We start from the raw sequence: 57,243 nt of genomic DNA, 5'->3' as shown, positions 1-57,243 counted from the left end.
GCATGCTGCTGCCCAATATCTCCAAGAGGGTCTTCTGTTTCCTGGGAGCTTTCTACCCGGCCAATCGGACCGTCGAACCAATATAGCTCAAAATGCCCTTCCTCTTACCTAGAAAAAGACAAATTTTGAGACCAATGATTACACTATTCTAGTATTGTACACGCAGTTAATAAATAATAAGTATTATTAAATTTCACAAATAGAATGAATTAAATACATTTTAACATATTTTAAGAAAAGGGGGACATTTAAATTTCGCTATAGTTATTGTTTGTGATGGATTCACTGTCGAACTTTTGAACCTTCTTATATGGGAAACAATCGTGTTTTTGCAGTTTTTGTAGGGACGGAAAAAAACTTCTTAAGCGAGTTTCAGTGTAATATAAATTAGATATATACCTTCAGAATATTCCTTCAAATGAGGATTCCACACTGTTTTCACCTGGACTGCTCCGAACGATGAGGGATCTGTCGCTCAAAAAGTGGCAAGGCCGTTGGGATAGGTCAAGCATGGGAGGTTGGACTTTTTCCTTCTTTCCATCAGTTAAAAGCAGAATGGAAGGAGCCTTTCTAAACTTGGACCATCACATAACCCAGCTTCTCTCAGGACATGGGGAATTCAGGGGGAGGCTTTACAGCCTCGCCCTGTCTAACCATCCAAATTGTGCCTGTGGGAACACGTATCAGTCGGCTGAGCACATTCTGTGGCACTGTGAGATCATGATGGATCCAAGAGAGGAAATGCTCGATGGTTTGGATGTCATCATAAGACCGGTGTGGAACACCGATCTTGTCGCTAATAAGGTGAACTTAGAGTGTTTGAGGAAGTTTACTAGGATCTGGGTTGAGAGATGGTCTGAGCTTAGAGTCGCTGACTAATTGCAAACTCAGGAACCCTAGTGTACTGCGCCTGTACTTCCACGGATACTGCTCATTTTACTTCACCATACAAACTTGTATATTTTTTTGTTTATCTCCTTGCCTGTCTCTCCTTTTTTTTCGTTATTTTCTTTAATTCTTATGAGTTTCTCTTGTTTTCAGGATTATTAATATGACTTTTTCTTATGTTCTTTAAATTTTTATACTCCTAATATATTATTTATTTTGTTTCTCTTTCTTGAATTCCTGTCTTCAGGAAAATTTTATATCTTTTACCTAGTTAGATACTGTTATTTTTTTTACTTTTATTTTCTGCAATGTATTTCAGGTGATTACTGTACTCCGTTGTTTGTCTGTGTTGTCTTTTTCTCTTCCCCAATCGGGGTTGGACCATGGGCCTTTGTCCCCGCATTCGCTCACCGGAGCTCTGTTAGTGTGGAACCTTGCCAAACATCTGCGCCACCCCTGAGGAGGGATGGTGGTCAGAGGGACGACTGTGCGGGTCTTGATGCCTTCCGCCCTGCCTCCGACTACCCTACGCTTTTGTTCCCTAGGGTCTTTAGGGTATAATCCCTACCATCCCACACACTTCTTTGGGGCACCACCGGGAGGTCGTCTTAGAGACGCGGCATCCGGACCCGTCTCAGTCTTCCCAACCACCACTAACCCCCCCACAGGACAGCCAGCTGCGAGGCGCTGAACCACCTTTCTTTTCTTTTTTCTTCTTATATTCTTATGCTTACAGGTCATCTGCTACTCAGTGACCACACGATATTCGTGATGGTTGCTGAATATGTCCTTTTTTTAGTTTTCTATTATCATTATCTCTTTATTTTTTTTACACTCTAACAATATGCTTCTCATCTCTTTTTTTTTTAATTCCAGGTTGGTGATACATTTACACTTTATAGTCTTTTCATTTTTTTTCTTTGTTTTGTCAAATGATTACGAATTCCACGTTCTCCAAACTGTCCATCTTTTTTCTGTTTTGTTGTTTTCTTTCTTAGTTGAGAAGCATTTATTGCTCTGTAGTAACTTACCTGTAAGCGCTCGCATACCGCTTCCTAACACTGTATGCGGGAACATTGAAGATCTAGATTCTTTCTTATATTATGTAGAGTCGTTTACACAAAAAAAATAGATTCTTGTGAGAGCTCCGAAGGGGTGACCATAAGTCACCTATACCGGGGTGGGACAGCGGTGGGTTACTTCAATATACAAGAAAATAACTGATTTAAATCATTGCCATATACTACAGTCAAATATTAGTAAGTTAAGAGATTGGTGCGTTCAAATAATTTATTTTTAAATGTAGTAAAGTGCAAAACCTTGACTTTCTTCAGAAACAAAAATCCTGTTTTATTCGAATATTCCATCAATAACATAGCTTTAGAAAGAGTCACTGAAATGAGAGATCTTGGAATTATTTTGGACAAAAAACTAAGTTTCACCAATATCACCACATCCATCAAATTGTGAACAAAGGTATGAAAACACTAGGATTCGTATTAAGAACAACTAAAAACTTTAATTCTTTACAAGCCATTAAACTATTATACGTATCTCTAGTAAGAAGTCTAATTGAATATAACTCAGTAGTTTGGTCTCCATCTTACGAAATTCACATTAACAACACTGAGCAAATACAAAATGAAAAATTTACGGTTTGTACATTTTAAATTAAAAATCCCTGTCGAAGACTTAAAATACAACTTCTTATTAAATACTCTAAAAATACATACATTAGAAGATAGACGTAAAATAAAAGATTTAACGTTCTTATTCAAAATACTTAACTCTAAATTCGACTGTTGTGAACTCCTGCAACTTATAAACATACATACACCCACAGTAACAACACGACAAAATACAATATTCTACAGCAGCACACATAAGCGTAACTACATTGCCCACTCTCCGATACAACGACTTCACACCATGGGAAATCATTACTTGGGTGATGTTGACATATTCAATACCAACTTGGCAAGTTTTGTGGATCATTTAAAACATTTATTTCAACAATACTCCTAAACACATCATGTAAACCAACAAATAGCTGTAATTTTCTATTTTTGTTTCTTGTGTTTGTATGACTTGTTACTTGTTGCATAGCTTTTATAAAATGTAATTTTATTCTTATTTTTTATGTTTCAAAGTATCTGTCAAATTAAAATTATACTACCAACCATGTAAAAGCCCTCTCGGCGTTAAATAAATAAATATACATATATATATTGTGCTGCCGACTTCAGAATAGGTGAGTACCGGCAAATTAATTAAATATATTGGTATTCCCTTCGGATTACTAATACTACCTCCCACCTCCGGAACCACAGAGCCGCTTTTGAAAGGCTTTTATCGACAATATGGGTAATACAGAATACACCAACACAAAATAAAAAAAGGTTTCAGTCTGGATCAAAACAAAAGGTGCACTAATTTATTCAAAATTTAATTACATTAAACAAAATTCAACATTCAACAAATAATAATTTAATAACATTAAACAAAAGTCAATATTTACATAACATAATACTTAATAATATTCTAATAATTCACATAACTAAGACATGTGAACACCTCAGCATATGATGTTGTACTCCTAGTGAGGTGTTCACAAAACACTAAAACATATTCCTGATTTGCACGCAGTATCTACCCATCATCCCCACCTTACTTAATGCGGTATTGTTGTCTAGAAAGTTATAGAATAGAGGGAAGTATGAGTACTGACAAGTAGTGAGAAGGCAACAATTAACAAGAACTGAAGGACAGAATGCCAAACTGACTATAATCCAATTTCCAAGAGAGAGGAACAAGTTGTTCTTGGCCCTGGGTTGGCTGATTAGCTGCTAACTATCAATTACTTCATTTTAATCTCACCCAATGGTACATCCATTTTACATGCACAAATACAAATCGGCAACTACGATTTCTCAATAACCAGTTGGCCGATTGACCTCAGAATTGTTATATAACTTCAGTAAACTGGTTTTTTTAAAGTAGCAAAATAAGGTCGATAACATTTTAATTTTACTTTTTATTACTCAGATAGAAGTAAGAAAAATTTAAGTGCACCATTTTTGAACTTAAGTTTAGTACAAGAAACAATATTACAAAAATATGTTTTTCTTCTGTAAAACGTGTTTACAATTTAAAAAACAAATGATTTTGATATTATTAAATCATAAAAATCTCCTTTTATAGAAATAAAATAGGTATGTACCTACATTCCACAATAAGTCATGTTTAAGTACCTTTAACTAATCCCAAGTATGCCTACCCACTGGCCTTGCCTGTGTGAGATTTTTGTAATACATGTTGTCTGGAAACTCATAGTACAAATGGGAAACTGATGAACCTATCAAAAAAGTATTTTTTTTATTATGTGAGTTTCCATTTTCGAGTAAATCGAGTCAGAAGTTGGAATTTATAATTTTTTTTTAATTGGTAGTATTTTAAAATGTGTCGAAGCGTCGGCCCGGTTAAAAAAGGTTTTAATATAAAAAAATGTAACAAAAGAATTGAATTGCTCTGATAGAACAAAACCAGAGTATTTTTTCGGTTTTCCATGTGACGTAGATGCGCCAGTTTGCGCTTGTACTACAAGTTTCCAGACACCCTGTATACACTGGGTGGGAGATTAGGGCAACTGTCCCCCTTAACTAATTCTATTGATACCATTATATGCAGAATGAAAAAAAAAATTACAAATTGCTTAAAACACGGTCCTAAACAACAACACCGCTTTCAGGCCACACAATACCCTCTATCCAAGAGACAAAGGTAGATATCCGCGTATTGGTCACTATGCAGGGTGAAGTGTTATACCAGGATGCCAACCCCACCAGCAGGTGAGTACAGGCCACCCTGGGGCTGTTGGATATTGTCAGCGGGCTGCCGTAGTACCAGTCCTGAGAACAAATAAAGTGATAAAGTGAACACACTTCAAATGGCAGATTATTAATTCATTTTAATTAATTAATCGCTTCTTTAAAACCGGTAGGTGGTCAGTGTTTACATTCATGGTCAATGGAAATGGTTTGGTTAACCTAACCTAACCTAACCTAACCCTAGTAGTTCTGTGAATAAAAGTCCTCGCTCCCAAAAAATGTATGTTTTCGTTTTTCTCTCACTGAAAACTTATATACCTACCTAGGTATATAAGTTTTCAGAAGTAACATTAATTAATTATACTAGTAGGTACTTATATACCTACCTACTTAATCATATAATACGAAAAAGTTACCCAAATGATAATCCACGGGAGGAATTAATTAAGGAAGTCGTTTCTCCTTAATAGTAGATACATTCCGAGAGAAGAGAGCAATCAGAAGAAGAATAAGGACGGGTTGTTTCGCGGAATAATAACAATTCATCAAATTTCAAAGTGGATTTTCATGTTCTGTGTAGGTTCTATTCAAGTTCTATTATTATATAATTACTGGCCAAGGGCTTCACAAATCTGAAATACTAACAGAACTTGAATAGAACCTTCACAGAACTTGAAAATCAACTTTGAAATTTGATGAATTGTTCAAATTCTGTGAAACAACCCGTCCTAAGAGATTGAATGTTACATTACATAATATAGACATTATTAAGAAATTAAAACTAATTTTTATATGCAAAATTATGATGTGTTATGTTAATTAAATTGAAAAAAATGGTAGACCTGTAGACAAGCTGCCATGGGGCAGGCAGCGGGACTACTCTTTTGTTATTTATAAAATTCTTGTTACATCAATGTTTTATTATGAATATTGAATAATAAAAAAACACCCTTGTTATAATGAGCTTGGTGTACAATGCATCCCAGTGTTACATACCGGACATTCTCCAGTTGTGTTGACTGGGCGGCTGCAAATCTCCAGGTCATGTTTTACACCGGCAGGGTGGTAAGAGCTGTCAGCGGGGAATGTTCTAGAGCACTCCTCCTGAGATACTCTCTGCATTGTCGTCTGAAATTTTGAAAAACGTACCAACTAATTGTTTAATCCAATGAGAACAATCCGTATAGTATTACAATGTGAAGTGACGTTTTGAAAAAATGTGTTTTTTTAATGTAAATACTACACAAGTCTCTCAACTACTCCCAACCGTCTAGAACCAGTGGGACTATGACATCCCCAATTGAGGAAGTGGGGAGGCGAAGGAGATGAAGAAGAGTAAGGTGAAGAAGTACCTGACCAATTAGATTTAGTCACCAAACACGACTAAAGCCATTTCAAGATACATTTGATCCGGATGAAGATCTTTCACCAGGGCGATACTGAGAGTATCTTCCACTCTGGAACGTGCCACAAATATATATGTACATTACTTTTAATAAATTAATAATTTATCGTGAAATTACACGCGAGGATTTGAAGCAGCTACTTCTAAGTGTGTGCTTTAATCAACATTTCATTTCTCCTCTTCAGAGTGGTAGAAATACTATAAACATGTGGAGATCGGGAAAGAATTCAATAATGTAAGCTTTGTGGAAAAGTTTTATAAAGGGACCCTAAGATGGGTTTGACATGTAGAGCGAATGTACGGAGAAAGGAGCGGATGGTAGAAGGAGTCTGGGACTCCCAAGGTAGACATGGCAAGTACTTGGGTCATCTCAAGATTCAGATTAACAGAACCTATGTATGAATGTGCATGAAGCGAGGAGTGTGTGTTAAAACAGAGTTGTGTGGCGGTCCATCCTCTCTGCCTACCCCTGCGGGGAGACGGCGTGATGGTTAGATATCTATTTAAACAAATGTACATTTAGTACCAGCCACAGCTGTCCATAATATAGTTATCACATCATCGGTCATTGTTCATTCTTGGTCATTGGCAGAGAAATGTGTTCTAACCTTCTGGGGAGGTATGGTGAGTGAGTCATCCCACCCAGTGAGGATGAAGCCACTGTCAGGAAGAGTTGTGCCGGTGTGGAGACAGACTGGGATTATACTGCTTGTGAAGGTTACCCTGAAATTTATATAATTTATTTCTGTAAAACTTTGAAGTGGTAGTGCAATGCAATAATATTCCTTAACCCTTTAGGTGCGGTATGCCGATATTCCGGCATGACGCATGACGCATGACGCATGACATTGGAAATAATGGTAATAAAGTAACAATAAATTATAAAATTTCATAAAAATAATAAATATCGTGACATTACTTTTCAACAGATTATTGACTGTAACATTGTAATAATAATTACAAATAGGTTCTAATGTCGGTTGTGACTCTGTCCGTAACTCTGGTTCAATGAACTCCAGAACTTTGATTTATTTTTGGGGTGTTATGCCATATTGCGTTACCTCCTTCTTTATCCCACTTCGGACAGCATTACAGTAATTACAAATAAACATGTAAATTCACATTCGATTACACATCTGCCCTGATGATGGACACTATAATGCTGTCCGAAATGTTGGCTAAAGAAGGAGTTAGCGCAACATGGCATAATACCCCAAAAAAGAAATCACTGTAAATTAAAGACGTGAAAATTTTAAATCATATCCAGAACTTTGGTTTTGAATTTAAGTGTCATTATTTTCAAAATTAGAACTGATTTGTCGAGAATTCAGACTATCTGCGATGTTTCAAGGGTCTGCGCTAGGTATATATCACAGTTTCCACCCTTGTATGCGCGCGAGTTCCCTACAGAGCATCAGACCATGTGAAGCAACAGTGGGCCTGTTCCGCTAGCAGGGCATGTAGCAAGAATGGAAGATAGGACAGGACATAGGAGTGTTTGTTGGTCGACCTACACTGAGGTGGCACTATACAGGTGGAACTATTCCTGCTAATAAGTTATAAGGAACCGGCGTTGCTTGAACTAACCCTTGTATGCTCGCGAGTTCCCTACAGAGCATCAGACCATGTGAAGCAACAGTGGGCCTGTTCCGCTAGCAGGGCATGTAGCAAGAATGGAAGATAGGACAGGACATAGGAGTGTTTGTTGGTCGACCTACACTGAGGTGGCACTATACAGGTGGAACTATTCCTGCTAATAAGTTATAAGGAACCGGCGTTGCTTGAACTAACCCTTGTATGCGCGCGAGTTCCCTACAGAGCATCAGACCATGTGAAGCAACAGTGGGCCTGTTCCGCTAGCAGGGCATGTAGCAAGAATGGAAGATAGGACAGGACATAGGAGTGTTTGTTGGTCGACCTACACTGAGGTGGCACTATACAGGTGGAACTATTCCTGCTAATAAGTTATAAGGAACCGGCGTTGCTTGAACTAACCCTTGTATGCGCGCGAGTTCCCTACAGAGCATCAGACCATGTGAAGCAACAGTGGGCCTGTTCCGCTAGTAGGGCATGTAGCAAGAATGGAAGATAGGACAGGACATAGGAGTGTTTGTTGGTCGACCTACACTGAGGTGGCACTATACAGGTGGAACTATTCCTGCTAATAAGTTATAAGGAACCGGCGTTGCTTGAACTAACCCTTGTATGCGCGCGAGTTCCCTACAGAGCATCAGACCATGTGAAGCAACAGTGGGCCTGTTCCGCTAGCAGGGCATGTAGCAAGAATGGAAGATAGGACAGGACATAGGAGTGTTTGTTGGTCGACCTACACTGAGGTGGCACTATACAGGTGGAACTATTCCTGCTAATAAGTTATAAGGAACCGGCGTTGCTTGAACTAACCCTTGTATGCGCGCGAGTTCCCTACAGAGCATCAGACCATGTGAAGCAACAGTGGGCCTGTTCCGCTAGCAGGGCATGTAGCAAGAATGGAAGATAGGACAGGACATAGGAGTGTTTGTTGGTCGACCTACACTGAGGTGGCACTATACAGGTGGAACTATTCCTGCTAATAAGTTATAAGGAACCGGCGTTGCTTGAACTAACCCTTGTATGCGCGCGAGTTCCCTACAGAGCATCAGACCATGTGAAGCAACAGTGGGCCTGTTCCGCTAGTAGGGCATGTAGCAAGAATGGAAGATAGGACAGGACATAGGAGTGTTTGTTGGTCGACCTACACTGAGGTGGCACTATACAGGTGGAACTATTCCTGCTAATAAGTTATAAGGAACCGGCGTTGCTTGAACTAACCCTTGTATGCGCGCGAGTTCCCTACAGAGCATCAGACCATGTGAAGCAACAGTGGGCCTGTTCCGCTAGCAGGGCATGTAGCAAGAATGGAAGATAGGACAGGACATAGGAGTGTTTGTTGGTCGACCTACACTGAGGTGGCACTATACAGGTGGAACTATTCCTGCTAATAAGTTATAAGGAACCGGCGTTGCTTGAACTAACCCTTGTATGCTCGCGAGTTCCCTACAGAGCATCAGACCATGTGAAGCAACAGTGGGCCTGTTCCGCTAGCAGGGCATGTAGCAAGAATGGAAGATAGGACAGGACATAGGAGTGTTTGTTGGTCGACCTACACTGAGGTGGCACTATACAGGTGGAACTATTCCTGCTAATAAGTTATAAGGAACCGGCGTTGCTTGAACTAACCCTTGTATGCTCGCGAGTTCCCTACAGAGCATCAGACCATGTGAAGCAACAGTGGGCCTGTTCCGCTAGCAGGGCATGTAGCAAGAATAGAAGATAGGACAGGACATAGGAGTGTTTGTTGGTCGACCTACACTGAGGTGGCACTATACAGGTGGAACTATTCCTGCTAATAAGTTATAAGGAACCGGCGTTGCTTGAACTAACCCTTGTATGCTCGCGAGTTCCCTACAGAGCATCAGACCATGTGAAGCAACAGTGGGCCTGTTCCGCTAGCAGGGCATGTAGCAAGAATGGAAGATAGGACAGGACATAGGAGTGTTTGTTGGTCGACCTACACTGAGGTGGCACTATACAGGTGGAACTATTCCTGCTAATAAGTTATAAGGAACCGGCGTTGCTTGAACTAACCCTTGTATGCTCGCGAGTTCCCTACAGAGCATCAGACCATGTGAAGCAACAGTGGGCCTGTTCCGCTAGCAGGGCATGTAGCAAGAATGGAAGATAGGACAGGACATAGGAGTGTTTGTTGGTCGACCTACACTGAGGTGGCACTATACAGGTGGAACTATTCCTGCTAATAAGTTATAAGGAACCGGCGTTGCTTGAACTAACCCTTGTATGCTCGCGAGTTCCCTACAGAGCATCAGACCATGTGAAGCAACAGTGGGCCTGTTCCGCTAGCAGGGCATGTAGCAAGAATGGAAGATAGGACAGGACATAGGAGTGTTTGTTGGTCGACCTACACTGAGGTGGCACTATACAGGTGGAACTATTCCTGCTAATAAGTTATAAGGAACCGGCGTTGCTTGAACTAACCCTTGTATGCTCGCGAGTTCCCTACAGAGCATCAGACCATGTGAAGCAACAGTGGGCCTGTTCCGCTAGCATGGCATGTAGCAAGAATGGAAGATAGGACAGGACATAGGAGTGTTTGTTGGTCGACCTACACTGAGGTGGCACTATACAGGTGGAACTATTCCTGCTAATAAGTTATAAGGAACCGGCGTTGCTTGAACTAACCCTTGTATGCTCGCGAGTTCCCTACAGAGCATCAGACCATGTGAAGCAACAGTGGGCCTGTTCCGCTAGCAGGGCATGTAGCAAGAATGGAAGATAGGACAGGACATAGGAGTGTTTGTTGGTCGACCTACACTGAGGTGGCACTATACAGGTGGAACTATTCCTGCTAATAAGTTATAAGGAACCGGCGTTGCTTGAACTAACCCTTGTATGCGCGCGAGTTCCCTACAGAGCATCAGACCATGTGAAGCAACAGTGGGCCTGTTCCGCTAGCAGGGCATGTAGCAAGAATGGAAGATAGGACAGGACATAGGAGTGTTTGTTGGTCGACCTACACTGAGGTGGCACTATACAGGTGGAACTATTCCTGCTAATAAGTTATAAGGAACCGGCGTTGCTTGAACTAACCCTTGTATGCTCGCGAGTTCCCTACAGAGCATCAGACCATGTGAAGCAACAGTGGGCCTGTTCCGCTAGCAGGGCATGTAGCAAGAATGGAAGATAGGACAGGACATAGGAGTGTTTGTTGGTCGACCTACACTGAGGTGGCACTATACAGGTGGAACTATTCCTGCTAATAAGTTATAAGGAACCGGCGTTGCTTGAACTAACCCTTGTATGCGCGCGAGTTCCCTACAGAGCATCAGACCATGTGAAGCAACAGTGGGCCTGTTCCGCTAGCAGGGCATGTAGCAAGAATGGAAGATAGGACAGGACATAGGAGTGTTTGTTGGTCGACCTACACTGAGGTGGCACTATACAGGTGGAACTATTCCTGCTAATAAGTTATAAGGAACCGGCGTTGCTTGAACTAACCCTTGTATGCGCGCGAGTTCCCTACAGAGCATCAGACCATGTGAAGCAACAGTGGGCCTGTTCCGCTAGCAGGGCATGTAGCAAGAATGGAAGATAGGACAGGACATAGGAGTGTTTGTTGGTCGACCTACACTGAGGTGGCACTATACAGGTGGAACTATTCCTGCTAATAAGTTATAAGGAACCGGCGTTGCTTGAACTAACCCTTGTATGCTCGCGAGTTCCCTACAGAGCATCAGACCATGTGAAGCAACAGTGGGCCTGTTCCGCTAGCAGGGCATGTAGCAAGAATGGAAGATAGGACAGGACATAGGAGTGTTTGTTGGTCGACCTACACTGAGGTGGCACTATACAGGTGGAACTATTCCTGCTAATAAGTTATAAGGAACCGGCGTTGCTTGAACTAACCCTTGTATGCGCGCGAGTTCCCTACAGAGCATCAGACCATGTGAAGCAACAGTGGGCCTGTTCCGCTAGCAGGGCATGTAGCAAGAATGGAAGATAGGACAGGACATAGGAGTGTTTGTTGGTCGACCTACACTGAGGTGGCACTATACAGGTGGAACTATTCCTGCTAATAAGTTATAAGGAACTAACCTAGGAGATGGGGAAGAGGAAGGTGGGAAAGTACCTGGCTGTTTAGATCTGGTCAGCAAACACGGCTAAAGCCACCTCAAGCAACGTTTCAATTCTGAATGGTATTCTTACACAAGGGCGATACTGAGAGTATATTCCACTCTATAAAGTACTGCAAATGTACTACATAATAAATTGTTAAAATAAGATTTTCTATTTGAACCTCCGACCTCCGGATTGCTTGTCGAGAGCCTTAGCACTCGACCACGGTGGCCGTCAGATTGGTAATGTTGATAAAATAATATGTACACACTTAAATGTGTATAAAACGGAATGAAGAAGTGCGGCAGGTCTGAAGGTTCGGGAGATAGCTCAGTTGCTAGAGTAAACGCCGTAATAGCAAATGTTCTTTTTTAAATTCCGGTCGCACCCATGAACTTATTTGTTTTGTGATTTTTACTAATGTTTAGTATAATTATGAAAAGCTTACTGTCTGTCAAGCTGCAGAAGGGCGATGTCGTTATACGCGCGTGAGTAAGTCCTGTTGTATAGTGGGTGGGAGTGTGTTTTTATCACATTGTAAATAGCGTCAGGGTTGTACTGAGGTGTAAAGTTCCCCCCCAATCCGACGAACTTCTCTGAGCTGAAACAAAAGAAGTGCAGGTTATATTAACATTGCCATGTGCATCTTAAGTAGGTCTAATTGTCTAATACAATCACTACGTCATCTGAGATTCACCACCATCATATATTTGTTATGGTTTTATATTTCAAAGGAAAACCGCTGATTCAATTCAATTCAATTTTTTATTCTTTTAAATACATTACAAAATCGTTAATTTCAAAGCGTCTTGAAATAAATTGCATTCATATAAGTCGGTACATACATACTCGTATTACAAAGCAGAATTTAGTGTAGCTATACACTATGGTGTATCATTTGTAAACATGGAGTGAAAAATAAAATAACTGCGTACCATACTAGCGACAACAAAGATGCTGTTTAAAAGCAACTTCTTAAAAACTAAATATATATATGTCGATATCGGAATTGATTCTGTTCAACTACTGACTCATCTCGCTAACTTTACTCTTCAAACAGAGAGAGAGAGTTCTTAAGGCTCCGTAGTAAGCGTTCAAAAAGATGAAGAAGATTGTTTGAAGGGAGATATGAAACGACAATAATTTTGCGAAAATTGTTAAAATATTTAATGAAACACGATTCGTTTAGTAAGAATTCTTTCTAAAAATGCCTAAGTTGTATTTAAAGAAACACTGTGATTTTTGTTAATACCTACGACATGTTAAATAACAGAACAAAATTGGTCTGTTATCATTTTCGGAGCACACTTTGAGATTTTTTTCGATCGATGGAATTTCCTATAGTTACCGTTTCGACTCAAATGTATAAATATTATCTTCAAAAACAATTTATAGGTATTTTAGGAACTCTAAATTGTTCAAGAGAAATGTGTTATAAATTGGTGGAAATACGGAATGCGTGGCTTAAAACCAGTCGGGTCATGTGGTGCTATATCTGTCACCAAATGACAAATCCTCATGAAACTAACTTCTCATCTCCTTTTCTACTATGGTCAGACATATAATATAAACAGAATAATAAGAAGGAGTCACGGGCGGCCGCGGGGAGGAAACCGGCGGAACTTTCATACATATAGAAATCTACAGTTTTATTCCGAAATCGGTGAAATTTTGCACACTTTACCTTCAAAACAAGAGGAAGGCTACAGTCTACATAAGATTTAAAAAAAACTCTATGGAAAGCCTATGGTACATCAGCGAGTATATTTTTATAAAATGGTTGGTCTGTGGTTGTGTTATGATAGTTATTCAGCCAAGAATATTTAGTTTATTTCTGTTCGAAAGTGGTTTTATGTTTTTATCATCAAAACAAGTGAATTTGTAAAAGAGCTATTTTTTATAAATAACTAGCAGTACCCCGCCACGCGTTGCTGTGGTTCAGTCTGTCTGTGTAGATAGAGAAACAATGGCGCATGTTGCTTTTACGTCCAACAGATGGCGTTGTTTTAAGAAGAAAACATGTTTTACCTGTCACAGGTGACATCTATATGCTATATAGCGTATTCGAATGCAACGTTATGACAAAATAACAAAGCAATCAGAAGAACTTTCGGAGATTTAAGATTTTGAACAAACTAACATTTTCGTTTTTATTTATATAAATAGATTTGCAGGGAAGGGACTTTAAAGTCTTGAATTAGTCTGATAGTGGGGGGGGTAATTAAAAATATATTTTATTAATATTTTGTGGAATGTTTTGAATGTACCTCCCCCGAGAATGATTCAGTGAGAAATAAATGGTTCTACTCTAAAATTAAATATTTATCTTAGCCCGTTGTCCCACGGGTCGGTAAGGAATCGAAATAAACCGAGTGCTATAAAACCCTGTGTCGTTTTGTTCCTGATCCGTGGGACGACGGGCTTATTCTTTTAAAAACTATACAATCATTTTGTTATCCTTTGTACTGTTTGTAATTTCCACTTCATATAATACCAATGTATTTAACATTAGGTTTAACGGTAAGCACAGAGCAGTCAGGCTTACATCATTTGAATGTATATTACAGTTATATGAGTGTATACCAGTGGCGGTCCGTGCCTTTTCAGTTAACTAGCTAGAGTGGTTGACAAATGGCTAAGGATTAACAAAAACGATATTTTCAAAATTGATCCAAAATCAGAAATATTAAAAAAAAGACATTATTAAACTAGGCCTCGGGAAAATAATTTCACTGTTGTCGGTTATTTTGAGGAAAGAAAGTAATTCTTGAAGAGGGTCTTGAAGAAACCCATATCTTAGGAGGGAACAAACACAGCCAAGCTGTAGAATTTAATAAAAAGACAATCTTTGAAACAACCTGTTCTCATGAGACAAATGTGATAACTGTGTAAAAATATTTGGCGGGTCTCACGGCTATGCGCCGGTGCCAAAGGATCTATGATGCTCGTTAACCGGAGCATCTTCCATTGAAATACCGGTACTTACTTAATACAAGAGAAACACTCCAAAAGCAATCTGTATCTCTTAAAGTTACTGGAGGTCTAGCACGGTCAGTCGATAAAGCCATATGTCATATATGGTCAACAATTGATAAGAAATGATCCGACGGCCGATAAACATATTTTAGGCCTCCATAGCATCAGATAAGCTTCGTTTAACTGTCAATATACACATCTTCTTTAATAATGTCGTTCGTTATGCAAAATTACTGGCTTATTAACGAAGCAAAAAACTACAACAACTGTCAAAGTGAGTACACGTATTCCTTAACATTTTCATAATAATATTATTAAATAGTGTTTATACTAATAATAGTGGCTTAAAACAGTTACCAGTATAGGTTAAAGAAAGTGCTATTTAAAATTACGTAAACATACTACCTATTACGGTGAGAATTATCAATTTTATTATTAAAATTATATTCTTGAATATTGCTCGAAGCAAAAGGCGAAATTAATCATAAATGTGCCAATAATACAGTGTGAACTCTGCGGCAGGTACCTATATTAAACATTACCTGTGCAGTACCTATTCCAATATAAATCAGGGGCGTTGCACTGTGCGGTTCAAAAATATTAACGAAAAGTTTCAGATATCTAAATTAATATGGAATCTATTAATTTCGTCACAATTGCAAAGGAAGCAGTTGACAAATTAACAAATGTCATGGTGAACCCTAATAATAAATTTAACAAAAAGCAGATTGCAAAAATAATACCGGAGTCCAACAACATCATGGTTTCAATTTCTCATATGGCGGCTATAATGGCGAAGTTGGAAGGTGAACTCGCCGTTTACAAAAACTTGTCTCAAAATCAACAGACTCAAATAATTCCAGACCTTTGTGAAACCATAATGGAATTGGAAGAAAGGAAGGAAAAATCGAAAAATGCAATCTTTCTAAACGTACCGGAAAGTGAGTTGTCTCAAGAAGAAAATTTGACAAATGACTCAAAAATAATAATATCCACTATCAAAAAAATTGATGACATACCAACACAAAATCTAAAAATATACAGACTTGGTGCTAAAAAACCTGGAGTCATCAGACCAATTAAAGTGGTATTTGAAGATTCTTTCCAAGTAAAATACATTCTTCGGAATAAATTTAAAATTACCGATGGAATTAAGATAAAACCGGACTTGACAATAACTCAACGAAATCACATGAAGAATCTGATAATAGAATTAGAACAACGGAAAAATAGCGGTGAAACAAATCTCACGATAAAATATGTTCATTCTATTCCGAAAATCGTTCAACAGCATACACCAAAAAACTACACAATAAATTAAATCACTGTTACCTATATTATCAACACGTCAGAGGAATTCGAACTAAACTGGACACTCTCAGACTAGAAATAACTACTTCAATATTTGATGTGTTGATTTTCACAGAAACTTGGTTACATCCGGATATTCACACTGCAGAACTAGGAATGTCAAGATACAACGTTTTCCGCCGGATAGAAATCAATCTACAAACGATGACATTAAAAACAATAAAAGAAGAGGTGGTGGAGTTCTGATTGCAGTAGCGAAAAATATTGTCTCCAGACAGTTAAATACAAAAAACGTTGAAATAGAGCAATTATTTGTTATGATTAATACAGGTAAAAACAGAATTTTATTGGGTAATGTGTACATTCCGCCTAAATCGGATTTAAGTATTTATACTAAGCATTTTGAAGATATTGAAATTTTACAATTAAAATATCCAAAAGTAAAAATAATTATAACTGGCGATTTTAATCTTCCGAACATCATTTGGAATCAAAACTTTATGGAATTGACAGGTATAGAAAACGCTGGATTGTCAACTATAAACAAAGAAGTTATAAGCATGTTAAATTTTATAAATCTAACACAATTAAATAAAATTGAAAATTGTAATAACAAAATACTGGACATGGTATTTTCAAGTGATACTTCAGTAACTGTAGCAAAATCAAGTGAAATAATATTACCTGTAGATAACCATCATCCTCCATTAAATATTAGCGTAACACTAAATAAAATACCAAATCTACAGTGCAAAAAATCACTTCACAATTTTAATAAAGCTGATTTTAATCAATGCTTAACTTTCTACTTATTTACGGCTCCAAAGACTAAGATGGGCCGGACATGTGCACCGAATGCCAAGCACACGTGTACCAAAGAAGGTTCTAACAAGACACCCGGGAGGCAAACGTAAGGCGGGCAGACCTAGGCTGAGATGGGAGGACGATGTCAGGAAAGATGCCAGAGGACTACTCCATGTTGCAGATTGGAAGACGACGGCCGAGGACAGAGGGCGGTGGAGGCTCATGTTAAAGGAGGCCAAGGCTCGAAATGGGCTGTAGGGCCATTGAAGAAGAAGAATGAATGCTTAAATGCTACTGATTGGACTTTTTTAAAACAAGAAAATATTAACGAAAATATCAACGTATTCTATAAAATAATTCACAATATCATAGAAAAAAGTGTGCCTTACATTAAATGTAAAAATAATGTTTTCCCTCAGTGGTTCAGTAAAGATTTAATTGACTTGACTCTATTGAAGAAGAAAATACATAAAAAGTACAAAAATTCTAAATCAATTAAATATTATATTCAATTCAATTCAATTCGGCGCCAATGTCACGATCTTTCTAAAAATTGTTACAAAGAATACTTAAATAATGTGGAAAATTCAATTGCAAATAACGACATCAACACTTTATGGAAGTACTCAAAGTCATTAAAAAGAAATGAAATAGATATACCTGCTAGCATGTATTATAACGGCATAAATGGAAATAATGCGGAAACTATTGTTAATTTATTTGCTTCATTTTTTAAAGATGTATATGACAACACAATTGATAATAGTGAAATTCCTTTTTTTTCATCTAACACCAATTTACAAATTTCTAACATTCACATAGATATAAATGAAATTAAAACCCATATTAACAAATTAGATATAAAAAAAAGTTCAGGTCCTGACAAAATACCACCAATTCTATTGAAACACTACATGCCTTGTCGTATCCCCTCTATTTAATTTTTAATATGTCATTGTCATCGGGATATTTTCCAATTGCATGGAAAAATAGTTACATCACACCCATATTTAAAAAAGGTGACAAATGCGATATATGCAACTATAGACCTGTGTGTATACAGTCAACTATTCCAAAACTAATTGAAAAAATTATTTTGGATAAAATTATTTTTAAATTAAATGGGATTATAACAAGGTTTCAACGTGGTTTCATGAAGAATAGATCAACTCTGACAAATCTACTAATATATGAAAACTTTATAGCGAAAGCCTTTGCAGATAAATGTCAAGTAGATTCGATATATACTGACTTCAGCAAGGCGTTCGATAAAGTTTGTCATAAAATATTAATAAATAAATTATGGAGTATGGGTATAACCGGGAACTTTCTTAAATGGGTAGAGAGTTATTTAGCAAATAGGCAACTGTTTGTAAAGTTAAATGACGTAATATCGGATGCCTTTTCTGCCACTAGTGGTGTGCCACAGGGCTCCCATTTAGGACCAATACTGTTTATTTTATTTATTAATGACATAGTAGACGTTTTTTCCGATGTTGATATCCTGTTATTTGCTGATGATTTAAAATTATATAAAAAAATTAAAAATATTTCTGATTGCATAATTTTACAAAAAAATTTAAACAACTTGTTTAATTGGTGTATATGCAATAAACTGGCACTTAACATTAGTAAATGTCAAATAATAAGATTTTATAAAATAAAGAAACCGACAATTTATGAATACAATCTTGACAAAATTATATTAAACTCAGTAGAAACAATAAATGATCTAGGTATTATTTTTAACTCAAAACTTACATTTATTAGCCATATAACTAATATTATTAATGGAGCAATGAAGATTTTGGGATTTATTATTAGAATAACCAAACAATTTTGTAACATTGATACTATTCGCATTTTATACATAACGTTAGTGAGAAACATTTTGGAATATAACTCTACGATTTGTGCTCCACATTACAATATCCATATTCAAGCGATTGAAAAAGTCCAGCATAGATTCCTTAGGTATATTAATTTTAAATTAGGTATTCCAAGAGAATCCGTGGACTATAATTTGTTATTAAACTGGACTAATCTCGTAAATTTATCAGATCGCAGAAAAATCTGTGATCTATTAATATTATATAAAATAATTCACTCGGTCCTGGATACCCCTGATTTAATAGAACTAATACGATTTCATTGCCCTGGTCGTGCTAACAATAGACTGACTCTACCGTTCTACTATAATAACACACACACATTATCACATTATTACTCACCAATCAGTCGATTACACATTTTGGGAAATGAACATGCCAACATCGGCGACATTTATTTTTTTTAAATTAGCGCAATATAAACATGCACTCAAAAATTATTTTTCCATAATGTAACTTTATATACACAATATGGACATGTTGAAATGAAATGATGATATTTCTCATTATTCTTTTTTTGTTATTTTTGGTAATGATACACAAAATAATTGTATGTTATTTTTAAGTTTAAAACTATTATTATGTAATTATATTATTTTTCTTACTTTTGTACTCTGTTATATGTTTATTTATAAAAGGCAGTATAGCCGTTCATGTATTTAAAAAAAAAAAATAAAATAAAATAAAAAATAAATAAAATAAAAACAGAGTTGAACTAACGAAGCTCTTAGAATTGGAAAAGAAGTCGCATACGCGGTGAATTGAGGCGGGTATAGGTACCGCCGCCCCGAGAACTATTTATTACATAACCAACACCTCTGTCATAGGTCACCCCAAGTGGTTCGCAACGTTTGGTGACTTAGCAGGGGTGCCCGGTTCATCAGGTTTATCGGTGTCTTGGCGGCAGATGTGTCTGCCCACCAACTGCATGGCAGGCCGGATCGGGAGAGACTGGTTGACGGAGACCTTTTGACCTCTCCAACAGGACTCTCTCGGAACATTGCCTCGCACCGCAGTGGGAGGGATGGATTCATAACTAACCCCCAGATTCCTATTCACCCCTTGTACCTTCCTCCTTCCCAGAACTTCCCATCCTTCCTTTCCTAAAAAGACGCCCCACACAGCATCCCCAAAGAGGGGAACTATTTTTCTCCGGGCCTCCTGTGTGAAGCTAATAGTAAGCATAATTTCTTCTGAAGTCATAAGATTTATTAGTAGATATTTAATACGTGTTTACTTAGTAGGTAGGTGCCATAATATTGAAAAAATGCAAATAAAGAAGTAAACACGACAATTTTACATAGAAAGTAATCTTTACTGAACAATTAAAACGGCCACCATTCTGAACCCAAACTAAACATACAGACAGATGAAATGCAAAACGGTCGAGGTAAAACAGGACTTCGCAACACTCAATTCATTCAATTATGTGAGGTAAATTATTTAGTTCGCCGCGTATACCACGAGTTTCCAGACACAGTGTACACCAAGAGTTTGGGAAATATCGTTTAAAATGCGCTTAAATCTTTAAAGTGAGATTGTTCAAATATCAAATCATCTTTGCAGTCATTATTACAAGGAGTTGAATTTTTAAATGAAGAAACAATAAACTCACCTAATCCATGTAATGAGGAATGCAGAGCCCAGCACCCATCTGTCACTCAGTAATATCACTGGAATCACCTGCCAGGAGATCTCTTCTCTCCGACCTGTTCCAATATGTCCCTGGGAACACAACACAACTTCATATTAATCTCTAAGCAAGTGTTGTTTTAAATTGCTCACAAAATGTTTGCTGATTTTCGTTTTTTCATTTGCTTTAATCATTTTTTACCGCCAACCATCTGGAACCAGTGACACTATGGCATCCCAACCAACCATCTGGAACCAGTGACACTATGGCATCCCAAATTGCGGTATGTTGTGAAGCTGAAGGTAGTGGGAAGGGGAACGAGATGCGGAAGAGAAAAGTACCTGCCTATCCAGATATAATCACGTATGAACGTGTTATAGCCCAGCTACACTACTCGCGAAGTTGATCGAAGTTGACCGAATACGATAGTGTGGGCACGAACTTCGCTTCGCTTCGGGCAACTTCGCTTCGCTTCGCCCGACTTTCGATTGTTGTCGGTAAATGCGCCCGAGTCAAAGGACTCGAAGCGTCCCGGCATAAATAAACCAATCACTGACTGGTTGGACTGAGTTACTCGCGAAGTTGCACGAGTGTGTGGTCACGCACTTCGAACTTCGGCTAACTTCGTCGAGGACTTCGTCGAAGCGTCGAAGCGAGTAGTGTAGCGGCCGCTTAAAAAATAAGTAAATTGTCACCAAACACGACTAAAGCCATTTCAAGCAGCGTTTCTGTTATGATTAAACTGTACTTGTATATTATATACTATTTTAAATGAATACATAATAACACAACTTGACCAGCACATACCGGGATTTGAACCCGCGACCTCCGGATTGCTCGTCGGGTGCCCTGGACTGGCTGGAGATGGTAGGGCTATATCACTTGAAGTAAAATATCGTAAAACATCTCAGTATTGCCCCGGTGAAAGGCCATCAGAATGGAAAGTTTGTTTGAAATGGCTTTAGCCGTGTTTAGTGGCCACCTGTTCCCCGCTTCACTACCTTCAGCCTCATAATAACATCTCCCTGATGATGGAAACTGAAGGAGGAGATTTGACTTGATTTGGAGAGGAAACTTGGATAGAGAAGGAGGTAGTGCAATATGGCATAATGCCCCAAAAAGAAATCACCGTAATTTAAAGAAGTAATTGACATGTTAGTTTGGGTGTATAATATTAATAGAAAAACAATAAATTAAATTGAATATAAATATTTTAAATACACATGATTATTAATTTATTATTTATTATTTGATCCCGTGACCACTGAATCCAGAGCCAAGGATTTTACCCGCCCGCCGATGTTTTTAGTTCCTTTCTATTAATGGTCTTTCATTTTTGTTTAAAAAGTTTAGTTTTTCTCCAACATACTTAATTAATAAATAATTACATTTAAAAAAAATTTCGTAAGAATTTTTTAAAATAATGTGTTCTTAACATGTCATAAAATAAGCGTGAAAATTCGTTTATTAAACATGATAAAACAAATATTGATTTGGAGAGAAACGTGCGTTACAAATTGATAACCACTTCTTTACCAACCAAGTTTGGAGATAACTAAAGGACAAAATAATAACACGTGGAAATTTAACATCCCCAAAATACATAAATGTACTGCAATGAATAGGCAAATAGTATGGAAGTACGCGTCTATTGGAATGTTGCTTATTTCAAGAACGACGGTCTCACGTGTCTAGGATGAATGCAGTTTGTATATACTTGACTGGCCACGCACTAGGCAGCCAACATGATCTGCAGTGTGTATTTAAGGGAACGTCCTAGGGCTCTATGGAAGCCAAATATCGTCGGCTGTGGAAGCCAGCCTCAAATGTGACTAAGGATGCCTCAGTCCTCGGTGGATGTGACTAAGGATGCCTCAGTCCTAAGTGGATGCCTCAGTCCTCAGTCCTCACGCACTTGTCGTGGCAGCCAGTAGAACTGGTGATATTGGCTGTTACCAGCTACAACTGGCTGCTACTTTATAGGGCGGCTGCCTGCTCTAACAACTGTAAGGTCATGGTGTTTGAAAGAGAGAGTACAATATAGTTTTGAGAGATGAATACTTGGAGCGGGTGGATGAGTTTGTTTATTTGGGAAGTATGTTTAGGAGAGATGGAAAGGACTGAACGCGATTGGCGCTAATATATTCTAAAAAAGCGAAACTAACAGTCCACAATGGAGTGTTGATACCAACCCTGATTTATGATAGTGAGGCATAAAACTGGCAGAAGAATGCTAAAATTGAACTGAATACTGTAGAAATGAGATTCCTGAGTTTACGTTTGCCAAAATTAAGCATGACCGTGTTAAACATGAGGAGATCGGGAAAGAATGCAAATAAGGCTTTGTCCAGAGCTGAAGTCCACAATGGAGGGCTGATACCAACCCTGATACATAGCTGATAGCATTGAACCGGAGGAAGGATGAAAGTTGACTGAATGCTATACAAATGAGATCCCTGAGTCGTATGTGTCCGAAAACCATCCAAATATTGACATCGGGAAATAATGCAAGCGTTGTGGGAAAGTATAAAAAGGGACGCTTAGATAGTTTGTACGTTTGGAGCGGACGGATGGAGAAAGGAGTGACAGGAGAATGTAAGACGACTAATTGAAAATGCTAGAAGAAGTCTGTGACGCCTGAGGAAGACATAGCACGACAGAGTGAATCAAACATTCGAATTGGGTCAACTCAGGATTTAGATTAACAGAAACTTATGTACCTATGTATGACACAATGTATAAATGTGAATGAAGCAAGGAATGTGTGTCAAGACAGAGTTGTGCCGAGGTATATCCTCTCTGCCTACTCATGTAGGAAACTGCGTAATGGTTAAATAGTATTTTAATAAATAAATTAATATTTTAGGTTTTAATCTACCTATTTATATAAATACAAACATGAAATTGTTGTTATAAACCGCAATTACATATATATATATATATATATAATATTTGACTTAATACAATGTCTGCAACTTACAAAGTGCGGGGCCTCGGTGGTAGTTGCCATGGGAGTCTGTGTGTGTTCCAAATGAGGTTCTGGTGAGAGTGGAGGGCACAGATCTCCCCGAGACCAGCCGAAACTTGTTTGTTGGCACGGGAATATAACGATTTCACCTAGTTCTAAGCAGTCTGCAAGAGAAACAAAAATACAAACAAACGTTAGAAGTGCCTACAGTTATTCATGGGACTAAATACATGTTATTTACAAAACACACATGATTATGTGTCTGTAAGTTTACAATGAAAATGTCAATGGCAATGTGACGCCACGCCGAGCCAACAAGACTGTCTGCTCATCCATGTCAATACATGGAATACACATATAATATGGCAGATCTTGTCAGCCATTGAGTTCAAGCGCACACAGACTAAAATCTTTAGTATCTACCACTCTCAAGTCTACGGCATGTTATTTTACATCAATTAAAATGTTAAATAACTTGCTCATGTCGTGATAGATCCCTCGACCATGTAGGACATCATTACATGGCCGTTTCTGATACGTGGTTACTCGCTGTACAATCAACTGATCTTTTTGAAACTTATTAAATACTCACAATCAGCCGCCTTTGATCCGATAAGCTGCTGCGAGACTAGTCCCTTGGACAAAGGCGGACAGGGCTTCGTGCAGCAAATAATATCTTCCTCTGTATGATTGCCCGGGAAATTACATCTCTGAAATCCAACATACATAACATATAACTCGAAATAACAAATAATAGCAATGATTCAATGGGGTTAACTAGGCAACAATTATCATTGCCCTGCTGATGGACACTGCAAAGCTGTCTGAAACGTCGCGCAACACAGTTTATTACCTCAAAAATCAATCACCATTTGGCAACAATTATTCTTTGGTTATATTTAACATATGCCTACTCTGATGTAAAATCCACCAACAAAATGGTAGGAACTTTAAATCCGGCTTGCGGTCAATTTCGTTAGCTTTGTTAATCAACTTTTATCCTAACAAAAAATTTTACTTCATGGTGATTGAATTCTTCATTTTCTCTTTTAGCCAATTTTTCAGATAATCTTACGGTGTCCATCATCAGGGTAAGTGTGCAGATTGTGTATTAATAGAAGTTGGTGCCAGGGAACATGTTCCCTGTGCTCCTCCTGTGTTAACGGTAAGAGGGCTGCTAAACTTGAATGCATAGATTGCGGTGAAAAGTGTTTTTGTTTGTTTATAAGTGATACCGTGTTGCCCTCCTTCCGTGTCTTTTCTTCAGTTTCAAATTTAGATCTGAGTTATACTCTCCTGTTCTCGTTTGTCAAGCAATCCGAGATATTTTTTACTTTTCTCGGACTTGGGAATCGATGAATTCTGACCAATGACGTGATGGTTGTGGTTTCGAATGATTTTCTCGGACAGTGTGATGATTTTTGACATTATCGATTTATCCGTGATAATGTATGGAAATATTTCGATGGTCAAAAAGATCGAGTAAATCATCGATTGTGCCCATCGCTAGTGTATTATGGCCCCTTATGTCAGTCAGTCCCTGTCCCCGCTATGAGAGGTATTTACTTCTGACAAGTCTATCTGTGCGGAAAATTAGTGTAGAGGTAATATGTTTTTTTTTTAAATACTTAGTAAAAAAAAGTGTTTTAATGAAAATCTATCGATTTCGAATAAAATGGATAATTTTCATTTAACAAACATCGTATTAAAGTTAACCTACGCTGGCGATGAAAATGAATTTTTGTAACTTGCTGACGGGAAGATTTTATGATGTAAGTCAGTTATTTACCTCTGGTAGTATGGCTTTTCTGGCAGCAAGCATCGCCACCGGGCAGTTGGCGAATAGAGTGCATGCTCCCGGTACCCCCTTCACGAAGCAGGCCTTACCTACAAGCATTCAGCACACAAATACACCGGGGTACATAGGGAGGGGACCATCGCCGATTACTAGCATACACCACCAAGATACACCAGGGTTCATAGGGAAGGGACCATTGCCTACTACAATCATATACCACACTATACAGATACACCAGGGTACATAGGGAGGGGACCATCGCCGATTACTAGCATACACCACCATGATACACCAGGGTTCATAGAGAAGGGACCATTACCTACTACAATCATACACCACACTATACAGATACACCAGGCTACATATGGAGGGACCATCGTCTACTGGATAAGTACTGTACCTTCTAATACTGACTCCCGAGGACAGCAAACAATCGTAACGGTGCCCTCATAATCGCATAACTGAAAACAATATTAATGGTCATTTGAAACGCATTATCTAACCGTTCATTGTAGTATTTATATATTTCAGAGCTTCTAGATTATTCAGGCATAGACCTATCCCATTTCTGAGATTAGAATATCAAAGAGCAAGTAAAAAGATTGCCACCGAGAATCAAACCGGGGACCACGCTAAAACCGTAACACTCTAAAATTATACTTATTTTTTATTTCATTTTTCGAAAATTATTAACTAAAAAAATATATGTATACTTGACATAACATAAAAAATTCAGAAAGGTTTGATATCAGGCAATATTATTTCACAATGAAAGATATCTCATTGATATGTATGCATAGTACAGTGTATGTACAGATTGGTTACGATGATAGAATCAAGTAGTGGTTTCACCTGAGGAGGTATTCCTTCAAGGGAGGCATCAAGGACCACGCGGCACTGAGATATATGCCTGCATATGCCTGGCCGCCCGGTACTCTCCACGGTGCAAGAATCACCTGTAACATAGCACAATAACAGGTGACACATACAGACACGCTATCAGACATACATTCCCATTGGTAGTGATTCGAGCGATGTGCTGAAATAGACCAGACCATGACGCGTAATTACCTTAATACACCAAGAGAGAAGAAAGTCGTGGCATATCAAAAGCCAAATACAAGAAACGTATTATGAAAAGATACATGGTTATATCCTTTCTGCTTTATGCGCACAAGGAATATATTACTATACACGTTTCAATGGGTATTTTCCAGGCTAATGCGAAAATACTTAGTACACATATTATGTGTATAAATATTATCTTTCTCTATCTCTAGACTTGAAAATATTATAAAAGGTTTAAGGACTTCCCCAATTTTTACATAAACAGATTTCAGGGGCTCTCACACATTGAAATTTTTTTATTTAAAGAAAGCAAGACAAAAATATATATTACAGTAAATAATAAGATAAAATACAGAAAAAAACAACAGAAAAGTTCCAATAAACTACTTTTCAGTAGTTTGTCGATGGCATTGAAATTTTTTGTGTTCATAAAATTATAAACTTTATAGAAATTTATTATTTGAGAAAATATAATTACAACACGTGAAAATATAGACTAACAAAAGAAAAGATACATTAAAACATGGGCCAACGGTTGCCGAACATTACTGAAAGAGATATTTTTTTTCCAAAAAATTACCTTTTTGCAAAATATATGCTTTGATGTACAAAATAACAAAAATATTACAGAACACAGGCCAGAGAAAAAATGAAATATTTACATACATAAAATAAAAAATAACATAAAATATGTATGTTTATTTATTCTTGGCTAATTTATAAAGCGCCGCTTTTGTGAGACCTCACCTCAGGGGATACAAAACATGGGTTAGAGGGTTTCAAATATTTCTAAGAAAGAAAATTTTAATATTTTGTCAAATAATTTAATAATTAGAAAAATAAATCATTCATTATTGTATAATATATGTAGATTGTATATGCCTTTATGAAAAGTTTGAGAACTTTTAGTGGGTGGCTCATATTTTATTTTTATTATCATGTAATCAAAATTTAAATTATCGACGAGTTCCAAAATAATTTGATTTTTATAAATATACATTATTTCCCTAAAATGATTTCGGTTCTATAATATTTTCATCTAATTATAAAAAAGTTAATTTCAGATAATAAATAATTTTTGTTATCATATTTTAAAAAGTTTGAGAACCCCTGACTTGTGCAGTTCAATATTTAATTCTTTGGGTATTTGATGTTTACTTGTAATTATGTAACAAAAAGATATTTATTGTTTTATATAATATTTAAAATTTTATCTTTTGTAACAGTTTTAGTATATCTGGTCCGTGATCTATAATATATTTTTTTGTTATTTAAAATTTAGTAATTATAAGAAAAATGTTCTCGAAGCATTAAATCTGTAATTTTACCTTTTAGAAATGTTTGAGAACCCCTGGAAAGTGTTCTGTACTCTCTTATTTTACCTTTTAGAAATGTTTGAGAACCCCTGGCAAGTGTGCTGTATAATAATTTTCTCTTATAATTTTCGTATTTCATGTTATTATATTTTATAATACAAAATATGAAGAAAAAAAACATTTTCTCGATTATTAGATAATTTTAGAAAAATAAAAAAAATGAGAAGCTCAGGATTCCAAATTTAAATAAAATATATCCAAAAAAATATGACAAAAATTTTCCCGAATAAAAAACGGCTTGTGTGTAATGTTTAAAAAAATAAATCTAAAAGATTGAAAATCTCTGATTAAAATTAAAATAACATGTTATGCTTGGAGGTTATTCAAAATTATAGTATTTTTTTAATTTTATGGTCTCTAAAGGTATTTTTAAAGTTGATATATAATTTGAAAAATGAAATCGACAAGTTTTAATATTATATCTGCAAACGCAGATGGGATGCACAAAACATGAAACGCATCCGCAAAAGAGTTAATAGATAGAATTATTACCTTTCTGTAGTCCCACGACACAATCCAACATTAATAACATGAACACAATCTCTAGAAAATAACGCATTATGATTTTTTCACGACAATGAATTTAAACAAAAAGCAGCGCTTCAGTTCTGATTTGAAGACACAATGCGATGTTACAATCTCGGGTACCATTTTTATTAGTTTATAATCAGCACTTTGACTTTTAGGGTCACGCAACAGATAATTCTCCGCAAACTCTCTAATTATTAGTCGAGAAAAATAATTTACATCAGGGACCGAATGCTAACGAATGAAATAATTATTTTTACGCGTAACGTAACAAATAAGGCGAACTTGGCTTTCAAAAGGTCATAAAGACTTTGTGACAGGGGACGGGGTGACCTGGCGTCTATCTCAATGACCTGTGCCGTTGGTGGAACATACAGTTTTTTCCTAATCCTTCTAATAATTGGATATAACTTTGGTTCAATTGTTTTTTATTATTTTTTTAAGGTTTGATATTATATGAAACATTCCTTCGTCATAAATCATAACGTTTATTAGCAAACTTGGAAGAGCATTATACAAAAATACCATTTAAAAAAAGTCAAACTTATATTTTTCAAAAACAGTTCATTTTATACAAATAAAATAGAATTTTTTTCTTCATTACATTCTTTTAGAGTGTGGCTTTCGAAATACACTATTGACGGCCTCGGCGGTTGAGGGGTAGGCTCTCAACTAGCAATCCGAATGTCACGAGTTCAAATTCCAGAGGGCGCTAGTAAATTTGTTTACTTTGTTTTATTTTAAATAATTTATATTATTTTATAATATATATAAATCTTATTATATATTTACCAACCGTCTGGAGCCAGTGAGACTATGGCATCTCAAATGGAGGTATATAGGGGTGAGAAACCTTTTTGGCGTTTTGATGTTTGTCGTATCACTTGAGTTAAGTATTGAGTTGCTACAGATGAGACCGCGAATCGAATTTGAAAATATGGTGTGAAATTAGAATTCAAAGTTCAGTCGGAGAACGGGAACGGTTTTCTTCAAAATGCGTCAGTAGATGAATCCGCAACTGGAATTTTAACACATACCTAATTCACGAAAGTGATTTTAAAACTACACTCAGCACATCAAAATGGTTTCCTCCGATATTGCAGCACACAGTCTGCATCGTGGATTTTATAACTGTACTTCGAACACGATAATGTTATCCTTCGAAATGCGCCAGCAGATTAATCCACAACTAGAATGTTATGATTACATTTTAAACACAAACCTGGTTTAAACTTAGGACTTACTTTTGGTACGAGTTCCCATCTTTCGTTAAAACTATATCCAGATCACAAAAATGGTTTCATTCGATTTTTGCAGCATATTGGATAGCATCTTGGATTTTATAACTGCACTTCAAACACAATAATGGTTTCCTTCGAAATGCGTCTGCAGATGGATCCTCATTTGTAATTTTATATTTAAATTCTGAACACAAAACTAGGTTGTAATTTAAAAATACCAGAACACGAGCATTGTTTTCTCCGATTTTTGCAGCACTTATTCTGCAACTAGAATTTGAAAACTGCACTTCAAACACAGTTTTCTTCTTAAATGCATCTGCATGAATCCACTAGTGTAATTTTATCTGTAAGCGAGTCCCCAAACCCATATTTTCTTATTACACATTTAATTTCTTATGTATAAAATAATAACATTTTTTTTTTTTTTTAAAGAAAGACAAACATTCCCGGGTTACGAATAACCCAACAATGTTTGAAAATCTCCTACTACCACCACAGAAAGCCGAAAATGTAGCTTGTGATGGAGGACTTAGCCAGCCGAGGAATCGAACACGCGACGCTCGGGTGAGACCCAAGCGCTATGCCCACTCAACCACTGACCGGTCAATAATATTAAAATGAATGTTGAAAGCAATGTTATTTGTATCTGTTTTACGTGGGCGAATACTTAACTAACTGTATGCTTTGTTATACCTTTCTCTGGGTTTTTTAATAATGTCTTAAAAATTTATCTGAAACACCGTGAAAGAAAATCGTTCTCTCGTTCTGAAACTAATTTTTGGGGGCAGATCGCTGCATCGAAATTGCTCGCGGACCGCAGCTTCCCCACCCCTGCTCTAAAGCGAGGTCGCTTGGCAGAAATAAACTCGCTTGTCACTTGGGTACTAAACACAGTGATGGTTTGCCGAAAAAAATTATATCCCCAGTTTTTCGTTAAAAAATCCCCAGACTTCATAAAATTCCCCTGATTCTAAAACTTCGGTAGAAAAATGGACAAAAATTAAAGAAAAACATTGTGGATAAATTCGAAGCTTAATTTGAAGTTTGTTGACTTTCTTAGAAAACAAAATAAAGAAATCAACAACAAATTGAATAGGGAACTCACGAAAAAGAAGTCAAGAAGACACCAAGAAACTACAAACTTCCCAGGACCTACATATATAGCTTAAGAGGAAGTTACAAGCCATAACTGTGTGATTCTTGGTATACCTCAATTGTAGGTGATAGGCATTAAAATCGCTTGACAAACGGAGTCTGGAAACGCTCGATTTCAAGCACAAAACTAGTTTTTATTTATTTTGTAAATAATTTTATAAGAAAGCAAAAAAGTGAATCAAGTGAAACTGTCACAGATAATCTTAGCTATAATACTGTATTTTTAAAAAGTTGTTTCCTTCACGTGTTCATACATTTGAATTGAAAAAATATTTTTTTTAGTAGTTTACATTTATATGCTTTATTGAGTAATTTATTTTTTATTTGTATTCTACTGAAGCGAAACGATAGGAAAACCTCCAATTGATCTAAAGCATATTCTTTGATATTTAAAATGTACACCGTTTTTATACGACCTTTGTTTTTGATGAATTGAAGTTTCGCCAAGTACGGCTGCTTATATACATCAATCTGTCAACAATGTAAAGTATACAATTGCGGACGTGATTTAGTATTATCGTGTTGGCCACATATTACGGAGCTGCCCTGTCGATGGACACTAACGCAGTCCGAAACATTGGCTAAAGAAACGCGTCGCAACACGCAACACTAGCCGGCCCTCAGCCAAACGGCGCCTGTATTGTGCCTGTACACGGCATAATACCCCAACAATAAATTAAAAGTACATTATCTCAAACATATCCGTAATTGTTTTAACAAATTTGACAGCCTCCGTGGTCGAGGGGAAAGGCTATCGACTAGCAAACTGGAAGTCACGGCGTGCGCAAGTAAATATGTGTGATTTCATAAATAAATTACTCATTTAAAATAATATATATAGTATATACTGTTCCAGAGTCTAAGATACTCTCAGAATCGCTCTGGTGTAAATGCATCATTCAGAATTGAAACGTTGCTTGAAATGGCTTTGGCCGTGTTTGGTGACCTTATTTGTCCATTACCAGTCGCTAATCTGCCTGAATTGTCTGACTAACCAATAACCATCACGCTATCAATATCCCCGCGGGGTTATCAGATATGATTGTCTTCAATACAACTCCCCGGGCCAATAGACGTTACGATTATTTAAAATACATATTTTAATGTTGTTCTCACTGCCTGACTTCTTATGTCCAATTATCGGGAAGTTATTTTAAACATTGTTTAATGTAATTATTTCCAATTAATGTAAGTTTCTCTGTGTTGGAGGGGTGAAGTTCTCCACAAGTAAGAAGGTCACGGTATATATAAGGTATATTTGTGGCATGTTCCAGACTGGAAGATACTGTAAGACAAACATTCACTGACTAGATCTGAATTGTCAGGCACTTCCCCACTACCTGCAGCCTCACAATATACACCAATTGGGGAAGCCATAGTCTCACTGTCTCCAGATGTCATACTTAGCATTTTGCATGTGATATCGATGATATTTTTAAATGACCTTTCAATGGGTTATCTTTCATTCTCGAGCTGCTGGAGATAATGTATTTGCAAAACGAAAGCTAAGTGCACACAATATTTTGAAATCTTAGAGTGTATTTCACTATCAAATAAGAGAAAACTAAGTTAAACGGCGCCTGGCGCTAGTAAGAACCTCAAGGGCACTGTGTTAGGTGCTAGGTATTATCAACTTGACAAGTCGGGGCCTGGAGCGGATTGCTCCTATCGCGCCTGTCCAGGCCCAGCTCTGTCACTATCGAAGCACTATAATGTATAGGCAAAAAGATAGGTTTATATATTTTTTAAATATTCATTTACATTTTTGTAACAAAACATTTGGTTAATATCTGTGTGTAACGTTTTATGTATTTATTTTTCTTGCCAAGCTGCTTTAATTTTAAATCCATTTTAGACTTATAAAATACTTACAGTGATGTATGTTGGTCTCCTTCGTTAGCCAACGTTTCGGAGAGTATTACTGTGTCCATCATCAGGGCAGATGTGTAACCTGGGTATAACTAAATAGGTATTTACAAAGCACTCTTTTCAGGGTGAAATGCCTAAAACCAAAAAAAACGTTCTTAAACGATTCTGGGCAGCAAAGTTCATAAAAGAAACGAAAGCACCTAAATATTATTGCTACGGTCTTATTATTGTTTCTCTATCTACACAGACAAAATGAGCCATAGCAACGCGTTGTGGAGCAACTAGTTTTCAAATAAATATCACTTGTAGTTTATTTCAAAACATGTATAAATTATTCATGACGGGTGAAGCTTTGGAAGATGATTAATTTAGTATAAATGTATTTACTGTAATAACATAGATATTGTTGACGATAGACGGAAAGACTGATAAGAACATTGAGCTATGAAGCCAGACTAGCAGTGCACTATGGAGTGTAGTATCAGATCAACTCTGCAGTGAAGCTGGCAGAGGAACTGGTAGAGGAAGGATCAAATTAGACCGAATGCTGCACAAATGTGTGTGAAACAATCACCTTTGACCGGCTCACTAATTTGGAGATTGAAAAGAATGCAGGGCTGAAACTTGCTGAGTAAGATAAAGAAAGGGACGCTTAGATGCTTTGGACTTGTGGAGAGGGAGAAAGGAGTAGGGACACGACCAAGTGAATCAATACTAGAATTGGGTAGTGTGGCCGAGGGGTTAGGCTCTCGACTAGCAATCAGAAGGTCGCGGGTTGAAATCCCGGCGTGAGCAAGTAAATTTTATTTCTCAATTTACTCATTTTAAAATAATATTTGCGGCACGTCAAATGTCTAGATCTGAATTGCCAGTTACTTCCCGCACAACATACCCCGAATGCCGAGGTCTCATTGTCTCCAGACGGTTGGGAGCAGTTGGGACTCAATTATAAATTATAAATTACACAATAACTCCCATAATGCAAACTGCACAGTGCTTGAGCAAGTAGAAGCCAGATGACCAGTTACAGTAATTATAAATTACACAATAACTCCCATAATGCAAACTGCACAGAGCTTGAGCAAATAGAAGCCAGATGACCATTTATAGTAATTATAAATTACACAATAACTCCCATAATGCAAACTGCACAGTGCTTGAGCAAGTAGAAGCCAGTTTACCAGTTATAGTAATTATAAATTACACAATAACTCCCATAATGCAAACTGCACAGTGCTTGAGCAAGTAGAAGACAGTTGACTAGTTATATTAATTATAAATTACACAATAACTCCCATAATGCAAACTGCACAGTGCTTGAGCAAGTAGAAGCCAGTTTACCAGTTATAGTAATTATAAATTACACAATAACTCCCATAATGCAAACTACACAGTGCTTGAGCAAGTAAAAGACAGTTGACTAGCTATATTAATTATAAATTACACAATAACTCCCATAATGCAAACTGCACAGTGCTTGAGGAATTAGAAGACAGTTGACTAGTTATATTAATTATAAATTACACAATAACTTCCATAATGCAAACTGCACAGAGCTTGAGCAAGTTGAAATCAGTTGATCAGTTGTAGTAATTATAAACCATTAAATGCTGCACGTCTTCTTGGAAAAAAATCTGTGTACGAGTGTATAAAATATACTTGGGTGCGCCACTGCTGCTGAGAGGTCCGAGTCATGGCCGAGAACTGTCATTTAAACTGAATGAATATAATATGCCCGTGTGTATAGATAGGTACATATAAAATATGTTTGTTATCAAGGCGTATTTACCATTTGTTTTGATGACATCATTTAATTTATCAAATATTATTAATATTTTCCTCTTCATATTTGTAGCCGAAAGATATCAACAAATTTAAAATATAATATTTTTTACCCATTTTAAAGCGTAGCACTTTGGGTGATAACATAAAAAAAATATAAACAATAATATTAATTTTATGACGACATCAGAATAAGATGCTGTCAGTATCGCCCTGGTAGTAGACTAAATGGCCGTGTTTGGAAAGTAGATCTCCATCTCCCTTCCCAACCAGGGCCGACCTGACTGCAAGTTTGCTCAACTTTTTTTATAAAAAAATTAACAATTGTAAATCTAATTGATGTTATAATTAAGTTCTGCGAGTATTTTTGTTTATTTTACTATTATTGTGACAGCTGTTTCGGAGTTCATTTTCAAACTGTGGTTAGTCGTATCAACGTGGCTTGAACGCCGAAAAAGCTGTTACAATAATTAATAAAAAAAAAACTGAAATACTTGCAGAACTTAATAAAAACATTTTTGAATTTATTTAAAATAAAATTTTAAAAATCTACAACCTTTGTAATAAGTGCGCACACATTAATGATAACCTTCATAATATTAATACTAACTGATAATATTTGTACAAGTGTTACTATCCACCAGCGAGTAACTGTAACTATCGCCTTTCAAATATCTATGTGATTTGTTGGTTTTAACTGTTTATAGGTAATAATGTATGTGAAAATAAATAGTGTTGCGCACTAAAAAGGTTGTTTTATGAAAAATAAAACTGATAAAATGGTTATGAATTATGTTTTATCTATATAATTGTGAGGTATGGTAATAGGTTGAGTATTTAAGCGATAGATGGCGCTAGTCATAAAGCTTACTCCAGAGTCCGTCAGATGTCGCTAGAGAGTAACAGATGCTTTTTTTTATCAATTGACCTTATATTTTGGTGCATAATAGTAAGTGTTTTTTTTCTCTTCTATAAGATATTTCAAAATTTTGGCATCTGAAGTAGTAAAAGGGTTGATTTGATCACCTTGTTCTTCATATACATTATTAATGTTAATAACAATTATATACTTTATACTAAACGATTTTTTTTGTTTATCCTTCACTACTATAAAAAAAAAATACTACAGCAAACATACATTTATGTACAATGAATTATACAAAATGAAACAAACACTTAGTTTTAAACCACTTTAATTTCGAGTTATATTAGTCGACCGGTTTCGATTGGACTCAATCTTCATCAGGACAATAAAATATAATACTCCTACTAGTATTATATTTTATTGTCCTGATGAAGATTGAGTCCAATCGAAACCGGTCGACTAATATAACTCGAAATTAAAGTGGTTTAAAACTAAGTGTTTGTTTCATTTTGTATAATGTCAAGCCACAAAGTGTTTGCTTTCTTCGATAATACAATGAATTATTTAAGTACTAACTAACAACAACATTAATGTACACTCCCCTTCCATACACAAGCAAATGCTTTCAATGGAAGAGTAGTAAAAAGACCCAAGATGTAAAATGAATTATGTACCATGTAAACATATTATTAAAAATAAAAAATAATTACAAAAAAAAAAAAAAATTCCCATGAATGAGAGCTCCACTGTTCCGTGGTCATCACTGATTTCAAACCTTTTATTGAAAGTGTAGGTTGGGATTATTGTTACAGTGCAAACATAAGCAAAGTAGATATGACCATATATGACTCACCAATATTGGGGGAATCGACCCAGTGAATGACCGCTAATAGTGGGGCTCTCAATCAAAGAAACTAATCATTTTTTTAAAGATCAATGTTCAATAAAGTGTATTTGCCTGTCACCTTCATTTTTCCTTATCATTATTTTACAGTCTTTGTACCAAACATATTCGAAGCCCATTTCTTTTGCTTTTGTTTTAGACCTCCACAGAAGATCTTTGAAATAGGGACCAAGAATTTCACTAACAGATATCTTCTAGAATCCGTTTCCTTGTGTTAAGTTGCTTTTTGTTCAGTAGAATCAGTCGTCTTTTTTGGGAGTTAGTAAATATGGCGTGGAGATTTGGGGGGACTCCAGGTCATCGGTCCAGCATTTTCTTGATGTCGAGGATGTCATCGCCTTTTAATTCAACACCTGTGACTGCGGCCCCCCGATTAATACCTTCTGCAGGCTGCTCACCCTCTTTTACTGGAATCCCTGCAAATTCAAGGGTGTCTTCATGAGTTACTTGCTCCACTTCTGCCAATCTGACTTCCAGGATCTTTATAATTCTTTCTTTTTCCGTTAGTTCCTTTATCATTAATTCAACTTCCGAAACCAGTTTGATAATGGTCTCCATCTTAAGATGGATGTCATCGTACTGACGGCTGATGAAGTCTCTTGCGCTTCTGGTTTCTTGATTTTCATCATTCATTTTTTTTATTATGGCATGTTGAAATACTTCAATTTTTTCCATCTTCATCCTTATTTACTCCAGCAGATTGTCAATGTTTAAAGCATATGGCTCAGATGTAAGGTTAGTTGCTGTCGTTTACCCTTTGGTTCTCAGATTTTTTCTGAATTCGCCATTTTGGTAGACTCTGTGAGTCAAACACTGCCTAGATTACCCTTTTGGTGGACTTACGACGTACTGTTAATTTTTCGTTGTTAAAATAATGATAATTTTTTATTCACTGATCAATCACTGACGAATCGAACACTGATGTAGTAAAACTGACGATTCTCATCGGATCTGACATATCCACGGGAAAATTTTCTCGCTAAATCAAATTATTAACTATTTATTTCGGGAGCAGATCAAAACACAGCTGTCACTCGATTATAGGCATTGTTGTATATGATAATAACAACATCATTGTAGAAAGGTATAATACAGCGCCCTTGAGGTGATTTTGCAAATACGGCGCTATAAAAATCATCCAAATATTAATATAATTTTTATTACGCAAACGAAGGTTTTAACGAACGGTGCGTTCAAGCTTAAATAGATAAAAGTAGTCAATTAAATTAATTTTTCACAAAACAACTAAGAACATTTCGATACAATTCACAAATACTTATTTGACAACACCTTGATTTTTTAAATCAACGTAGACAAACATGAAAGTCAAATCAGATTATTATTAGTTGCTTAAATACATAATTCATAGTAAATTCTAAGGTTGGGTACAAAAATGAGTTTCCATAGTTAACAGCCACAATTCTTAGATGTACAGTGAATGTACGTAAAATTTATTGTATGCTACTGTATTATTAATTTTACGACCGTAGAAATTTATGTGACTAATATTATTTATATTCTTAGAATTATGCTGGCAACGAAAATGCTATGGGTTTAATCTTATCGCTAATAAGGTTTTTTTCCAGTATAGTTACGCATATGTCCCTGAATGACCGGATGAATTAAACGTCCCTTGAGAGCGGAGGAATAGCTACAGAATGCACACTATTTTTTCAGTATGGGTAAGAATGTGATGTTTTAAATTGCCCTTAACATAACATGAATAGCTGCAGAAGGAACATGAATAAGATTTTTCCCTAGTATGGGTAAGCATGTGACGGTTTAAATTTCCCTTTTCAGAACATGAATAGCTGCAGAAGAAACATAAATAGGGTTTTTCTCCAGTATGCGTAAGCATGTGACGTTTTAAATTTCCCATGTCAGAACATGAATAGTTACAGAAGGAACATGAATAAGGTTTTTCTCCAGTATGGGTAAGCATGTGACGTTTTAAAGTTCCCTTTCGAGAAAATGAATAGCTGCAGAAGGAACATGAATAAGGTTTTTCTCCAGTATGCGTAAGCATATGACGATTTAAATTTCCCTTTTCAGAACATGAATAGCTGCAGAAGGAACATGAATAAGGTTTTTCTCCAGTATGGGAGAGCATGTGGTGGTTTAAAGTTCCCTTAAGAGAACATGAATAGTTGCAGTCAGAACATGAAAAATGTTTTTCTCGAGTATGGCTAAGAATGTGACGTTTTAAATTTCCCTTTTGAGAACAAGAATAGCTGCATAAGGAACACGTATAAGGTTTCTCTCCAGTATGGGTGCGCAAGTGCCGTGTTAACATTGACTTGCTGTGGCTGAAGTGGTTACAATGCGAACATGAATAAGTCTTTCCACCAGGATGCGTCTTTAGGTCCGATATTAAGTCTGAAAAGATGGTAGATAAAGCTCAATCAGTATGAATCTACAAAGAAAACAGAAAATTATAAAAACAAAGTCATACAAACTAAAACTGATTTTACCTGCAGTCTGGGTAATACTTTCAGAGTGCTCTAAGCATTCCTTTTTAACATCCAGCAGGTCTATGTCTATTTCCGTATAAGGAATCCCACCTTCGTCTTCTTCTTTGTGTCCTGCCTGGATCGGAACAGTCTCCACATTAATGCTACCTGAAATAACAAAACAACAATACAATGATATGTAAAGACCAGCTGAATGTCTGCCTGCGATCTGCGGATACAAATTTCCATTAAAAAACGCAATTATATGGATATAATATATTTTATTAAGACAAAGATCATCACTTTATTTTTGATTATTAGTCCGTAAAAAAATAAATATTTCCATTACACAGTGATTACAGGTAAGAAAAACCATTTTTTTAAAAAACCACAATATACATATTTGTTTTTACAAGACCGTTTCCGAGAAAGTGTTAGAAAAAATCAAATTAAATACTTTTAGAAATAAAAAGATGATACCATTACAGATAAAATTAAAGATACTATTCAAAAATAACGAAGGTAAGAAAAGATGGCCGCTGTAAGAACATCTTCACCGATTGTGTTCTATTCTTGAGAATGTCTAGTTTCCTAGTGTCAATCGAATAATTATCAATTTACAATCAGATATCTTGGCTGAATAATTGATAGAAATCTAAAATTTAAAAATAATGTTACTTTATTTATAAACAAAATAATAAAGCTAGCCTACATCTTAAGACTCTGAGAAATATATTTGACATAGTTACATTAAAAACTGTACTACGGGCTTTTAAAAACAATTCTTTCATAAAATGTTGTCTGTTGGGGTACTTGTCACAACACTACCCTAGAGCCTTCAAATGTTGCATTAAAATAATTTTAAAATTGTATTCGTCACAGCTATTGCACAGTAAAATAAAAATTATGTAAGCAAGGCAGTTGTACATAATGTGTTATCGCTCGTTGTAAATTTTTCAACAACATTGATACTGCCAAAAGATCACAACAAGTGCGCAACACTAGATTGGGTTCTTCTTTAATGTATCAGCCGGTGAATAACAGAACATTCTTTGGACAAAGGAAGATTTCTTATAGAGCTCCGTTGCTTTATAATATGCACAGTGAAAATAAAAAAATAAAACTATAGGTTGGTTTAATCTATTCAAGAAAATGGTCAAAAATTCCGTATTAGCTGTGAGCGCAGATTTTGGATTACCCCTATGGTAACTTCTGTCATTCGGACATTATACCTACCTTAGAAAGCCCATATTCGATATAGTCCATTTATGTATGTATTATGTACTTTACTTATTTGATTAAATATAATTATAAAGCTGAACATCTCGACACAGGAATTCCCTTGTGAGATGAGCAGCGGAGGGACAAAAAAATCTGATATCACCGTAATAAGTCGTGATACAAATATATTATAACAGAAAAAAACACTTCACATACCTATCTTATAATCTCAAATTATTCTTGGAATGGAGAACGCTTAGAAGAGATACTTTATTTTAGTGTTAAAATATGGCGAGGCAACAGCTTGAGGAACTAGGAATTGTTTGCGGGCATCATAAGTTCACATTTTCTATGTTAGACAGTTTACAGCAAAGCAATATTACAAAGGTAAAATCAAAAGTACTGATGGACGACAAGAATGGAACGAGAAAACAAGCAGCTGTCCTTAATATGAAATACCTTTTTGATGTAAGCAGTGCAACTTACTAGTTGGCTGAACACTCTCGGCATACTGCAAACACTCCATCTTTACATCCGGAACCCTGGGACCTACTTCCTGGGACCCTGGCTCCTTCTTGATGAAAACACTCTCTGTGTTTAGAAGATCAATGGCTCTGCTGTGATAGCTTCACATTATGTGATGGTAATTAGTCTCAGCTGAAAATAAGCCAAAACTGTAAAAAAACGTTGATTCATTAGTCCAATTTAATAAGTTATATTGGAGATTTAAATAGATTTAAATCCATTTGCGGTAAAGCGCCGTTGAGGTGATTTAAAAAAATAAATTTAAACCTCGCTTTAGAAATAACCAACTTGTTACGAACAAAACCACTTAACAATAATTGGCCGCTTTTGCCAATGGAACAATGGAAGAGCGACCACCCAGTCTAGGAGTTGACAGACAAAATGCAATATTTGCTTCACAAATGTCACCAGCAGAAATAATTACCGCTGAACGGTACACTTTCCACACAAAGAGCAGAAATGTCAACTTGACGTTGGTGTAGTTGAGCGTGGGTCGAACCAGTTGTCGCATATATGAAGTATATATTAACTAAAACAATCCCTTAATTAAACATCATTGGTTTACGAATGAAGGAGAAACATAAAATATTGAGTATAAATTACCAAACACAAGAGCCTTGTCTCTTGTGGTGAGGAAAGGCTATTTTTTGTTAAGAATTATAATACTGTATGTAAACATAAACAAACTAACGAACTAACCATCGCACTTTTCTCGCAGGGGTAGGCAGACGGACCGCCAGACAACTTTGCATACACTCGTTGCCTCATTCGCATCCATAAGCCGTCTCATACATAGTCTTCTATTATTCTCTTGACATGGCCCGACTCAAGTATCTGATTCACTTGATCGTGCCATGTCTTCCTCGAGATTCCCCGACTTCTGCTACCATTCACATTTGCGTCATATATTCTCTGTTAGAAATACCATAGGGTAAATTGTAACAAGAGGATGGCATAAGATCAGACTGCAGGTACTCGTACTCACAGTTCTCTAGGGCATATAGATGCAATGGTAGTTTCAGTTCATCCGACAGCAATAAGGCACCTCACTAGTCACAACGCTCCTATTATAACAGGCGTGGTTTTGAAGATGAATATTTTCATCAGAATATTGCACAGCGATGTCACTCATTAGACGGATATTTTGTTACACATTTTGAACCATAGATATTAATTAACATACCTATGTCTCATGGCCAGGTTTCGGGTTTCTCCTTCTCCTTACACTCCTTTCTTCGCTCATTCGCTCTGCATGACCAAACCATCTAAGCCTCCCTTTGTTAATATTACTCATTGCGCTTACATCTGCCGTGTACTCTTTGCGGATCTCTACATTTCAAACACGATCATACATGGTTACATCAAACATACGCCTCAGGAATCTCATTTCTACAGCATTAAGTCTACTTTCATCCTTCCTTTGCCAATTCCATGCCTCAATGCCATACATCAGGGTAGGTACCAGGGCTTTATTGTGGACTGCTAGCTTCGCTTCTTTGGATGCTTTTTTGCTAGCGCCAACTGCGTTTAGCCCTTCATTAATGGAGTTACCTGAATGTAACCTTATTTCAATATCTCTGTCAGCCTTCCCATCTCTCTAGAACATACTTCCTAAAAACACAAACTCATCCACCTGCTCCAAGTATTCTTAATTCACAACTTACTATATGGCACACTGTTTTAGTAGTCTCTCTTTCAAACAACATTACTTTAGACATACTTACATTCATCATTAACTCATTCTTAGTACATACTTCGTTCATTTCATACTTATTGTTAAAAATACAAACATTATATAATAAAAATGCAAGACAAAAGAGATTACAAAGAAATGTAACTAACTAACCGCTTTGTTATAATTAGTGACAGCGGCCGTAAAACAACAATGAAGTATTCTCGTCTGTCACGTGTTAATCTGGTTGGTGTTGGGAGCATAATGTCTTATACGGCAAATGTTATAAAAACTGATCATCAAACACAAATAATTAAGAAAAAAAAGAAAGCTTAGTTATTACTTAGTCAACGTAGAAGGAACCTAAATAAAATATGATTTAATATTTTCACGGCAAAAAGTATTTTTGTTATTTGTTTTTGGGGTGTTATGCCGTGTTGCGCTAACTCCTTATTTAGCCAACGTTGTCCGAAACAACCAAAAAACAAATAATAAAAAAAGAACCTAAGTAAGTACGTACATGGCGGTCAATTCCAAAATCTTTATCAAACGTCACTAGAAAATTAAAAGCCCTTGAATTTTTAAAGAATTGCAATAAATATGTAATATTGATAATAAACTAATTTAATACAAAGATTGGGTAGTTTATACGATATTATTTTAGAGAGATCAATCACTGAGTTGTAAGGTTTTAGGAAGCACATGACCATAAATAAACCAATCACCAAATGACGGTAGTAGGAGTATTTTGACATTTCCATAGACAACAGAAAATTAAAGAAAATAATCACCAAAGTAAGCACCGGAGAGTTCCTTTTTTAATTTGTATTTTGAAACCCGATTTGAGGGAAGAGTCAGAGGGACAATGGCATCCCCAAAGGTTTGTAGAAAATATATTTATCGAGGTTCGCTTATACAAACACTATGTAGAATAATACACACGGTGTCGAATAAAAGCCGCCATGATGTTTTTTTTAACATGAACAATTTGGTACTGAATTGTCAAAAAAGTTAGGTATATATTAAAGTTAGGTACATGACAAGTATAAGTTTGTACACACCACTACATTCTTCGAATGCATCACCATTACATACTTTTGATGACTGTTGAATTTGACATCCACTTCTGGTTATGGGCCGATGCTAAGAAACTTTCCTTTAGTGAATTTGTCGCTACGACATATACGAAAATACGACATATATCAAAAACCCAATTAAATTCGATTAAAGGCTGAATAACGAAATATTGTCTTCAGTGAAATCCATAAAGGGATCTTCGGGCCACATTTGATCCCATACAGTGATCAATACTTCGGAGTAGTGTTTATTAGTCATTCACACAGAATACAACACTTGGCCGGTCTGCGCCTGCACTACGAGCCTTGCGTGCTCGCATCACCTAACGTCAAGTTCCAGTTAACGGCATCTTCGGCACCTCTCTCACTGGAGCATCAGGAAGATCATTCAGTCTGGTCTCCGCATCGATTCCGTCAAGCTACTGACTACATCCCCGTGATGATGGAGCACGGATTCACATCCCATTGAGGTGTGACCTACATGCATCCCATCGTGATGCACACCAACCAACAACCAAAATTACACTATCATTCATCGTCAGCATCAAACCACTACTACATTCTCTACTCATATTCAATTTCAATTTTCAATTTTCAACTTCACTCATCTTTCATTCATCTCTCACAACCACACCAACTATCTAAATTGACACAGCACTGTTGTAAGACCACCATTCAGAATTGAAACGGAATGGCTTTTAGCCGTGTTTGGTGACCAGATATTCCCACCTTCCTCATCCCAACTCCTTCCCCTCTCCAATACCTTCAGCCTCACAACATACCCCAATCTGGGTAGCCGTAGTCTCACCGGTTCCAAATGGTTGGGAGCAGTTGGGACCAATGTTTGACAGCATAAGACGATCAACATTGAAAGCAAAGCGGGCGTGGTGAGTAGGTCTGTGTCCTGTAGCGGCGCAGTGAAGTGACGCAGGGGGCCGGCTACTCAGTAGGCAGCATAAATAAACTACTCCATAAATATACCACTGTCTAGATCGATATCTTCGGGCTTTTTGTATACAACAGAATTATACAGTACTTAACCACAGATATACAAGCAGTGCTTACCGGGCGGAGCAAAGCAGTAGACAAGGTAGAAAAAACTCAAGGCCATTTAAAAGTAAGATGCAACCATAAACACTATAATTGCTCTCGGCCTACTCCATTCATTCACTAGCCCAAAAAACTATTTTTAAAATAAAAATTTCCTTGAAGCAGAAAAATGTCGAAATGTTTTCCACGGGCAAAAGTTCATCTGACTAAGAAAATAAACTTTTACAGTTTATTTCCTTAAGATGAAAATTGTTAATCGGAGAAGAAGAAACCCAAAATGACGAGAAATTTGCAAAAAACACTGAAGAAAATTTCCAAAACATGATTGTTTGACAGTACGACGATGAAACCAACATTTTTCTGCCTATTTTGAACTCATGGTTGCATATGTTTAAAAATCTTTAATTTCACCAAAACAATAAGATAATACAGGATAACACTAATCAATAACATAAATAAGTTGGTCGATATAATAAATAACATTTATACGTTGTGGAGGAAGACTAACCTAAAAACTGTCAATTCACTTTAAACTTGAACTTACGTAGATAGAATGAATATATGCTTGTAACTCGCTAACACTATACTGGCTAATATTGTATTTTTATCACGAACAACTTTAACACGCAATATTTTCGACGCGAAATTACAGTATTTCGGCAGCAAATGACAACCTACGTGTATAAATAAGAATGATTTGAATACAGTCAAATGACAAAATTCCGTCATCTCTTTCTGTTACACGAGTCATAATGGTAGAGAGCGAGAGATCAAACCAATCCTTCTGCTCTAACCAATGAGATCTGAGCTTTTAGCCATATTATTCGTTTTCTATAAGAATAATGAGGTGGGCGTGGCGGTTTCAAATGGGTTTCAAGGCCAAAGCTTAGTTAAATGCCCCTAAACTACTCTCTTGATTAATATCTTCGACCTTTTTCTTCGAAAAATTTTATACAGTACTTAACCACAGATATACGAGCAGTACTTGACGTACGGAGCGGAGCAGTAGACAAGGTGGAAAAACTCGAGGCCTTAGAAAAGGTGCAACCATAGACAATATGATCGCAATGAGCGATTCATTATTTAGCCCAAAAAACTATTTTAAAAATAAAATTTTCCTTAACTTACCCTTACTGTGCTCGAAAAATCCACGCGTTCCGGTGCTGTGTAGACAATACACATTTCAAAATAAGCAATTTCATATCGGAAAAATATGAATATTCATAGCTAATTGCTTTTGTTTATTATATTTCATATCAAAAGTGATAATAATTGTAATTTAATTGCTGAAAACATAAAAAAACCATCGGCAGATGCTAAAAAAACACGCGAGGAGTCCTTATCTAACGACGGCCCGCGACCGACTAGCTGGGGGCTGATGGCTGACACACACAAAGCTGTGCGGTCGTAGGTATCGATGGTCTCAATGAAAATCCAACTGCGGAGGTGTGGATTTCTCATGTTCCCGCGAAGAGAACTAAAGTGGGACATCATAGGGTGTTATTTCCTCGCACACTCTTTGCGTAGCAGTATCATACCGTTGATTGTATTGGTGTATTTGTTTCCGATTTTTTACAAAAATCTCTGATTTTTAATTGAATTTGGAAAATATAAAATATTGTTCTTTGATTCAGTGCATAAATGTATAACGGAGGAATACCTAAAATCTGAACCAAGAAATTTATTATATTTATAGAGTTATAGTTATTAGAAGCAATGTGTAGTAAATACACACCACAGATAAGAGAGCAAAGAAATCTCGAAATGTCTTCTCAGGGCAAGGTTCATCTGATAAAGAAAATGAACTTTTACTGTTTATTTCCTGAAGATGAAACTTTTTCAGTGAAACTTAGAGATCTGAGAAGAAAATAAAATGTCGAGAAATTTTCAAAAACAACGAAGCAAATTTGCAAACACGATTGTCCTACAGTACGATGATGAACTCTGAAATTTTGCTGCATATTTTGAACTCATGGTTACGTATGTTTAAAAATATTTAATTTCACCAAAACAATAAGATAATACAGGATACACTCATCAATAACGTGAATAAGTCGGTCAATATAATAAAAAAAACATTTATTCGTTTTGGAGGAAGACATATGCCATGTATGAAACATTTTTTAACAAAATACCGAAACGACGGAATAATCTTAAAACTGTCAATTCACTTTAAACTTGAACTTAGTGAGTAGGTTGAATATATCTTTGAATATAACTAACACTATACTGGCTTTGTATTTTTTTTCACGAACAACTTTAACACGCAATATTTTCGACGCGAAATGATAGTATTTCGGCAGCAAATGACAACCGCGTGTATAAATAAACCACTCTCATTTTTTTAATGATTTTAAAACAGTCAAACGACAACATTCCGTCCTCTCTTTCTGTTACACGAGTCACTATGGTAGAGAGCGAGAGATCAAACCAATCCTTATGCTCTGACCAATGAGATCTGAGCTTTTAGCCACACTATTCGTTTTCTACACGAATAAGAAGATGGGCATGGCGGTTTCAAATGGGTTTCAAGGCCAGAGCTGAGTTAAATGCCCCTGGAAGGCAATGAGCACTCGCAGGGCCCGTAGGTTGCTCACAGTTGTAACTGCTGCCTGAATGACTGACTAAGTACGTGTCGGTGCGGTCCGTTTTTATAGGCACCCGGTGCGTCGATAATCTTTGGGCTTGTAGGTAGATGCGCCGAATGCTAGTATCTTATCTAGAGAGTTTCGCTACGATGCGTTTTGCATGGGCGAACATTCCAGAATATTCTAGTAGCATCGCTACATAAGTATATTTATATATATATCACATGGATTTGTTCTCTGAAACGCGATTCAATAGTCTCCAGTCTAAGAGGAATGAGGCCTTTACAGCTACAGCATTTTCAATAAATTATTTTACTGACAGCCCATACCTCCTGGAATTATATAAATTTTAACAATTACTGCCGGGACGACACCGACTTAGAATGACAAAACGTTTGGTGCTGTTAAATGAAATATCCAGGTTTGACATTTTCAGCATTGGCTTTGAAGGTTTCAACAAGAAGGTTTAGGCAAGGAATATTAAATTGTATTATTGTTAAATTTAAAATTAATTTATTTAAAGTTATGTAAATTATGACATGTGTATTTTTATAGAATTGAAGCAATTTTACAGATTTTTTTTCCCTTTTATTCGAAGCATTACTTTAATTATAATAATAAGTACATCAATTAAATTGAAATATTATGGTTTAGTGCAATCGCTCTTATAAAATGAAATTATTGGGAGGGAAGGGGTATTTAAAACCTCCCTACAACCTACAATCATTAATAACTATCTAAAAAATACTTAAAATCATCCCAAAAAAACTACATTACTTCACTACCCTAGAATTTTTTCGAGAATCTAAACGCCGTCAGTTACAAAATTATACAAACAAAATGACGTTCTCCAAATCTACAAAGAATATTCCATTAAAAAATCTACCCATTGGATTCCGTTAGCGATAAATTCAAAACAAAGGGATTCATATTCATCCCAATGTTGAGAGCCACTACAGCTTAACATTATTTTATGTCGTATAAAATGGTTAAAAAGATTATTTTCTAATAACAAATGTAAACTAAAAGAACCAATTAAACATGAACTATTTCAAAAGCGGATAAAGTATTTTCTTTTACATAATTATCGATCGTAATATAAATAAATCCTTATGAAAAAACGTCACACTGATCATTACATTTACATAAAGCAAAAAATACATTACCTCTAAAAATCTTACATTGGCTTGTGTAACAGATTTTAATAATACATTGTAACCTGTATGCCTTTATTTCATTCACAATAAATTATCGTTCCATTGTCATCTATGTGCCCTATTATTTTATTTATGTCGTATAAAATTATTATAACATTGAATCATTATATTCTGCACTTAAATTAAAACTGTATTAACCTTACTACCCATCTCAAACACGAAAAATTGATTTCTCAACTCTCTTTTGTATTGTTTCATATGACAATTATCAACGAGATATCCACTTTTTTTAAATGGCGGTCGGAACTTTCAAATTTAAATATAAAGTGTTGTGTATTCTCTAACGGGAGGGGGTGGGGTTAAAGTAGGGGCCGTAGGGAGCGATTGATTGATGCGGGTCTTTCAGAGGCCCAGATTACTTGAGGGAGGAAAAACATTAGTAATATTTAAAAGATAATACGAAATTTGTAGGAATTAGATAAAGTTGATATAACTATAGAAAAAAATTGAGAAAAAGAACAATAATGTGCGTCACATTTGACTGACTTGAATCTCATGACGTTTGGAATGTGTCAGCATGTGACGTTTTAAATGTCCCTTTAGAGAAAATGAATAGCTGCAGTAGGAACATGAATGAGGTTTTTCACCAGTATGGGTAAGCATGTGACGTTCTAAAGATCCATTTCGCGAACATGAATAACTGCAGAAGGAACATGAATAAGGTTTTATTCCAGAATGGGTAAGCATGTGACGCTTTAAGGTTGCCTTAACTGAGAATGAATTATTGCATAAGGAACATTTATTAGGTTTATCTCCAGTATGGGTATGCATGTGTCGTTTTAAGGTTCCCTTATCTGAAAAAGAATTATTGCATAAGGAACATGTTTGAGGTTTTTCTCCTGAATGGGAAAGCTTGTGACGTTTTAAAGATCCCATTCCAGAACATGAATAGTTGCACGAGGAACATGAATAAGGTTTTTCTCCAGTATGGGTAAGCATATGACGTTTTAAATTGCCCCTTTCCGAACATGAATAGTTGCATAAGGAACATGAATATGGTTTTTCTCCAGTATGGGTAAGCATGTGACGCTTTAAGGTTCTCTTATCTGTAAATGAATTATTGCAGCAGGAACATGAGTAAGGTTTTTCTCCAGAATGGGTAAGCATGTGACGTCTCAAAGATTTTTTTTGAAAATATGAATGGCTGCACAAAGAACATGAAAAGGGTTTTTCTCCAGCACGAGTAAGCAACTGGCTTTTGACACTTTCCTTGAGGGAACATAAATAAGAATTTTCACCAGTGTGTGTAAGTATGTGACGTTTTAAATTTCCCTTTTGTGAACACGAATAGCTGCAGTAAGAACACAAGAAAGGTTTCTCTCCGGTATGGGTGCTAAAGTGCCGTGTTAACATTGACTTGCTGTGGCTGAAGTAGTTACAATGGGAACATGAATGAGATTTTCTTCCAGGATGCGTCTTCAGGGCCGATATTAAGTCTGAAAAAGATAGTGGATTAAGCTCAATAAGTATATATCAATAGTGAAAATAGAAAATTATTAAAACAAAATCAGATAAACAAAAACCTATATTACCTGTAGTCTTTTCGGAGTGCTCTAAGCATTCCCTTTTAACATCCAAAAGGTCTATTTTTATTTCCGTATAAGGAATCCCCCCTTCGTCTTCTTCTCTGTGTCCTGCCTGGATCGGAACAGTCTCCACATTAATGCTACCTGGAAAAACAAAACAACAATACTATATTATGTAAAGACCTGCTGAGTGTCAGATTAAAAAATACGGACATCTGTCTAAAGTAACCGACAAGATATCAATAAGTGATTTGATAAGAAAGAATGTTGCATGAGACTCTGAAGCAATTTCCACACGAAACTGTCTAGTTTTCTTAGATTTTAAGTGTTTAATTATAATTAAATCATCTGTTTGATTATATTTAACGTTCATAAAACCAGTTTCTTGCCAGACTACATTGCAGGTCATTCCAAAAATGTGAACATTCGCCTTATGCCCATAACCCTAAACTTAACAACAATAACGCTGAAGGATTTTACAAGCCTCTTTGACTATGCATCATTTAATTAGTCTGTTGATTGTATTTGAAGAGTATGGGATTTGCGATTTTATTTTAAAATATTTACTTAAACATGATTTACCCGCTGTTTTGTGATGTTTTTCAGAGTGCTCAAAGTATTCATCTTTAATGTCCGGCAGTTCGGTATCAACTTTTGTATACGAACTTTCACTGTCTTGTTCTCTTTTAGTCCTTGGTTCTGCTTTGATAGTGCCTCCATCTAGATTAGAATGCTCCCCTGTACTAATTATCTCTGCTAACAGACAACATTTATTTAAAACTGGAATTAGTAAACGACATTCTTCTAATGCGTTATCATTTTTTACATTAACTTAACATTAACAAGGAAGAGGTCAGGAAAATAATTTCCCTCAGGAGGTCTAGAACGATCGACCGATAAAACCCTGTGTCAATTGTCAACAGGATATTAATAAATTCGTCAACTATGGTTGTAACGATCATAGAATAATCAATCAATGGTAACCACGTTGAGTTTCAAATGTAGCAATAATAAAATAGGTCAATGCTAGTAATATCTAAGTAAAAGGAACACCAAGATCTGGAAAAAGAAATAAAATTTATTTAAAGATGAATTTATTAAACGAATCAACAATTATTTTATTTTTATTTAAATCTCAAGGGTGCCCAGAAACTCGAAGATGATTCCTGAGAGGTAATTTACAAAATTTCACCACAATATTATATTTATGTTAAGTCGAATGATTCATAAATTTATAGGGCGCCAGTTATTTAAACATAACAAAACAGTTGTTTCGTTAAGCTATGTATATGTAACAAATATTGTAAGATGGAGAAAAAGCATAAACCCGTAAATCGTTCTCCAATCAAGCTATTAACCTCAAAAACGAGTCGTAGAAACGACCCGTTCTATTGTGACAAATTTCAACAGTGTAAAAATGTTGGCCGCGGAATTGGCGTATTTTCCGACGACGCACCGATGCCGTAGGGATCAACGTCGCTAGTTCCTCGAAGTATCTTCCATAGAAATACCGGTAGAACAAGGACAGTATTATCCTGACGCCTGTGCTCCTGAGATTGCAGTCCGTTTGTTAAGATAGGGGAATCAATCAATAGAAGTACTCGTTTCTGCACCTAGTCCAGAGCTTTTCAAGTTTTCTGAGGCTCCAGATAAGGATTCTGCCGAATTCAACGATGGGACGTAATTTCAATAAGTACAGGGCCAGCAATTGTGTTGATTTACATTATCTACAGTATCTGTTATCTGCCCTGTACAGTACACCCAGCATCTGAGGGGCTAACTTGACTCTGGCTTCGATGAACTTGACTGGTATACAGATGCAAAATACATGCAGATTTAAAATAGAAAATGCATGAACCCGTACCGAAATGTTCACGACCGCTTGGACATGCCCCATACCTAACTTCATAGATAAAACATAACTAATATGAATCAGCCAAATGGAGCAATGCAAAATAATATGTAAGCTGTTGGCTAAAGTTAGTTAGGTCCAGCTAACAATCAACAGATTATGGAAACAATAACATGTACATGATAGCTGTCGAATTTTTGTTTTGTTCTAGAATAATTAATGTTTTTTTACCTTACCTCGTCAGATTGGTCATTTTTAGACGAGGAAAATAATTTAAATAATCATTTATAACAATTTTACAATATTTTAAACACCTCGATAGAACGCTTTGTTCCCAGGGTCAAATTCACACCATTTAACTAACACAAATGGTTTGAAAGGGAATTAAAAAATATATCCACAGAACATATAAACATACCAGAAATCCTAATGTTTACATAAATTTAACTTAATTACGAAAACAGTGTAAAGAATTATCGATAAAATGCTATAGTGATTATGTTAGCATAATAGAAAACGAGGTATATACCAAAGTCTAACAAAATTATGCAATTTTTCTAAAACTAGACAAAAAATTATGGATTTTTCAATAACATTTACTTAAAAGAAAAATTTGCCGACCGTATTGAAGGTATAGTTAATCTCTTTGCTTATTCATTTAAAAATGTTTACGACACAGATATTCCTGTCAATTCTGTTGCCTATATTTCAGTGGAAGTGTCATTAAATCTAAGCCAATGTTTCATCAAAATAGAAGACATAAAGATATCAATAAATCTGCTGGACCAGATAGTATTCCTCAAATATTCTTCATAACCTGTGTTAGTAGACTGACATATCCCCTTTATAAACGATTAAACAAGTCTTAATCTTCTGGGTTTTTTCCGGCTAAGTGAAAAAAGAGGTATTTAACACCTATTCTTAAAAAGGCTATAAAAGCGATATATCAAACAACAGACCAATTTGTATAATGTCTATAAATTTGTTGAGAAATTAGTGCAAGATATTATTGTAAAACCTGTGAACAATATTATTGTTGCTAACCAAAATGGATTCATCACAGGTCGCACTACGTAAAGTAATTTAATGATTTACTAGCTTTTTGCCCGTTGCAGGCAACTAATGGGTAAAAATTAATTGCGTGGTGTAGTATTTGAATGTAGATGAGGCGAGGGTGTGGGACTAAAAATTTTTAAGTAAGATAAATTGCCCCTTAAATAACGCCTGCTCGCGTCCCCTTTAGAGTTACATCCCAGTTTTCAAATAGTATGTGGGCTACGCTAGGTTTGTATAGACTGGTTTGGGATTTAATTCTAATACATATTTTCTGTAACAAAAAAAATGCCCCTTTAATAACGCCTGCTCGCGTCCCCTTTATAGTTACATCCCAGTTTTTAAATAGTATGTGGGCTACGCTAGGTTTGTATAGACTGGTTTGTGATTTAATTCTTATACATATTTTCTGTAACAAAAAATTGCCCCTTTAATAACGCCTGCTCGCGTCCCCTTTAGAGTTATATCCCAGTTTTCAAGTAGTTTGTGGGCTACGCTAGGTTTGTATAGACTGGTTTGTGATTTGATTCAAATACCTATTTTCCATGTTCTAACCTAACCTAACCTCAAAAATACGCAAAATTTAAAAACTTTTAAAAATGTAATATGTATGTTTGCATGTGAATGAAGCAATGAATGTGTGACCACAAATGTATTGAAATATATGTTTGTTTAGAAAGAAATGAATATTTTGAGAAAAAAAAGAGCCAAGGAGCTTACTGATCATTTTTTCACCGAGCCGTTCGGATTCCGTGAGTCGAGACGCGTAATTTGATACCCATATCGTATGTACTGTTTTTGTCACCAACATTCTTCAAAAGTTGTTATTTTGGAAAAAAAATTGCTCAATTAACACGCAAAATTTAAAAACTTTTAAAAATGTAATATGTATTTTGGCATATAAATGAAACTATGAGTGTGTGACCACAAATATATTAAAATATATGTATGGATAGAAAGAAATAGATATTTTGAGAAAAAAAAGTGCCAAGGAGCTTTCTGATCATTTTTTCACTGAGCCATTGGGATTTTGTAATTCGAGACGCGTAATTTGATACCCATATCGTATGTACGGTTTTTCGTATGACTCTACCCGGTACCATCTGTGTAGGTACCTGCACTACCACTACCACTACCACTACCACTACTACTCCTACTCCTACTCCTACTCCGACTCCTACTCCTACTCCTACTCCTACTCCTACTCCTACTCCTACTCCTACTCCTACTCCTACTCCTACTCCTACTCCTACTCCTACTACTACTCCTACTACTACTTCTACTACTACTACTCCTACTACTACTACTACTCATACTCCTACTCCTACTCCTTCTCCTACTCCTACTACTACTACTCCTACTCCTATTACTACTACTACTCCTACTACTACTGCTACTACTACTTGGTACAATTTATAAATTTGCGTGACGCTATCGATGTAGTTTTTCACTACGGGGCGACGGTATCCGTGTCAAATTATTTTTACCAAACTTTATTTTATTTCTTTTTTTTGTTGTTTTTTTTGGGGTGTTATGCCGTGTTGCGCTAACTCCTTCTTTAGCCGACGTTTCGGATCTACCGGATCTGCCCTGATGATGGACACTGCAACGCTGTCCGAAACGTCGGCTAAAGAAGGAGTTAGCGCAACACGGCATAACACCTAAAAAACAAATAACAAAAATGCTTTTGGCCGTGAGAATCTAAAAACTTACCATTTATTTTATTTCGTTCAAAAGCATTATCGATTTAAAAAAATAAACTGCAAAAGTAAGTACCTGCACAGATTTTGTCGTTTTTTTTTAATTTTAAATCCATACTTTTTATTACAATACAACGGACCTAACCTAGAAAACAGGCTAAAACACGCTCTCAGTACCTGCCTACCTAGGACCTCTACCCGGTACCATCTGTGTAGGTACCTGCACCTACTGTCAAAAATTTACCGAAAAAAATTTACATAACGCAATTAGGCACCTACTCGTTAAAAAATAAATAGATGAAAACCTATGAATGGCTCACAGGCTAACCTCATCCAAGTTCTGCGCTCCTGGTAGAAATTGTAAACTTGCGTGACGCTATTGATGTAGTTTTTCACTACGGGGCGACGGTATCCGTGTCAAATTATTTTTACCCAACTTTATTTTATTTCGTTCAAAAGCATTATCGATTTAAAAAAAATATACTGCCAAAGTAAGTACCTACACAGATTTTATTGTTTATTTGAATTGACAATATTTCGCTGCTAGTCTATGATCGGCTATTATCTCTGATTGACCAAAAGCCCGACTTTTCTCATTTTCGGTTCAAATGGCAAATGTCAAAACTTTAGCCGCTTATTGTGAAACATTTTGAAGCGAGCGCCATCTGTGGGACGGCAGATAAACGTTCCTAAACCTTCGGAGGATGAATTTTTTCGAAAACTTTAACCGTAGCCTCCATATTTTCGACGGAATGCAATCATCAGTTTGACCGTGTACATTTTATAAATAAATCGTACCACGTGGTTTCGTGATGACCACGTGGTACGATTCCCAAATTTAGAAGCTCTGACAATTATACGGCCGCAAATCTATTTTTTGCCAGAGTGTCATCAGTCCTGGCGGCGGGAGAGTGAACTTCGGTACTTTAGTATAGCGCGCCTCGAACGCTTCCAGTTTCTGCCGACAGAGTTCCTCTAATTTTTGTCTACTTCGAATCCGGTCGAGTTGCCAAATAAAATCACTGACTGCTGTTTCACGTTTTTGCACGCAAAATTGAACTTGAATTCTTTTCCCACAGAGAGGCGTCTCGGTCTACTTTCGCCTGAAGACTGAAACAAATGAAAGGCAACTTTTTTCAAGCATGCCAAAACGAACCTAGAGTGTAAGCGACTTGAGGGGTCAAGTGGTCGATTTTCGCCTAATTTTAAGCGACGAAATAAAACAAAGAAACTGAGTATTAATATATGTATGAAAATTAAATACCTGAATCCTTTGGTCTCAAACAAAAAGTGGAGAGAGTATACACTGATTTTAGTAAAGCTGTTTTTTTTATTTTTTTTATTTTTATTGAATAAATAGTTAATATATATCAACAAACAAGTCCTGCTAAGCCAATTGAATTGGCTTGTCAACAGGTGCTTAAAGTTTAGTTTCATATACATTTTTATAAGTTATAATTTACATCTTATATCTACAGAATCAACATTTTTTTCATACATATTAAAGTAAATATTTTTTCTGATAGCCAATTTTTTACCATATATTTAACCTTATTCATAGATTTACAAGGTTGACAAGGTTCGACATCACATACTTATATATAAACTCCGATTTACGGAAATCAAAGGTAAATTATTGACCTGGATTATTAGTTATATTAGTAATAGGATGCTTAGCGTAAATATTTATTCTGTACAATCTTATATATTTGAGACTAAAGTGGTGTTCCTCAAGGATCCCACGTTGGCCCAATACTTTTCTAATTATTCATCAATGACAATGGTGACATATTTAATAGTGTAGAAGTCCTGCTATTTGCTGACGAATATATATAAAATAATACAATACGTTTACGATTGACAAATTTTACAGACGAACTTAGTTCAACTTCATCGATGATGTGAACAAAATACTTTATTTTTGAACATTCAGAAATGTAAAGTAATACGATTTTTCAAAACGCATTATAATATCATACATGAATATGAATTAAATAATAATAAATCAAGTCACTAATTCGTGAAATGGTGTAATATTCGATGAAAACTCGACTTTCACTGCTCACATTAACTTTATAACTAATAAAGCTTTAATGATGCTCGGCTTCCTCTGCAGAACTTTAATTTATTTCAAGTTCTTAGATTGTATGAGAACCGTTTAGTCAGAAGTCAAATGGAATATAATTCACCTATTTGGTACCCTTTATATAAAGTACACAACGACGTAGAAAGATTTCAACACACATTTCTAAGGTATGTAAATGTTATGCTCAAAATTGCGATTGAATACATTAATTACATCAGTTTTATGAGAAAATTGCATCTTATAACACTGTATGACAGGAGAATTATGTCAGACCTGGTTGTGTTACACAGAGTCATTAACAACTTAATTGACAGTCCTGCCATCGATGCCACTATTAAATTCCATGTGCGGACTAGGAACATAAGAAAAATGTAACAATCTTCTGCAATACTTACACAACCAAATATCAGACAAAGTCACTAACTAATAGGATGCATGATCTGGGCAACAAGTTTGGGGGCACTATTTATGTATGTATTGACTCCATTTATAGAACTAAGCGTAAGCTTTTCCAGCGCTTTGTTGAATCCTTCAAATTATAGCAGCGTTGGTAATGTAGTTTTAGTGATTCGTCTTATATGTAGTATTGTTCTAGTTCCTATATTATTTTATGTTCCTGTTACATGTTTTACTAATATTGTTTCATATCCAATTAACTGTTATATCATGCTTTAATTTTTTATATATAATCTTCGATAGCTCTGTTCTTAAAATCAATGTAAAAGCCCGTCTGGGCGTAAAACCAAATTAAAAAAAATACGTCAATACGGTCACGCAGTTTTGTTTTCGTTTCTATTTTGCGACTGTATAACAGGACGAGCACTTCCGATCCAGTCACGTAAACAGCGAGCGCTGCGCGGAGCCACGCCAGAGACGGAAATTTACCCTGCTAGCGAGCACACGTTACCAAACTAAGATTGTACAGCTCGGTTGTAATAGCATTATATTGTAATAAATCTGAATACGAACCATCATAGTTTCAATCACACAACGAACCTTGAGCTTCAGTAAAAAGTGTAGTAAACACAAAACACTACAGTAACTTACACTGTAGTTCTACCTCCAGGAAGAATTTAATGGCTGTTCAGCTTCCTTTTTCGGCTGCGCCAACTGTAGTGATCTGCCGTGCCGATCACTCAGATAACTTGTTAATAAAATACGTTTGGGTACTTCATACTATTTGGTTTCATTTTGGTTGCTTTAAGTATTTATACAATGGACAGTAGTAGAGATGTTAGTGAAAAGAGGACGAGTTACAACAGACACG

General features: G+C 36.1%; 2 protein-coding genes across 2 annotated transcripts; both read right to left on the bottom strand.

The window, feature by feature from the left end:
* Positions 1-4,613: 4,613 nt before the first annotated feature.
* On the bottom strand, positions 4,614-13,054 carry LOC149413966 (serine protease persephone-like). The gene is made up of 5 exons (XM_089643945.1): positions 13,050-13,054; positions 12,242-12,394; positions 6,729-6,843; positions 5,712-5,843; positions 4,614-4,796 (listed from the first exon to the last, which is right to left on the bottom strand). Exons 1-5 carry the CDS (start codon positions 13,052-13,054, stop codon positions 4,614-4,616), a joined length of 588 nt encoding a protein of 195 aa, XP_089500071.1.
* Positions 13,055-23,931: 10,877 nt separating this feature from the next.
* LOC149413965 (uncharacterized) lies at positions 23,932-28,237 on the bottom strand. Its single transcript, XM_089643944.1, has 5 exons — positions 28,109-28,237; positions 26,025-26,128; positions 25,573-25,633; positions 25,164-25,261; positions 23,932-24,084 (listed from the first exon to the last, which is right to left on the bottom strand). The coding sequence occupies exons 1-5, from the start codon at positions 28,173-28,175 to the stop codon at positions 23,932-23,934; spliced, it is 483 nt and encodes a 160-aa protein (XP_089500070.1). The 5' UTR covers positions 28,176-28,237.
* Positions 28,238-57,243: the final 29,006 nt, after the last annotated feature.

Source organism: Hesperophylax consimilis, chromosome 20 (assembly GCF_061612785.1).
Source record: "Hesperophylax consimilis isolate HC1 chromosome 20, BYU_Hcon_1.0, whole genome shotgun sequence".
Classification (NCBI taxonomy): domain Eukaryota; kingdom Metazoa; phylum Arthropoda; class Insecta; order Trichoptera; family Limnephilidae; genus Hesperophylax; species Hesperophylax consimilis.
This window is presented reverse-complemented; position numbering and strand designations above follow the sequence as displayed.

What these genes read in the sequence shown, in the direction of transcription:
- LOC149413966 (XM_089643945.1), bottom strand. An exon ending in CTTCTGCAGCTTGACAGACA is followed by an intron (nt 6,844 to 12,241) that starts GTAAGCTTTTCA and finishes TATAAATTTCAG; the next exon opens with GGTAACCTTCACAAGCAGTA. An exon ending in TCACCATACCTCCCCAGAAG is followed by an intron (nt 5,844 to 6,728) that starts GTTAGAACACAT and finishes TCAAAATTTCAG; the next exon opens with ACGACAATGCAGAGAGTATC.
- LOC149413965 (XM_089643944.1), bottom strand. Translation starts at nt 28,175, where the DNA reads ATGCGTTATTTTCTAGAGATTGTGTTCATGTTATTAATGTTGGATTGT. An exon ending in TCGGGAGTCAGTATTAGAAG is followed by an intron (nt 25,262 to 25,572) that starts GTACAGTACTTA and finishes GAATGCTTGTAG; the next exon opens with GTAAGGCCTGCTTCGTGAAG. An exon ending in GAAAAGCCATACTACCAGAG is followed by an intron (nt 24,085 to 25,163) that starts GTAAATAACTGA and finishes GTTGGATTTCAG; the next exon opens with AGATGTAATTTCCCGGGCAA.